The 61,512-nt window shown below is 34.7% G+C and overlaps 3 protein-coding genes and 1 long non-coding RNA gene across 4 annotated transcripts; all 4 read right to left on the reverse strand.

Annotated features, from left to right (window-relative positions):
- Positions 1-1,690: 1,690 nt before the first annotated feature.
- LOC104908240 (uncharacterized) lies at positions 1,691-2,936 on the reverse strand. Its single transcript, XM_057394768.1, has 3 exons — positions 2,600-2,936; positions 2,265-2,528; positions 1,691-1,953 (listed from the first exon to the last, which is right to left on the reverse strand). Exons 1-3 carry the CDS (start codon positions 2,934-2,936, stop codon positions 1,691-1,693), a joined length of 864 nt encoding a protein of 287 aa, XP_057250751.1.
- Positions 2,937-23,889: 20,953 nt separating this feature from the next.
- Positions 23,890-36,112, reverse strand: LOC104908225 (DNA mismatch repair protein MSH2). Its single transcript, XM_010697321.3, has 13 exons — positions 35,847-36,112; positions 35,652-35,701; positions 35,526-35,558; positions 33,401-34,474; positions 32,570-33,124; positions 32,380-32,490; positions 32,200-32,289; positions 32,038-32,109; positions 31,053-31,163; positions 29,771-29,897; positions 25,956-26,158; positions 25,557-25,709; positions 23,890-24,618 (listed from the first exon to the last, which is right to left on the reverse strand). The coding sequence occupies exons 1-13, from the start codon at positions 35,899-35,901 to the stop codon at positions 24,418-24,420; spliced, it is 2,835 nt and encodes a 944-aa protein (XP_010695623.2). The 5' UTR covers positions 35,902-36,112; the 3' UTR covers positions 23,890-24,417.
- Positions 36,113-41,829: 5,717 nt separating this feature from the next.
- Positions 41,830-42,715, reverse strand: LOC104908238 (uncharacterized). The gene is made up of 2 exons (XM_057394769.1): positions 42,155-42,715; positions 41,830-42,105 (listed from the first exon to the last, which is right to left on the reverse strand). The coding sequence occupies exons 1-2, from the start codon at positions 42,713-42,715 to the stop codon at positions 41,830-41,832; spliced, it is 837 nt and encodes a 278-aa protein (XP_057250752.1).
- Positions 42,716-58,872: 16,157 nt separating this feature from the next.
- LOC130591527 (uncharacterized) lies at positions 58,873-60,698 on the reverse strand. The gene is made up of 2 exons (XR_008969290.1): positions 60,408-60,698; positions 58,873-59,603 (listed from the first exon to the last, which is right to left on the reverse strand). It is a non-coding gene; the product is annotated as an uncharacterized LOC130591527 (long non-coding RNA).
- Positions 60,699-61,512: the final 814 nt, after the last annotated feature.

Raw genomic sequence — 61,512 nt, forward strand, 5'->3', positions numbered from 1 at the left:
CATCATTAACACACTAGTTATACCCATTAAGTACATTATCAATATTAGCATAATTTTAATACGATGGTATAATTAGGTACATTAAAAAATCCATTCATATATAACAACAATACCAGTAGATACTATATATTATACGCAGGGATAATAGTACTATAGTAATAATAATAATAATAATTTTGTCATAGAAAGTACTATACATTCCTGCACATAATATACATCTAATATAAACATAGAATCACATAACCACATGTATTACACATAGCACATACATTCCTAACGGGATTCTAGTTGTTGATGGACATTGTAAATTACCTCAAACGCTTCCCAATATAGCAATATCAACTAAAATTCGCCTCCTACGAAGTTTCCGTCTACAACAAATAATATTACCTAAAGTTAGTCATTAATATAATATCCCGAAAAATAATTAACCAAAGTTTACAAGATAATAATAACAAAATCGAAAACAAGAGAAACAACTAAAAAATTCTACTAGAAAAAACGTGACAATGTCACTCGTGGAAGGAGAAAAAAAAATTTTACAAGAGGTTTTGATGTGTGACAGCAAAGTCACAATGCCTCGTGACTTTTGCTGCACACACTGACACCAACTTTTTTTTTTTTTTTGGTTTAAAGACAATCAAAGCTTGGAGTAAATAAATCAAACAACTTACTGGGCACGCAGAACCAGAAAAAGGAAAGAAGAAAGAAAGAAGAAAAGAGAAGAAGAAAGAAGAAAAGAGAGAAGAAGAAAGAAGAAGACTGGCGCCAGACTCCGGCCAAGTCGTCGGAGTCGCGGTGTCGGGTCTTTTAAAATATTTTTTTTTTCCGGGTTGGAATCTTTGAAATACAACAATGGTGGATTTTAGATCTGAAATTTGAACTTACCAAAGAGATGAAGAAAGTGAATTACGTGAGAATTTTTTTGGTGTTTGGGATATATATATGTATGTAAATCTAGGGTTTCACTAAAAGATAAGAATTTTAAAAAAATTCAAAATTTTCTTTTCTCTCTATCTTTCTTTTTGAACGAAAAATCTGATTTAATTTCAAAAAATTTGATTTCGAAATTTCTTTTATAAAAATCTGATTAATACAAAAAATAGTTTCATATAAAAATCTGATTTATTATGATTTTACTTTATTTTTAGAATTTTATATTATAAAATCTTATTATAACAAAATAAATTTTATAAAATAGTTATAAAAATTTGGGATATTACATTTACTTCCCCTTAAAAGAAAGTTCGTCCTCGAACTTTAATTTATCATCGCTACTAATATGCAAACAAAAAGTTAGTATCACATTCTACCCCCTTAAAGAGTTTCGTCCCCGAAACTCAAGCGTACCTGCTGAAAAAGTTCGGGATATCGATTTTTCATATCATTTTCGGCTTCCCAAGTAGCCTCTTCAGAAGTTTGACTTGACCATAACACCTTGACTAGTTTTAACGCCTTGTTCCGGTACTTCTCTTTTTGGTGTCAAAGATCCTAACTGGGTTGTTCAAAAGATAAGGTCTCATTAGTTCAATGGTTTTAGGTTGAAGATATGGATAGGATCATGGACATATTTTCGAAGTTGAGACACATGAAAGACATTATGAACATGAGCTAACTCCATTGGTAAGGCTAATTTATAAGCTACTTCCCCAATTCGCTCCAAGATCTCATATGGTCTAATGTAACGAGACTAACTTCCTTTTCCTAACTTTTCAACGGATAAACTAGCTATGAAAGAACGAGACGCCCTAGAATCAAAAAGCATGTAAGCAGGGTTAGAGTTTACGAGGAAAGTACCCATCACAACATTGTCGTTGGTGTCTGCTTCATTCTGGTTCATAACATAGATTCTTCCATTGTTGCCTCGAGCACCATTTCCATTGCCGTTCTGATTGTTATTCCCTCCATTTGCTCGATTATTATTCTGACCATTATGCTGAGTATTGTTCCCCCCTTGAGCATTCGAAGTCTGACCCTGGGAGTTGTTATTGTTATAGGGCGGTTTTGTTGTTCTGGTTCTATTAGGCCATGACCATTCCTATTACCCCCATTGTTTCCATTTTGTCCATTATTCTGACGTTGGGACACTGATTAGCCTTATGTCCTTTCTCTCCACAAGCATAAACAAGTTATTGGGTCTCCTTGACAGGTAAATCCTGGGTGGCTTTTGTTACACTTCCTACAAGTAGGATTTTGGGTACGGGATTCTTGCTGGTTTGATCTCTCCTGACTTTGGTAATTGCTACGGTTCCCTAGATAATTACCATCACCATTATTATGATCATTGCCCTCATTATTATTGTTACCCCCATATCGAGGTTTCTTGTCATTCTCATGGTCATTTTGATTGTTAGGTGGATCTTTTCTCTTATTCCTCCCCATAACTTCCTCTTCACGCCTCAAAATCCTCTCAATATTAGAAGCCTTAGCATAAGCCTCCTGAAAAGTTTGAGAAGTGGCTCCCCCAAGTCTGGTCTGAATTCTAAATGCTAACCCATCCTCAAACTTTTGAGCCTTGGCTCTCTCATCTGGCACAACATTAGGGCAAAATCTAGCTAACTCATTGAATTCTTGGGCATACTCTTGACAGACATAGTACCTCCCTGGTTAAATCTAGTGAACTCATTGTATTTCTGCCTCCTAATATGTTCAGGGAAAAATCTATCCTTAATAGCAACCTTAAAAGCATTCCAATTAAAGTTTTCCTGAGCTCTAACAATAGGTCCTTGACTCTCCCACCAAGTGTCTGCATCCTCCCTCAAATAAAAGGTAGCTTGGTCTACTTTTTGAGCTTCAGGTGTCCCAGTAGCAGTGAATAACTTATCAAAGTCTCTTAGCCAGTTCTCTAAGAGTAAGGGGTCTTCCTTTCCTACAAAGATTGGAGGTTTAAGGGTTGCTAACTTCTTTGCCATAGCAGCTTTGGGTATCTCCACCATTATTCCCTATTTGGTTTTGTAACACTAAACCCATACGTTGCGAAAGTTGTTCAAGAGATCTCAATCTCTCAAGCAGTTGTTCAGGGGTTTCAGCCATTTGTTCAAAAGTCCTCCTACGAGATCTAGTGTATACTTGATAGGTTTGCATACAATTCCTGCACATTAGCATTGGTATTACTACACCTATTCACCCATACATGGTCTTGCACATAGTTTTATTTATCTAATACTAACTTTCATCACAAGAAAATTACATGCCTCAACAAAATATATTTCATCATAACATTTCAAGACAATCTTTGCATGCTTAGCTTCCATCAAATTTGACAAGTAAACAACAATTATAACAAGAACTTAAACTCTATTCAACTCAAATAGTCAAGTAATAAAATTCCTAATAAAAACACATATATAGGAACTTAGAGAATTTCCAATACTACTAAAGAACTTAGTTTATAGACCTTATTATAAATATAAATTTCTAAATCATATGGTTAAACGGTCAACATTTTCTTGTAGTTACAACATCTACACATACAAGAACGAAAAGAAACAATTAATAAGCACCTGAAATAAGTGATTTCACATTAAGGCACATAAACCCTTTTCGATCCCACTCTCACAATTTATTTTAATGTTTATTATTTAATTTATTAGTACCTATATTATTTAACCTTAGACTCCTAATTATTTAACAAATTTTATTAACTCCTAATTTATATTAATTTATTATAACCTAAGCTCTGATACCAATTTGTAACACCCCAAAACTTTGGTTCTAAAACTTTATAAAATATTCCTTTTCATTAAAATATCTGACCAAACCTTTAGGGTGTTACCGCCGCATCTATTGTTCAAAATAAATGCAAGGCTAATTATTAGAAATAAAAATTTACTCACAAACCAAAGTATCAAAATAAACCAAACTAAGTTGTCTACTTTATACCAAACAAAACTAAACAATCTCAAATACATACTGTAATGTTAATTAAACTAGGTGAACTTAAAAACTATAAATTCACTCATTCTTGCAACGTAGTCCCTTTCACCAACCTGCACAATATCAATATGAAAGAGCAAAGAAAAACAAAAACACAAAAATTAGCGAAAGCTAAGTAATTACAACTCCATCCCGTAAAATAATAATAATAATAATAGTTATATTTTAAAAATAATTTTTATAGCATACATACAAATATAATAAAATGTATCAAGTATAACATAAAACAGACATGTATAACTATACAAACAAGTATATAACACACTTAATCAATTTAATACTCCAAGTTTATATGATTCACACAACATCAAATTTAATTATTAGAGGGGAATTGAACGTCAGTAGGCCGGGACTAATCCCAGTAACCACCTACTTCAACATGGGTCGTCACCCAATAAATTAAGAGTAATGGCCAATATCGTTTTGCAGAACGTCCCTAGTGTGCACACCCCTCACTAATCTAATGGGTATCCGCAATGCGCACCAATAGTATTAGGAGGAAGACAATAAAGAGTTGTAACATAATAAAATCAAGTACTGTTCATCACCTATGGAGGATCCAAGTCCACAGGATTATCCCCTCAATATTATTTCCACTTTACGTGATTAATATATTTTAATAGTTATGGCACATCAAAAAATCACATTAACATTAACATGAACGTCTTTAGTTCAAATAATATTTTTCACAACTTAGCCACTTAATAAAATTATAATAATCAACGTCCATAATTCATAGTAACCAATATATCCATCATTAGAGCCTCATAGAGTCACAATATATATCAACTTACAATACCGTTCGCTACATCATTAACACACTAGTTATACCCATTAAGTACATTATCAATATTAGATAATTTTAATACGATGGTATAATTAGGTACATTAAAAAATCCATTCCATATATCAACAACAATACCAGTAGATACATATATATTATACGCAGGGATAATAGTACTATAGTAATAATATAATAATAATTTTAGTCATAGAAAGTACTATACTATTCCTGCACATAATATACATCTAATATAAACATAGAATCACATAACCACATGTATTACACATAGCACATACATTCCTAACGGGATTCTAGTTGTTGATGGACATTGTAAATTACCTCAAACGCTTCCCAAATATAGCAATACCAACTAAAATTCGCCTCCTACGAAGTTTCCGTCTACAACAAATAATATTACCTAAAGTTAGTCAATTAATATAATATCCCGAAAAATAATTAACCAAAGTTTACAAGACTAATAATAACAAAATCGGAAAACAAGAGAAACAACTAAAAAATTCTACTAGAAAAAACGTGACAATGTCACTCGTGGAAGGAGAAAAAAAAAATTTTACAAGAGGTTTTGATGTGTGACAGCAAAGTCACAATGCCTCGTGACTTTTGTTGCACACACTGACACCAACTTTTTTTTTTTTTTTTTTTTTGGTTTAAGGAAAATCAATGTTTGGAGTAAATAAATCAAACAACTTACTGGGCACGCAGAACCAGAGAAAAGAGAAAGAAGAAGAAAGAAGAAAAGAGAAGAAGAAAGAAGAAAAGAGAAGAAGAAGAAAGAAGAAGACCGGCGCCGGACTCCGGCCAAGTCGTCGGAGTCGCGATGTCGGGTCGTTTAAAATATTTTTTTTTTTCGGGTTGGAATCTTTGAAATACAACAATGGTGGATTTTTAGATCTGAAATTTGGAACTTACCAAAGAGATGAATAAAGTGAATTACGTGAGAATTTTTTTTTGGGTGTTTGGGGATATATATATGTATGTAAATCTAGGGTTTCACTAAAAGATAAGTATTTAAAAAAATTCAAAATTTTCTTTTCTCTCTATCTTTCTTTTTGAACGGAAAATCTGATTTAATTTCAAAAAATTTGATTTCGAAATTTCTTTATAAAAATCTGATTTAATACATAAAAATAGTTTCATAATAAAAAATCTGATTTATTATGATTTTACTTTATTTTTCAGAATTTTATACTTATAAAATCTTATTATAACAAAATAAATTTTATAAAATAGTTATAAAAATTTGGGATGTTACACCCTCCCCATCCCCTTCCCTATCGCCGAAAACCGCCTTCATTTGTTGCTTTTGATGTCGCTGAAGCATCGTCCCTCCCCCTCCCATTCGAATTCTGGAATACACTCAATTGAAAGAGGTAAGTTGTGCACAAATACAGCTGAAAACAATATGAAGAGCGTGGTGGAAGGAGTGGGGATGGGTGGCCTGCAGGGTGAGGGGTGCGTGGGATTGGTGTCGGTGCAGGCAGGGGAGTGTGTGGGGTTGTTGGCGATGCTGTCAAGACGTGTGTGGGGTTTTGTTGGCGGTACTAGCGGGGGGCGTGGGGGTGTTGGCGGTGCTAGCAAGGGGGGGTGCCTGGGTTGTGGCGATGTTGGCGATAGGCGTGGGATTGGTGAAGGTGTTGGCAGCGGGTTGGTGGGGGTGGTGGCGGTGATTTCGCTGTTGGGTGCGGGCAGCAGAGATGGGGTGGTGGGGGTTGGGTGGTGGTGGGTTTAGGGTTGGGACATTAGTGTTAGGGGTTATGGATTATGGGTTAGGGTTTAGGTAGGTTAATTAAGGCTTAATTATAGTTAATTAGATTTGACTAGAGTTAATTAGTATTAATTAGGTTAGTTAGGGGTTGATTTAGGCTTAATGACTAACAGAGTTAACGATCGTTAGTCATTACGGATATTATGATGATTTTCAAAACCATAGGGGCACTTGGTGAATTTTGAAAAACACGAGGATACCAGGTGAATATTGAGAAACCTTAGGAATACTTGGTGAAAAATCCGTTGTTACTGTCCTTTATGTCTTAAATATTACATATCATATATTTATAAATACTTACACCACGATTTCGAAGAACGTATAATAAAATGTTAAATTCACATAACAAAAAATTTCCCTTGCAATTTGCATGAATCTAAAAATTTTCTCCCTCACTCTCCGTATACTTTTTTTTATGTGTACAACAAAAAGTTATTCTAACAATTTGTAAACCATCTAGGTTGCATTGTAATCATACGTGGAAAGCGAGAATCAATCGAGTAATTTAGTACTCTTATAGCTTTATAATCTGAAACAAAATCTTTATTATATAAGGGAAGGGGGAGCAACGGTATCCTCTTTTGAAATGCCTATTATGCTCCCCTTCCCTTTTTAAATTACAAAAGGAATGTCAAAATCAAAATCGGCACTCAAAGAAAACTACCAAAAATTAATTTACAACACTCACTCACAAATCACTTAAAAGAAGAAACTTTACAATCACTCATACAATTGAGAAAATCACGTTATAAAAATCACGCAAATCACTCAAATAATCAGGAAACTTTATTAAAACTTAAAATTAACATACAAACTAAAATTAATAACCTAGAACGTCAATATATACAAAAACATTTACAAAAAATTACTTATAAATCACTATTCTCAAAAAACACTCACAATTAATGGTGGGTCATGATAAAAAAAAATAGAGGTGTATTTGTAGTGAAATCAGAATTTAGAAGTTAGACAAGGAAAAAAAATTATTTACTTTTTTTATTGTGTTTCCTATATATAATGAAACTTTTACATATATTTGGAACTATCTTTTTCTATTATAACAGCGATTAATTATCAAGGTAAAAAGTTTTATGAAAAATATCATTCAAGAATTAAAGTACAACATATCTCTATTATATAAGGGAAGGGGGAGCTATGATGTTCCCGAATGAAGAGACTATGTTACCCCTTTCCCATTCTAAATTACAAATTCACTTACAAATCAAAGGGGGTTTCAAACAAAAATACCAAAAATATAATTATAACAATCACTCACAAGTCAACTAAAATCATAAAATTGCATAATTTACGTTATGCAAATCACTAAAATGAGAAAACTTTACAAAAACTTAAAAATTCACTTACAAACTACAATGTATGTAGCACTGTACTTAATTCAAAAATCAACTAAAAAATTATAATATTAGAAATCATAAATAAATTCAATAAAAAATTTATTTTGTTCATAGAATTTAACTTTGAAAAGTAAAAAAAAAAAAGAATGGTGAGAGACTTAAGTGACACAAACTAAACCAATCAAATTCCAATGATCTTCCACCCTCATGCATTATAATATAAAGGAAGAAGAAGAAAAACCAAATGATTCTTACCCGAAAAAAGACTATTCACGTAAAATAAATTAGGATTCTTATCGGAAAGGTTTAGTCGAATCTACAACAATAACTTTTTAACTGTTTAGCTTGCTATCATAACCTTCAACCAATTAACCTAACCTTCCATCATTTCATAACTAGAATTTTTTGCACGCGATGCGTGCTTGAATTTTTTTTCAAAACAGAAACTTGATTTTCTTCGGCATAAGAGTCAAAATTTGAACATTAGACATACGAAGTATACTTGTTTTTAGTTGCAAAATTTGATTGGTTTAGTTTATGTCACATAAGTCTCTCACCATTCTTTTTGTTTTGTGTTTTCTTTTACTTTTCAAAGTTAAATTCTATGAACAAAATAGAAATTTTGTTGAATTTATTTATGATTTCTAATATTATAATTTTTTAGTTGATTTTTGAATTAAGTACAGTACTTCATAAAGTGTAAAGAAAGTAGACACTTTGATTTCAAGTCAATTTTTTCATAGGTTGTAGTTTGTAAGTAAATTTTTAAGTTTTTGCAAAGTTTCCTCATTTTAGTGATTTGCATAACGTAAATTATGCAATTTTATGATTTTAGTTGACTTGTGAGTGATTGTTATGATTATATTTTTGAAATTTTTGTTTGAAGCCCCCTTTGATTTGTAAGTGAATTTGTAATTTAGACTGGGAAGGAGGTAACATAGTCTCTTCATTCGGGGAAACCATAGCTCCCCCTTTCCCTTATATAATAGACATATGTTGTACTTTAATTCTTGAATGATATTTTACATAAACATTTTTACCTTGATAATTAATCGCTATTATATAATAGAAAAAAATAAGTACAAATTCTGATTTCACTAAAATATGTAAAAGTTTCATTATATATAGAAGACACTATAAAAAAGTAAATAATTTTTTTCTTTTTCTAACTTCTAAATTTTGATTTCACTACAAATACAGCTCTATTTTTTTTATCATGACCCACCATTAATTGTGAATGGTTCTTGAGAATAGTGATTTGTAAGTAAATTTTTGTAAATGTTTTGTATGTATTGACGTTCTAGGTTATTAGCTAGTTTTAGTTTGTATGTTAATTTAAGTTTTAATAAAATTTCCTGATTATTTGAGTGATTTGTGTGATTTTTATAACGTGATTTTCTCAATTGTATGGATGAATGGTAAAGTTTCTTCTTTTAAGTGATTTGTGAGCGAGTGTTGTAAATTTATTTTCGGTAGTTTTATTTGAGTGCCGATTTTGATTTTGACATTCTAATTGTAATTTAGAAAGGGAAAGGGGGGCAAAATAGGCCTTTCAAAAGAGGACACCATTGCTCCCCTCTTCCCTTATATAATAGAGATTACGAAATTCGTTAATACTTCCACAACATTCATCTAACCCAAAGCCAATTTCGTAAGTACAAAAATGTCGAAAAATACAAGGAACAAAGTACCAAAAACTAAATAGATGAAGATTCTGGATCCCTTATTTTTTCCAACTAATATTTTGATGGATTTTTTAATAGGAATAATCCCACCTTTGAGTGATCCTCCCAAAACAGTCTTACCTTTCATAAATTTGAGAATATCCCATCTTTGTGGGACATTAGTTTAAAAACGGGTCTTTTTACTGGTCACTGGTGACCCACACTTTATTTTTTTTCTTAAAAAAAACCCCTCCCACCCCACCCTCCGCAAGTAGGCAGCCACCGCCCACCAGTCTTCGTCTCTGATTACCCCCTTCTCCCATGTCCCCGTCCCCCCCCCCCCGAACGAATTGAATTTGTTTTTTTGAATTTGCAGAGTAGGGAGAAAAAGGAAAAAAAAGAGGTAGGGGTCTGTCGTGGAAGCGCGCGAGCGAGAGGAGGGTTCGCTGAGAAAGCGCGAGGGTTGAGGGATTCGCGGGGGAAGAGGGTTTGTGGGGGTAGGGGGTTTGCCGGGGGGGTTGCAGAGGTGGTTTGCGAAAGAGGGGGTTTTGCAGCTGGAGGGGGTTTGCGGCGGAGGGGGTGGGGACCTGGTGGGGGTGGGGCAGGGCTACAAGGTGGTGGCTGCAGGGTGGGGGGATTGAGGTTTGCTGTGGGGTGGGGACTGTAGGGATAGGGTGGCTAGGTGGCGTTAGTTATGGAGGAGAAGAAGTAGAGGAGGGAGAAAAGAGAAAACCTACATTTGCAAGTTACTAACAGGTAAGGGTCCATTTTGAATAGACACGTCCTAAAGGTGATATTTCCAAATTTATGAAAGATGAGATTATTTCCAAATTTATGAAAGGTGAGACTGTTTTGGGAGGATAGCTCAAGGGTGGAATTATTCTCATCAAAAAATCCTATTTTGATGGACGAAAACTGTTTAGTTGTAGTGTTCTAAAGTTTTTTAGGTGATATAAGGTGGTTATCTAAACAAAAGTTGATATAAGGTGGTTATTTAGAAAAAATTGAATTTATAAAGTGGTTATTATTAGAAAATCCAAAAAAAAATTTATTACTTGTAAATTTTCTATCAACTTTCTTTTTCCCTATTTTGAACGATTCAAGATGTTTTTTTTTTTAATGGGAAGAGGGAATTCAAGATGCTTTCGATGTTATTAATTGCTTATCACAATACTTTTTCAATACCATAAAGATATACTACTTATAAGACACCGGTTGGAAACCTCGTCTATTAGGAATCTTGCTAGATGATAAATCTCTTGCAGATTTACAAAGAATCTCAAAGGGTATACTCCCCTACTTGGCTAATATATTAATACATGGAAGTTGACTTCATATATTTTTTTGTGTTGACTAGTTTTGAGTTGTTGTAGGAGAAATTACATAATTTTGTTTTGTTCTTCGCCGCCGTTTATACTTTTATTCAAACCTTTTCCAAGGAATCAAATCTAATCAAATCATGTTATTCATAATTTTTTATTTCATAGACCTAACAAGTAAACTAGTAACAAACTATACAAGATATCATTAGTACTTATGAATAGAAACTATGCAAGTTCTTAAGAATTGATAGAAATTCCTACCAAATTTCTATACTCCAAACAACATACTGATATAAGGCTAAGAAGTTTTCTGCAGTGAAAGACAGGGGATGAAATTATTCTTCCTGTATCTAGAAGTATATATATATATCTATATGAATGAGTTCCTCTCAAAATAATCTATATAAATATATTAAAAGCTATTCCTAAACAAGGAACGGTGTCATATGACACTCTCCTTAAGGGAGTTTTAGTTCATATAATCCATGTATAATTAAAAAAAAAAAAATTAGAAATTGCATAATATAGGTTTTCATCCCGTGACATCAAGTTCATATACTAAAGTTTTAACCACTAGACCAAGTTGTATTTAGTGTTATCATTTTATAGTACAATATTAATAAATGTAATTTTTCTTACCCGGGGCATAGTCCGAATCTAATAACTAGTTAATATATGAAAACGTGAGAATACTATAGAATAAATCTTATTAACCAATATTTGCTCCATTTGAGCTAAAAATAAAATAAATCTAACAAGGTCTTAATAATATATTATTAGTTACTATCAAGATTTTTTTAGCAAGGACTATATGATTAGTGAATTGGAAAAAGCTTCATGAAACAAAGAAGTATTTCATGTTATTATTTAGAATAAATTTGATATGACCTTTTTTGGTAAAGAGAGATTAGGGAAAAAAATTAGAAGTTTTTGAACTCATATTAAAGGATTTAACTAGTCAATCTTCTGATTTAAATGTTTGGTAAAGAGAGATTTAAATTAGCTTATTGAGACTAAAAAGCTCTTTTTGAAAAAGTTGGGATGAGTAGCTTCTTGACATTAGAGGGTTGAGAGTTAGTGCATCAATTACATTTATGTTCTAAAGTTGTTGAAAATTACATTAATAAATAATAAAAAGTATAACAACATATTGCACATGTCTTTATTGGTCATTATTTTACACAACTATGTTGCAAAATCAGCTATTAGCTACTTACCAATCAAGGACTCTCGGGTCCAATGGTATGGCTTCCTATCTCCCACATGGGAGACCAAGGTTCAAATCTTGGTGGAAGCAAAAAATTTCAATATTGTTGGGGGGGGGGGGAGGTTTAATACAATCAGCTATCAACTAATATGATAAGCTAATAGCTAACAACTATTCGTTAATTACCAAACAAGGCGTTAGTCTTTTTCAAGCTCAAAAATTACTTTGTAGAGAAATCTTTTGTGGGCCAGATACATGCAAGCCAGTTATATAATTCAATTGTGTTTAAACAAACTATGGCCCTATTTTGCCAATAAGCGGATAGTTGCTAACTAATTATATTAGCTGATTTGACTAACTGACTGTATTAGTTGTTTGTATAAAGGTGTTTAATAAGTAGCTGATAACTGATTGGTACTTGACTGTATAAAGTGATCAATAAGAATATGGGCATAATTTTCACTATTGTATTTTTTGTTGTTTATAAAACAAATATGTTTGGTTAATATACATTGGAAATAAGACATCTATATAATTCAATATACATCATTATTTAGAACTTTTAAATATTCAAATTTAAGAGTTGATATCCATTATCGTACCTTTTATTGTATCTATGTATGGTGAATATATATTGGAAATAAGACATACAAGAAAAAAAATATCACATACTGAAAGACAAGAGTAATGCAAGATTAACAAAAAAAAGGTATAAGAATAAGAAAAATTAGATAGAAAAAACATAGGTCCTGTTTGGCAAATAAAGTTTAGAGTTTAGCTGTTAGAATTTAGAGTTTGTTGTTAGAGTTTTAACTCATGATAGGTTTAGGAATACATTCTTAATGGTAGTAGTATTAAAGAACTTTAGGACATAAATGTAACTTGTCCAATCATTCTCAAACCTCTAATAAAAAAATCCTCCCCCTACTTTTTCTAAAAGGGCTTTTTGACCTTAAAATGCTATTTCAAACCTCTCTTTACCAAATACTCAAATCCTCTAATATAAGCTCAAACCTCTAATTTTGCCACTAAACCTCTCTTTACCAAATAGGGACTAAAGTTCAATTATATTCGAATCCTAATAGCCTCAATTATCAATAATAAGAATAGATCTATAGATCCTGAGTTATGCATTTCTCGGAGACCTTGATGAGTAATATGACTATACAGTTAGAAGTTCAAATTATTGTCTAATTGAAAATTGACCACATTGCTCAGCTTAGGCCCTGTTCTTTTGGATTGAAATAAATTGAAATTGGATTTCACAAATTTATTAATATTTGTAATAAACAGTAGAATAATATTTTATTATCATTATTAATGATAATAATTTTTGATTTTAATTTAAATTATAATATTAATTATTTCATTACGTTAATATAAATAATTATAATAATAATAATATTTTCTTTGTTCTTTACTGATGTTCCTAAGTTAACTTGCACATTTGCCAATGCACATGTTTGACTATAAATATTTGTAATTACATACTAATTAAAATTATATAATATATTATCAATGTACCATTCAGACGAATCAAATAATATCCCACATGGCTATGCACGCTTTTTCTTATATATACTGAAAAAACTTTAGTACTACCTCCGTTTCAAAATAAGTGCAACATAGAGAAGTGGTACACAGACCAATGTTCCTAGAGAGAGAAAGTTGGGGACCACAATAACAAAGAGTTTAGGCCACTTAATTGAATAAAATATCTACCCTAATTATCCAGTAATTTTATATACCAACCCCTTTCATTTGCCATACACCACAACAACACCACCACTGACCATCGCCACCGCCACCGCCGCTTCTGTCGCCGCCACCACCACCAGCAGATGATTTCTTTCCCTCTCTGCAACCTCTGTCCACCGGAAAACACCCATTTTTCCTCCCCCACTCCCGAAACCAACAACTCCCCTTCGAAACCACCCCCCAAATCACCACCATCTCCTTCGAAACCACCCCCCAAAACCACCAACATCCTTTTTGAAACCACCCTCGGAATCACCATCATCCCCTTCGAAACCACCAAAACCACCAACATCCCCTTCGAAACCACCCCCAAAATCGCCATTTCAACCTCAACAACCACCACCATCGTCATTTTCTCTCTACCCACCACCACCATCGTACAACATATCACAACAACAAAAAACCACCAGATCTAACACTACCGTCGAAGTGTTGAAATCAAACGTCGAATTTGGGGAAAGGTGAGGAAGGAGAGGAGTTGGAGGAAAAGAAGGAGAGGAAAGAGAAAGAGAAGAGGATAGTTGAAAATTCTAGAAAATAGAAGGCAATACCGGTAGGGTGGTGGTGTCGGTTAGGTGGTGTTGGTTTGGTGGTGGCGTCGGTGGGGTTGTGTCATCGGCCAGGTGTGCTTGTTGTGTTGAGTTGACAAGAGGGAGTGGGTTGAGGAGAGGAGAGGTGATGGGTTAAGTTGAGAGAGAGAGAGGTGGTGGGGTGGCTGAGATGAGTGAGGGGTTGGGTCATTTGGGTGGGTTGATTAATTAGTTGATTAATTAGTTCTATTTAAGTTGGTAAATGATAAGTTGATTATTTATGGAAAAAAGTAATCCTGTAAATAAAAAGAAAAAATCTTTCCAATTTAAGCTATGTTGCACTTATTATGACATTTCTTAAAATGGGAAATGTTGCACTTATTTTGAAACGGAGGAAGTAGATTCTATGTTATTCCAAATAGTTCTAAAATTCTAACTAGAAACATCAATAAGGAACAAGAACAACAACAAAAAGATCAAAAAATAGATGATAATAAAACATCAATGATAATATTAAAGAACTTAAAAATATCACAAAAATAAAAAAATTAATAATTAAACTTAAAATATCAAAAGGTAATAATTATAAAGATAACAATATCAAATTAAATTCAAATTTGATTTACAATTTCTAATGCCAAAAATGTCAAATCACAATCAATGACTTCTTTTATAAATTTAATTTGGAAAATTTTCAAATAGCTACTTTTTACAATAAACTTTTTAAAAAACTAATCCATCAGTTTTTTCTATCATTCTCACTTATCTATATTTTTTTATTAGGTGAAGAAAATTAGGAGGTGTCAGCGCAAGAGACACCACCTAAAGCATGCAAGAGGATAGTTATAACAAGCTTCAAGTACAAAAAGATAGAAGAAAAAGAGTACGAATAAACTCAAATAGATGCTCCGCCATGGCAACACACTATTTCCCCATGCCAAACTGAAGACAAATTCTTAAAACCCGTCACGTTGAGCAAGGAAACAAACTTGAAAATGAATAAGCTCCCACATCTTCTCAAACGATCCATAATTACGTTAAACCACAATAACTTAAGATCGACCACTAAATCTAACAAATTAAATTAAAAACAAGAACTAAATAAGACAAAAATTTAAACATGAGAAAGAAAATAAACCCAAAAAAAAGAACGACTAACAAATAGCTTTCATTCGTAGGAGAAGAGGAGTAAAACCCGTGCACCTAGTTGATGCAGAGAGGAAAAATAGTCCCCAACACGAGCCCAGTCGAAGCAAAAGAAGAAGAACCACATGAATCCAACAACACCCCACTAAGGAAGAGAAACCTTGGCCTGAAACCACCGTTGGCTGAACCGATCAGGGCATACAGATGGACTAATAGACTAAATAACAAGCTAAACTATAAAAAAGGCTAGATCTAGAAGAAGGAGAAGATGGACACGGCTAGGGATGACAATGGATCTTGGACCAAATTCGTTTTTTCGAATCTGGATCCTAAAATTTATGACTTGTTGGATCTAGGTCATGTTGTCACACTCTAGATTCGGGTCCAGATCTAAATTGAGACTTGGACCCGAATTCGCCGATCCTTCTTTTTAAAAGAAAATTAGCTGGGATGGGCAAGCCTCTAAAGGTCCAAAGTTTTTATGCCCAACTCCCTAAACCCTAACTCTCATGCCCTTACTTTCGCAATTTCGCTCCATCCCCCTTTCTCCCTATCTCTCTCCTAACTCCACCTAACATCAACCATCGACTCACCACCAGTCCTCACACAATTGTTGCATCACGAAGGCCACCACTTGACAGCCAGCCTTATACGACAGCTACACGACTTCTTCCTCTTGCACTCGTCGATCCCTTCTTTAACTCTACGACCACCATCCACACCACACCCGTTCCACCAGCCGCAGCCGCACCAACAACCACTAGCCACCATGTCGCATGACCATGATTCCTGTCAGCTCTAAATTATTGCGAAATTTATAGATTTCTTAATTTAATTGTACATATTGTAAGGTTTTAAGTTTACTTCATTTTTTTAATTTGCAAATTTGTACAGTTCTTGAACTTAGTTGAAAATTTATGGTAAAATTGCTGCTTTTTTTTTGTATGAATAAGTAGGCGAAAATCATGAACGGACCCGTTTAGGACCAGATCCATGGGATCCACAGTATCCGGACTTGGTCCTATTTTTTAAACCCGTTGGGTCTTGGCGGATCTAGATCGTCCAACCTCTGGAAACGGATCCAAATTTGGCTTCATAAGGATCTGGTCCAATTCTGCCCCATTGCCATCCTTAGACGCGACTATGGTTTCAATTCCAACAAAAATAGAATAGGGGCTAGAGTTTCTAGAGAGAAGGTGGAGCCCCTCTATCTAGAAAAGTTCCCAAAATTTTCTAATTATCACTTTCCTATGCGCGTATCTCAATGCATCTCTTCGAACTTAAACCTTTTTCATTATATATTTGTAAACATTATAACGTTGAATATTAATAAAGTAGTAATTGAGATGAATCAAACAATACCCACATGACTATATTTTTTCTTATAAATTGAAAAGTTTCCTTCTAAGTATAAATATTGTCAAGATTCCTATTGAGAGATATAAAAAAAAAACAGAGGGAGTACCTTTTAATTTTTTTTCCTCCGAAGAACTCACTTTTATGACAAATTCCTTTCAAAATACTATCAGATGACGATTACCGTTAAGTTTGACCGTTTATTTCTATTAACTTGTACTTGGTAGTCACATACAACGACGGATCCAGAAAGGTCAGCATGTGCATGTGGGTTCAAACTAGAGCTGTTCATGGATGGGACAACTCGCTAAGTCCTCCCAGCCCGTCCTATTGAAGTTGCAGGCTTGGACAACAAACTTTGAAAAAAAATTCTGAATGGGCGCGCCAAGCTCGGTCCGCTAATATTAATGGACGGATATGAACAACCTCAAATATAACGTGGGCAAGCCCGCCTGTACCATTTATCATTATATTTATTTCTATGAAATTAATTTTTTAATCTTATGAATTTAGTATTGTATATCTATTGGAATATATATTTGCACTAGTATAGCTTTGGGTAACATATAATTAACTTTATTCTTAACTTTACAACTTAATTTGTTAATAATTTGTCGTTCTCTAACATTTTTTTACAAAATTTTTTAACTTCCTCTTTATCTTACGTTGTGATTATCAACTTTTTTTAGATTTTAACCATAATTATGTTCTAATCTATAAATATTAAAGAAAATTAACTAGAGTTATTTGAAAAAAATAAAAGTATTAATAGGCCCGTTAGGCCCGCAGGCAAGCCCGCTCACTAATTAGGACGGGTCATGGACAAGAAGTTAATCCCACATAAAAGGAATTGGACTAGACATGTTAGGCTCGTTGGATAAAGATTTAAGGTTAGGCTCGGCTCGCAAGTTGTCCAAGCTCGCAAATGATCAACTCTAGTTCAAGCATGTGAGACGACTAGAATAATTTCATAAAATCAAAATATATACCTTAGTTCAATTTTTTTATACTATGACAAAAAACACAAGGTGGGAATGCGTTAAGATTTTTTTTAGGAAGACAAGAAATTTCATTGAAAACAATCAACATTTCTTAATAATTTCTCTAAAAAATTAACTAGTTTTAAGTATTTGTTGCATATATATTTAAATTGAAAACAAGAAATTAGACAAGGGAAGGAATTATATAAGAAAGCAAGAGAAATTAAATGAAAGAAAAGTTGGAAGAAGAAGGTAATGTATTGCTATTGCATGTAAAAAACAGTAGAATATGGAAAGAAAAGGGAAAAGAAGGAGCAAAAATTGTAGAGGCTTGGAGTAGAACTATCGACAAACATATCAGGCACATGTAGGGATGGTAATCCAGTCCGAATTCGACCATAGTCCATTCCGATCCGAAGGAAAAAATTCGAGTTGACTCCGATAAAAAAGTAATCCGACTCCGTTTAAAAAGTCCGACTCCGAGTTAGAGGAGGGTCAGAGTCGGATCTCATAAAATACTCCGACATCCGAATCAGACTCCGACTTTGAGTCAATCAATCTTTTTTTCTTATTTATGTTAATGTATAATTTATGTATAACCTAACTTCGACTTTCAGCCAACTGTATTATATAGGATTTTTCCATTGAAGAAATGATTGTTTTAAATAATGGTAATATTTGAACTATTTGTACTACTCCCTCTGTCTTTTTTTATTTGCTACAAGCACTTTTTCACAAAGACCAAGGAGGGAGTAGGGACCATTGACATAAATGGAATTAACAAAAAAGCAAATAGGTAAATTGTGGGACCTATGTATTATATATGGAAACATTTACAAAATCAAGAAGGGAGTGATGACAAATTTGTAAATAAAGTGTGGGACCTATGTACTATATATGGAAATATTTGCAAATGTAGCAAATAAATTGAAACACCCCTAAATGGCAAAATGTAGCAAATAAAAAAAGACGGAGGGAGTATATAAGATTTCCATATGATTATAAGAATAAATTATAATAATTAGATTATTTTATTATAAAAAAATGGGCAAAAAAATAAGTCTGATCGGATTCGGAGTCGATTTTAAGTCGGATGTTCAGATTTTAAGTCGGATCGGAGTCGGAGTCGGATGTTCGGATTTTAAGTCGGGTCGGACTCGGATGTCAGAGTTGGAGTCGGACTCAGATTTAAAATCCGACTTCTTGTAGGGTCGGAGTCGGATTATGCATAATCCGGTCCAAGTCTGACCCGTTGCCATTCTTAGGCACATGTATTTACAATGTACTCCCTCAACTTTTTTTATCTTTCTCACTTGGGATCTTGACACTATTCATGTATAGAGAGAATCTTCTCAAATGTTCTCAATTTATAAGAAAAAACATAGCCATGTGGGGTCTTGTTTGATTCGTCTCAATTAGTACTTTATTAATATTCAATCGTTATAATTTTCACTAATATATAATGAAAGATATTTAAGTTTTAAAACGTGCATTGGAAGACGCGCACAAGAAAGTGAGAATGATAAAAAAAAACAGAGGGAGTACACGGACTACCCACTTTGCTACAGCAAGCTTTTCAAATACAGTATTGCAAGATATTATATTTAACAGTCTTTTTCCTCTAATATTTGACGGTATTTTTCATATCCACTAGGGCTTCAACTAAACCCAACGAACCCATAGTGGATACGTCCCTGGTCCATAACCTTCTTCAACCTTCTCCCCACCCTTTGTGACATCACTATCTGGACTTTTCAATAGTTGGTTCCTCGATTCATTGTACAATCTCTCCAATTCAAGTTTCAAATGGTTTTGAATAAAGTCATGTGATTACCATGCCGAGTCAATAATGGAATTACATGGTCAATTTTAACGGAAAATCGTTAACTGGAGGTATTCTGAAAGGGATTGGTTATAAAAGGTAGCTTTTGAAAAAGAAAAATTTTAAAGGTAATTTTTTTTAAAAAAAGTTTCTTATAAAAGGTAATTCGTTAAATATTTCCTATTATCAATTTCAAGTCTCCCCTATTATTTAGAGGGCTAGATGCACATCATGCTATATAGTCGCAGCCTGCAAGTAAAGGTTTATGCGTTGTAATTTGTTTTTTTTTTTAAATAATTAAACTATTGATTTTCATAGTTGAATAAATTTATATTAAATATTAAACTCATACCATAGAAGACATCATAATATTATTGAGCTTTTCAAGTAAATTGTTTTGAGTTTGATGGTGAACGTGTGACATAAATTTATAATATTACGATCACATCATGCGTTTTCTTGTAGATCTCAAGATAGAAGACTGTAAATTAATTATTACTGTTGAGTTAAAACTTGTATATCTTTCGTGTTTTTTACTATATTTTTATAATGACATTCTATGTTTGACATTGTTTGGCTCCAAAACCATTTAAGATATGTGACCGGTACATAGGAAAGTGGATAATAAGGAGAATATATGGTGGAATAAAATAAAAAAGGAGTCATCTTAGGCATGACGTGTTACACCCTAACTTATTGTATAACATAATGACATAAACTCAATAAGAATGACATGGACTATACAAATAATAACATGACTATTATGTGTTAAGTTTTATGCCTTGAAATTATATTCGTCAAAATTGGGTTTTGCAGGCCTGCACGATCAGGTGTTTATCGCAAATTATGACCGGACGAACATTGCCCGATTAGGCCCGAGACGTCAGCAGGTTTGAAGAATTGACCGCCCGATCGGGCGGATGTCGTTCGCCTGATCGAGCGGCTGGATTTTACAAGGTTTTGACTTATTCTGTTTTGGTTTATCTTTTAGGGTTTTGTACAGGGTTCCTTATGTTATAAAGGGCTTCCTAGTGTTCATTATTTAAGACACAACTTTAGAAACACTTTTAGCCGCTAATATTTTAGGACTCCTTGTATTATTCTCTCTGGTTTTTCTCCATTATAGTGAAGAAGCTCTAATCCCCCACCTGTGGATGTAGGTCTATTTTGACTGGACCACCTAAATCCTCATGTTCTTTGTTTGTTCTTATTTATTGTTTTTCTCATCTTTATATATTTCATTGATTTCGTTCCGCACTAATCAAACTACAACACCCTAGTTTCCTAACAAACTGATATCAGAGCTTGGTTGTTTAAGATCTTAGGTGTTTATGGAACAAGTTTGATTTTTAATTATGTCAGTGAAATTCGATATTGAGAAATTTGATAGACAAGTGAATTTTGGCCTATGGAAATGAAAGATGAAAGCCATCCTGGTTCAAAGTGGTTGTCACAAGACTCTTGAAGGTGCATCCAAAAAGCATTGGTGTATGACGGATGACATGTGGAAGGAGATAGATTTGAAGGCACTATCATCGATTCATTTGAGTCTGTCTAATGAAGTTTTGAGAAAGGTTTGCTAAAGAGACGACTGTTGCGGGTTTGTGGTTGAAGTTGGAGTCACTTTATATGATAAACTATGTGACCAACCGTCTACTACTCAAATCTAGACTTCATGATCTCAGTCTAAAAGAAGGTAAATTGCTTGAGTCTCGCTTAGATGAATTCTTCTCTATAATTATGGATTTACAAAACATCGATGTTGAGATCGATGATGAGGATATGGCTATTAGATTCTTGTGTTCTTTACCACCTTCGTATAAGCACTTTCGAGAGACCTTATTATATGGTAAAGATGATTTGAGTTTGCAGGATGTTAAGGATGACTTAACCCAGAGAGATTTAATTAACAATAAATTGGTTAATAAATCTAAGAGTTACACTCACATAAATGCTTTAGTTGCTCATGGTGGAAAGAAGAACAAGAATAAAATCTGTAACTATTGTCACGTGAAGGGTCATATTAAATCTGAGTGTTGGAAATTAAAGAAGAAAAATGGGGAAAGGTCCAATGAGGACCAATCTGCAAATATCGCCAATACCGTTCTTGATGGTGATCTTGCACTTTAGGATTACAAGATTTGGGACTGCGATTTCTATGATCTCTTCATCTTTGGTGCCCTTTTGAGATCTCTTGGTAAAACGAGAAAGCGTGTGGATTTTCTTTAATTTTGAAGTCTATGATAGATTGTTTTTGAGTTTTTTTTTATAAATTAGCATCTTGGTTATGCATTAGATTTTTTTTCTAGTTATGCTATTTCTTATCTCAAATTTGGTAATTTTGTGTTTTAATTAAGTACAATTGCAATTTAGAAATTATTGTTGTCATTTAATTTTCTAGAATTACCTTTGAGTTTGTTGTTGAGATGAAGAAGTGTTTTGAAGAGAGTTTGGTCAGTTTGAATAAGCATGCTTGGCATTGGTGATTTTATACGCTCGATCTAGAACTTGTGATGGTTTTGTATACGAGTTTTATGTTCGAAGACGCATCAATACACAATTATAGAAGATGTTCGTTCTATGAATTGCCTACAATGGGTAGGTTTTATGGAATTTTGTTTAAGGTGGAGTATCTATGGTTTTTGGTTGAGACATCACTTCTTGGTTCAAGGTGGAGTTATCTGGTTTGGTCATTTTTCAAGTCAAGGTGGAGATTTGTTAAGTTTTATGCCTTGAAATTCGTCAAAATTGGTTTTCGCAGGCCTGCCCGATCGAGCTTTCGTCGCAATTATGATCGATCGAACATCGTCTGATCGGGCCTGAGACGTCAGCAGATTTGAAGAATTGACCGCCCGATCGGGCGAATGTCTCCCGCCCGATCGAACAGCTGGGTTTTACACGGTTTTGACTTATTCCGTTTTGGTTTATCTTTCGGGGTTTTGTACGAGGTTCCTTATGTTATAAAAGGCTTCCTGGTGTCTATTATTTAACACACAACTTTTAGCCTCTAGTCTTTTAGGACTCCTTGTATTATTCTCTCTGATTTTTCTCCATTATAGTGAAGAATAAGCTCTAATCCCCTACCCATGGACGGACTGAACCACGTAAATCCTTGTGTTCTTTGTTTGTTCTTTTTATTGTTTTTCTCATCTTTATTATTTCATTTGTTTTGTTACGCACTACTAAAAGTACAACACCCTGTTTCCTAACATGATGTTATTTTGTTATTTATTTCATCTCATTTGAGTTTTTTTTTTTTTTTTTTACAAAAGAAGTGATAATATGTGGGTTGTTACACTAAAATCATGGTGTAACAATTTCACTCAAGAATTTGTGAATAAAAAAAGTAAGAGCAAGAATTATGATTGTTTCTTTCTTGGGACATATGAGGAGGAAAAATTGGAAGAAAAGACTATAATAACGACGTTTAGGGGAGAAAAAGATAATTTTTTTAAAAATTAATTGCCAGATTTCAATAATGCTTTTAAGTTGGTGTGCGGAACATTCTTTAAAATCTTAAGGATTCATAAGAACACAAAAAGCATATTAAAGATGTAAATTGTTTTAGAAACCCTACTTAACTGATAGGACAACGAGCAACCTCATAGTTTAGAAAGAGCACAAATTATTGGAATAAGCGGTAAAATTAGACAACATAAACCTACATTCTCCTAACAAGCCCTGTCCATCTCACTCTAACCTAACACTATCCTTGGACATTTGACACCAACTTAGTTGTCCCTTTTTTTTCTCCTTTTTTTTTTGTTTCCCTTTGAATCTCGAACTACATCAGATAGTTTTAATAAAGAACCCGACAATCTTACCGAATGAATTAAATTAGTCACAAATTGATTAAACTAATCACTAAATGGATTCAAGCCTGTTATTACGAAATGATTAAGTTGGTTACTAAAAGATTAAACTGGGTACTAAATAAATTAAACTAGTTACTATATTCGGAAAGGCGGTTCATTGTCTTCTTAACATTGGACTCGAACAGTTGCCTAATTTTAAATTGAAAATAAGCGGTCTCTTACAAGAACAACTAAAGAAAGAGTCTTACAGTCAAAACGTCTCCTTCCTTTTTTATTTCAAGAGTTGGAAAAGCACGAATCTACAAATCATGGATTTATGCTAGAAAAAGGAACTCGTATGTTTTCAAGTTTTTGTATCAAACTGACACCCTACTTTCTTCATGACTCGTGCACAAAAAAAAGGAGCAAAAATTAGAGACACAAGTAGATCGATGTACTCCATTTTTTTTTAAAAAAAAACTAGTATTTACATCTTACAATTACCATTTTCATTATGCCATCTCTTCATCTACTAAGGCAAAAGATCATGAAACATATAACTACATGGCTACACTACATCTATATCCTCGGTACAACTCATATTCCCACCTGTATATTTTCCAAAAATGAACGAGGATCTAGAAACTTGGAATATTTTTTGGCTTGTCAAGCCTGAATCTGATGCTTCAAAGGTGGAAAGAGTGTCAAAACATCATCTTGTGCCATATATCTCCAGATAAGTTCGAATATATCCTCTCAAGAAAATAGGTCCGGATATTTGGAGAATTGTTATGCACCAAACATGTGAAGCTAACATTTGGGTAAATCCATTTGATATGGGCCCAAACTAATTCCTCCTCTCTGATTGGTTGAGAGCAAGTTCTCCATTTAGCCTTTTTCTTTTCATGAGCACTTAACTCTTATACGCACCTACCAAATATGAACAAAATTCTGGAGATGCTAAGATGAGCGCAAAACTAAAGAAACTGCTTCAACCAATGGCAGTTTTCTGCATCCTCTTCTAAGTCACTTTTCATTTTATTCACATGCTGCAATGCTTGCTTCAAGTCCATCTGTTCTAGCGGTAGCTCAGCAAACTCTTTCAGGAACCGGTGAGCCCTTGCTGCACCCTCAGAGACAGCATCAGGATCAAACTCTCTCTTCCGTTTTCCTCGCATCTAAATGTGCAAGAAGCAAGTTATATCACACAGACCTTTTACTAAAACTTGTAAATTGTAAACACTGTCACAAAAACAGACTTAAAATGCAAGTTTCTGGTCAAGCAATCTCAGATCACAACTCAATCTACCAATTTGCACACTTTCCTCATTCCACTCGACTTCAAAAAACTCTACTCTACTTACTTCATAGATAAATACTAACATATCTCCCTCTAACCATTAAATTATTTCACTCCAAATCATAAACAGTTAACATATCTGCATCTAGAACCTTAGACTTCCACATTAACAGTATATCTCCAGAATTTTAAATCTGCGAAATGAATTCAATGATCTACATCATGTCTCTATTATCAAGAGTAATTCTCATCTTGTCTTAATATGATCAGGTCTCTTAATGTTGAAGTAGGCAAGTATTGACCTGCTTTTACTTTTCATGTGCACTATAAACATTCTTCATCAGTGATCCTCTTCCTCATTAAATGTTAAAACCACAACAATTGTTGGATCATCAAATCGTCATTTTAGCTCCAGAAGTCTAGGGATAAACTACACCTTATTTTTCTGACAACAAATTTTCTTGTGTAAACTTCATGCTAACCATCTGATAAATCCTCAAGTTCTACTGTCCTAACACGTTGTAGGGGGGAAACCCCCATAATTAATAAGGCATGCCATAACTAACATACACAAAGTAAAGAGAACATGTTCAATGTGGCTCAGCCCTCCACTTGTTCTATATCATTATCCACACTACAAAAGTTTATCTTTCGATTTTGATAGAGATAAGTTACTATACTATGCATGTCTTCTTTGGAAAAATATAACAGATTGTATTCCATCTCCACAAACTCACTATGTCCCTCTCACAAAGTATATGGATTATTTGTAGATTAATAGTTTAAGATTATTTCTATTGAGAAGGAGATAGTTACCTCTTTTGAAATATCATCAGCATTAATTGTGACAGGGGAAAAATCTTCCAACTCAGCAGCCTTTTCTCTTGCAAGAGATACAACCGTTCCAGGAAAATTGGCAAACTCTGCAACGTGAATGCCAAAACTTTGATCACAAGCCCCCGGTTCGACCTGAAGAAAAGCAAAAGTTGTGATAATAGCTCTAAGCTTCATATGATTTCCAGATATATTTTGAAATTTAAATTGACGATAAACTACCACATTTAGGCGTATGAAATGACTTTTACTTTCTTCCAGTAGACCAAATAGATGATGAGCTCATAAATATACACAAAATTAGAGAAAATGAGAACAAGTCTATGAAAAAACAGAATAAAAATATAAAACAAACAGATAGAGGTAAAACCAGAATACTACCTTGTACAGCATTGTTAGCTTGCGGCTTGACGAATCTATGTGCGCACTGACATGGTAATTTGTTACACCAACAATCTTTCTATTTGAAGGCTCTCCCCCTCTGTTATCATGAGCTAATGCCGTGAGTTCATGAAAGTGGGTAGCAAACAAAGTTGGTGCCTTGATGACATCAACAATGTGCTCACAAATTGCCCAAGCTAGGCCTGCACACAAAGAGTATTGTATAAGTGACACAACATGTACCTACTCAATATGACTTGGTTTACGAATAATATCGTACAACTGAGAATAATATGACTCCGTAAAGATGCAATACATAAGATAATATCTATAAGTATCTATAAGTAACTTAAGCCTCTGCTTAGAAGCTCAAATGACTGATTGCTGTTTAACATTTTAGATCGTAGCCACATCAAAAACTTCCTAAAAATGGGATTAGAAAAAAAATGAAATGATTACACGAAAGTAGGAGTGAATTATTATGATAATATTTAGGTCTAACATGCTCACCAACTAAAAATATAAATCAAGAGTTGAACTTCTTTGATATTATCCTTTACTCATGCCAGGGAAAAGGAAAACTTTCTGTAGTATGATTAAGCACCAAACACGACAAAAGCCCAGTCTAGACATACAACTTAGGGAAGAAGACAGAACCCTCATGAGCAAACCCATCCCCTTGAAAAGAAGCCCCATAAACAGCATAGGAAAACTTGGAAATAAGAAGGGAAACAATTCCAGAGGCATTTTGTTATTGAGGCATCCATACAAGAGACTTTACAAATAAAGCCTGAAGATTGGCATTCCATTGCTGTTATTTTATATGTATATGGTTACAATTATTTACGTTCTCTGTGCTTATGATGTAGCACCAGGCGGGCTATTAGCTAGTGTATATCATCTTACGAGAATAGAGTGCGGTGTGGATCAACCGGAAGAGTGTATATGTATTTGTTCTAAGGGGGAATCCTAGAGTTCCGTCCGTTTTCTGGGTTTGAGAAAGCGCCGATTTTCAAGAACGGGAATCTTACGATATGTTGGGAATCTCGTATGATAATCATCCACGCCTGAAACGTATTTTAATGCCCGAAAGTTGGATAGGATGGCCCTTACGTAAAGATTATATTGTCCCCAATTTTTATGAAATACAAGATGTTTACTGAATGATAAGAAACTTATTTTCACTTCTACGACATCAAATATCTAAAGACTATAGACTATTTATATGTTCTTTTCTAGATCAAAGAGAATAATTGATGTCACACCGGTATTCTATTATGGATAGAGAAAAAAAACAAATTCAGAATTCATTGAGATTCTAACAAGTTTTCTTTTGAATGAGCTAAGAACCGATAGAATGAACTCAAAAATTCTGTCAATCCACAAATCCAGTCCAAAACTAGAGCACCAACATTGCGTATATATTTCAGCATGATTGACGTAAACTAAGCCCCCTAACCCCATCACTTCCAAACATGGGTAAAATGTTTCATGCGTGCTTATTGGCTTATTGCATGGTAGATGAGACGTATAAAAAGTACTTTCACAATATTCTTTTAGTTCATCTAACGCTTTAATAAATTTTCCTCATCTATAGACTATAATTCTCCAGTGATTCCATCTTATGGGTTCCCTCCCTCCAATATGTTCAAGATGTCCTTTTGTAAACTCATTGATTGATATGGCAATTTGTAAACTTAGAAATACTTCATTAAAATGGGAACTCATTGATTGATGTCTTTGGCAAAAGTTAGACTCTCCATAAGGGACAAATATTATCAAATGGAGTATTAACATTTTACAATAAATAAAAAAATATTTTGCCTCATCCAAGAAAGTGTATATCTTTATTATCATTATCAAGGTAATTTCTTATATAAATTTATAATATGAAAATTCTTGTTGCACTAGATATAATTGATCGGTTTTTGAGACAATAACTGAATGATACAAGCGATGGCATGAGTAATTAAAAATTAATATATTATCCAGAGAAAAAGATAGTGAAGAAAGGAAGGTTGCACATTGGATTTTGAATATTATTCTACCAAACATTAAATGTAGCAATAGGTATAACTAGGAAAATGAGAAAGCATAAGATAATACTAGTGTTCCCTCCATCCCAAATTAGTTCAATCACTTATCATGACACATAGTTTTAAGAGATAAGTTGTTGAATGCTCATTGATTGTCATTTTATTAAAATTTTTAGATATGATTGTACATGTAGGGGTATTTTTTTGATTGAAGGAATGAGAAAGTAGGATATTTTATATTATAAAAGAGAAATAGTGTTTGGTGTGGTGAGCTAAAGGTGGGTAAGAGAGATGTACATGATACTAATTAGACCATTCCCAAACTAGAAGTGTTGAAACTATTCTAGAATAAATGAGAAAGGAAATGAATCTTCTGGTATCAACATGACATCAACAGAAGCAACAACTGCGGTTTGGGTTGTTGAATCATGAGTCTTGAGCAGCAAAAGCAAAATCTATTATATTACCAGAATAGTTTCTGGCCAACAAATTATAAATTTACACTAGTTGAAATTTAGGCTACAAATTTTGAATGGTTTATCATCCTTTTCTGTAAACTTCTGTAGTACATGTTTTGAGTAGGTGATTTCTAGAAAACGGTCCATGATCAAATTTTTGGTTTTCCAATGGGCATATAGGCATACTCAGATGGTGCATGTTAGTGAAATGTTTTCTTCTTACTCTTTATCAATGAATTGCAAAACCTTAAGCCCTAACATTTCCACTCTCATTCGGTATACCAAGTTCTGGGCTATTGAAAGCTGCAAAGGATAAGTCAAAACCTATAAACAGCAGCTGGAGGTGCACAGGCTCGCCAAGACTTTGTCAACTACTGTTATTTATGTGCTTGGCTAGTGGGAAACTGGTTGTACACTATAAATTGGGCTTCCTCTTTGTAGCTTCTTAATATGATAGGGGTACACTAGAATGTCTTGATTTAATTGTGGCTCACTTGCTAATTTCTTTGATGGATTTCAAGAGCAGCTAGGTGAAGGAGCTGTGGCGGTCAGCTTTATAAGCCATCCAATAAGTAAAAATGGTTTGAAGAAGTATAATAGGATCACTTATAATCAGGTGCCTGATTTTATTTGCGCGCGAGACTTGTAAATTCGTAACCCTTTAAACACTCGCTTGTGAAGCTCTCCCCAGAATGTTTCTGATGTGCTATTCCAGTGCTATCCTAATGTCTTCATAGTCTCTGACGAACTCTAATATTCCCTATTTGTATTCTCTTTTTTTTTTTTTTAAAGTATATGGCAAAGAGTGATATAAAAGCAGACTAGTTAACAGGATAAATCATCAAATATCTAATATCTTTTTCTAGCAGAAGTGCAGAACGAGTCATCCCTCAACTTAATTATATCATAGGATGCAGTTCTCGCCAACTTCACTAATACTTCCTCCGTTTTTTAATAAGCGACACACTTCGCCCAAAAAGGGAGAAATGTGTCACTTATCAAAAAACGGAGGTTAGTATAATGCTAAAATAATACAGACTTAAAAGCACAACAGTTCATGGCATGATTTTCTGCAATGAAAACCATGAAACAATTCATACACGAATTGTTTTCTTGACAATAACTAGTCTAAAGGTGTAAGCAAGCTGTGAAAGAAGCAAGTTGCAGGCAAAATTTTATCAAGTTACGAAAGTAAAAAGGTTTACTTATTGATAATTGATATAGATCAATATGCAATAATCTACATGCAAGAATAAGACCAACCAGATCGATTAGTAATGTGCAATAACTCAAATGCAGAGAATAAGACTACAAGACCAACCAAATCCATCATAAGTTGACGTCCCGCGTCCCAGTTCATCAATTATTATCATCGACTTGTCAGTTGCTCCTTTTAAAATTGATGCAGTCTCAAGCATTTCTTGCATAAAAGTGGACACTCCTCGCAGCTGTAAGAAGGAAGAGAATATGATTACAGCATAGAATTCAATATTACAACACTTTTTCTTCTGTTTTATTCTGTTATTCATCCTGCATTATTTATATAACTTTTCAACATGGTGTTTAAATGCAAATTACTCCTCTTTCCTGCAGCAAACATGCTCTTGTTCCACTTTCACTTATTCTTACAAGATAGATTTACATTGAGATCCATTCCTTCCATGAAATTGAATATCTTCTCTTTTTATCTTATCTCCTCAAATCGTTTTCTTTTCCTTTTTTTATTTCTTGGTGGTGAGCTTAATTTTTGCAAATGACAAACCCGTACTTTCTCACTCCTCAGCCATAAACATATGGGTTCCTTGTCCACTCTTTCTACTCTACCTCACCACCATGGCACCATATTCCATTTCATTCTCTAAGTCACTGGAGTTCGCCGGCGATTATATCAGTTTAAAAGATTCCAATTTTTATTTGTATTTCAATTTATCAAATGGGTCAAAAATTCCTGTAAGTAAACAATCAAAGACGAGTTTTAATTTTCTTTCAATTCCAAATCCCAATTATCTTCATATTGGATTCAATTTTGTATAGTTTGATGAATGATATATCAACCATCTGATTAATATGAAGTTGAATTTTCATATGATTGAGCAGCCATGGTTTGTACTTCATCTTCCTCATTCCTAATTTTTCCTTTATTTTTTTATAATGATAAACTTATAGCCTCATTATAGTTGTTTTTCATTTTAATTATCGTAGCTAATTTTTCATAATTCGTTATTGGTGAAAAACTCGCTTATAGTGATGAAGTATAGAATTAGAATTCTAAATTCTATCCAAACAATGCATTGGATTTGAAATAATGGATTTAGAATTTCTGAATATTCCAAACAATTGATTTGGAATTCAATATTTGGAATTTATAATTCCTAAACTGAAATCCAGGAATTCAAACGAAATCAACATTCCAAAACACTACCAAAAGGTGTTTTAACCTATATTCTTGTATTGTCAAGTGATCAAGTACATTTCAAGTGCCTACCTTTATTTTTATCATTGTTTTTTCACCTATTTTCCAAACAAATGAACTGAACAGTAGGAGCCCACATTCTAGATAATAAATATAACAAATTTTCTACTTCATAGAACATAAAACTCACTTGGCAGTCGCCAGCACCAACACGAGCAAATATACAGTCACGTACAGAAATGCTGGCTTTGTCACAAGGAACAAAAGATCCCACTTGTGCCATCAAAATATTAACACCAACCTAGAGCAGTAAACAGCTAGGTCAAAGAAATCCAAAACCATAACCCAGGTATAAAAAAAAAAATTCAATTAAGGAACCACACAGAAAATTTTTATAACTATGACAACTAACATGGACATATTTTTTTATGGCACAATTAACATGGAGATTACTTTCTAATGAAATTTAATCATTCCATTATTTCTTTTCCATGGTTTTGTATCTTTGTTGCAGCTATGATCACGATAATGCTCGCTAGAACTTCTTTCAGGGGCAATAGTGATTGGTTTGTGGTTTAAGTGGCTTTACATCTCCGTGAGCTCAAAAACTTCATAATGCGCTTACAATACAATGATGCAGCCAAGATTTAATACCTGTTCTTTCCTCTTTTATTTTTTTGTTTAACGAGGGAAGGGGGCATATCGGCAAAGTTCCAGCCGAAACCCATTACAAACATTAAAAAGATATGTTCTCAATCTTGAAATTGATGAGGACTTGGGATCTCAACCCAAGTCCCGATATATCATTTTACTAGTCAAAAGATCAGTGGGTTCACAACTTATAATGATCATGTTTGTTTCTTAAATATTTGGGGATGACATGGAGTAGAATCCATTGAATGAGAGAGAGCGCCACATGGCAGATAATGGCTTGATAACGCCTTCCAATATTTGTGTATAGATTAGATAAGATGCTAATCGAACCATCTAACCTTTCAAGCAAGAGTAATCAATATACATTCATAATACCACTTTAACAATTATAGTTGTTAAGCACAATTGAGATGATTTTCCAAATCGATAAATTAAGCGGAATGACGTTGAGCTGCGAGAAATGAAGATGAAGCCATAGGAATACGATATCAGTATGGGTCTACTATAGAAAGTGTACTGACCTGTCTAATGAAAGTGGATTTTCCACCCAGGTTAGGTCCAGTGATAATCTGGAACCAGCTTTGACCTCTGACCTGTTACAGAAGGAAATCTACTTTTAACTTAACATGCTTTTCAACTTAAACCAGCAGAGGAATACTTTCATTGGCTAGAACTACACTCACAAGTTTACAGTCATTTGGTATGAAATTCACCCAGTCCTGCGCCTCCACACAGGGGTGTCTACTGCCTTCCAATATGATATCTCCAACATCCTGAGGTAGCCAGTACATTGAAAGCATCAATAATTGCTCTCACACCTCATGTACATCACAGGAAGAAAAGCAAAATGGCCAGAGGCTTACAGATGGAGTTATATCTGGTCTTGTATAGGGAGTAGGACAACTTGTTGCCAAGTCAGAAAAGGCAAGCAACACATCCAGTTCAGCTAGCAATGCAGCTAGAGACTCAAATACCTGCAAATCCAAAACCTCCGTAATGCGTAAACCTATTCTAAGAAAGAGGAAAATGGAAAAAAATTAAATCATGACATACCTCAGAAAAGGTAGCAGCAGTGTGAACCACTCGCTGTACTAATTCCTTTTGGCAGTTCTTGTACTCATCAAGTATCCTTTGATACTGATCCCCTAATTTTTTGAGTTTCGAATTTGTAAATTTGACACCATCCTTTCGTGTTTCAAGTACAATAAACTGTGTGGTAAGCTTTTTCCTAATTCTTGGTTCCTCCTTCTTCGTGATTCTAAAAACATGTCCAAATTGTGTACCCTTCTCTAACTTTAGCACCTTATCAGCAGACAGATCAAGATCATCGGCAGTTTGTTTATGAAGACTGTCTATTTGTCCCTCAAGTGACTCTTGCTCATCTTTCAGTTCAAGGAGCCTTGAATCATAACCAGATGAAATCATGTATTCACCATTCTCAAGTTGATCAAGGTCAACTGAAGTCTCAACAAGGGACACAAACTTGTTTAAGTGATCATCATCACTCCAGATTCCAAGGGGTTCTGAGAACCTTTCCTTGAGTATTGCTGAAAATTGCCCATCGTACCTTCCGAGTGCACTTTTAATGTATGGAAGTCTGATGCTTGACTGGAATGCACAGACACAAGAGTATATGTATGAAACATCCACTGGCAAGATAGCATTTATGTGAAAAATGACACAAACTAGAAATACAGAAAGCATATGGTTCTTATGAAATACAGATAGCAGTACTTTGATCTGAAGAAAAATAGGAATTTCACTATACTCTGATGTTTAATTCAATGACTTGTAAGCACCAAAAAGCCAAGAACTAAATGGTCAATGGAATATGTGCCAGCAAACACAGAAAGTTCATAAGCACAAGAATAAGACTTTCCGTACCTGATAAAGCTTCACAACCTGCTGTAAACCAGCTCTTTTCTTCTGAAGATTGCGCGATAATCGTTCAATATCAGATATTCTTTTTAGATGCTGCCTAAGTTCTTGACGAAGTTGTATATCCTCCACAAAAGCTTGTACAAGATCCAGCCGAGCATTTATTTCACTCACATCTAATAAAGGCTGCTTCAACCACATGTGAAGCAAACGTTTTCCCATTCCAGCAGTACAGGTTCTATTCATCAGACCAAACAAACTAAAATTTTTGTTTGCATCATTTTTGCTCTCCATAACATTTAATGCTCTCATAGCAGCAGAGTCTAGCTTCATGTAACTGCCAAGATTATAAGGCTTGATAGTAAAATTTCCATAATTGCTTTCATCTGAAAGTAATTCTGCATAAGATAATAAAGCCCCCAAAGCAGCAGGAGCAATTTCAAGTCCTGAAACTAGATCACGAACTGGCTCAATTGTACCTTTGACAAGTCTTCCAAGATCTGGCACTAAATCCCGTGCCTTAAACTCAGATTTTTTTCTTTCGGTTACCATCACACCACATCTTGATAATGCATCAAGCAATCCCCTTCCTTCAGTAGACTTAGCAGCATCCACAGGGAGTAGGCATTCCCTGCAACCAAGCCCAACCAAAGCTGATTCGACATTTGTGAAGTGGCTATCATCAAGAAATTCAGCCAAACCAACAACTCTCTTAGTAAGGTCAACGTAACCCAGTCCAACTGTGCAACCATTTTCCCTGAAGTTTGGTAACAATGCAACAGTTGCAGGAGAGTCCTGCATTTCATTATTGGCAAACAGAATATCTTCAAAACTGCCTAGGTTTCCTGGACTTCCACTCTTCACAAGTCTCCAATTAGAGCCACTACCCTCATATAGCTCAACCGTGTGGTCTGTCCTTTCTAAAAGTAAATCACGGGCAATTGTTTCAAACATGCTTTTACTTACAGTTACACTGGATAGGGCATCAGAACCACTACCTAATTGCCGCAAGGCTGTAGTAGTGTGGTAATAAACCTTAGCGACAAAAGCTGCATTTTCTCCATGGGCAGTAAAGTAGTCCTGTTTTAGGCACATAACTTCTTTGTCAGAGGTTAGTAGCAGACCGGTCTCAACAGTTGATTGCAATTTAGCAGTAAAGAATGACTTGAGTATACGAAGCAACTTTATGGAAAGAACATATCAATCAAAGTTGGCAGGGAGTCACAATAAGTAAAATAGACACAGATTAAATCTAATGTGGATATCATTTTAACATCATTGCCTTTACTAACTAGATCAGGTAAGAAAAATGCGTTTAATCATGTAAAAACTCCAACTTCCAGCTTACTTACAGTATATTTGACAGGTAAGGCCCAAGGGAGGACAAATTCTCTGCAAATATCTTTATCCACCTGCTTCTTTTCATCCAGATACTCACTAAGCCTCCACACTAAACTTTGCAAGTGCGGTCGGAAAGAAAAGAGCAAAAACACTTACATTCTAACAAATGTTCTCTATGACTTGTGCATTTTTTTTCCTTTTTTACTTCACATCAAAGCTAAAAGGCAGCTTGCTTTAGGAAAGATTAGCACTTTAAAATTAAAGATTATCTCAAGTTTAGTTAATTGCCCACATTACTTTATAATAACTTTTGAATTCGCATCCCTCCCTCCTTCGGTTTTTCACATTTGACTGTTGACTTTACCTCTTCACGACTTCCCAAAAGTAGATCCAATGATGATACAAAATCTACCTATTACTAACTAAATGGTCTACATTAAGTGCAGCAAATCTTATAAAGAAGTTGGCGGTTGACTGGTTGTGCATTACACTATAAAATGTAGTGAGAAAACCAAGTCACCAGCAATCTATCCATTCTGTTACCTTAAGGATTTCCATGCCAACGTTTTTTTTTGCAATCAGATTACTTTCTTACAAGGAGATATATTTATTAGCAAATAAACTTCTGCTGTCACAACTCACAAGGGTATTAACTTCCTAAAAGTAAAGCACAACATCTAAAATAAATAATTCTAAAAGAAAAATATACTCCAACAATGTTTCTATAACAGTACAAATTTAACATTCTTGTAAAAGCCTATATGATTTAGAGAAACACATTAAAACTAACCCGACGATCGAAAAACCGCACAGCCCGCAAATCCTGGACATAGAACAATAAACCCACATAAGAAATTCTCAAAATTTTACATTTTGGCAAGAATTAATCGAAACGATTAGACGAAATAAGGCTCACCTGAGGTAGGGTTTTAAAGAATGACAGAAACCCTTGAGCCTGTTTTGCATCTAAACACAAAATAAAACATAATTATTCAAACAGAATTGAAAGATTAGATTATATGAACGACGACCCACTAAGTTAAATTGAAAAGGGAAACAACTAAAATCAGAAGAAGAGGAGGAGAGAGAAAATTTAAAATTAGGGTTTTACCGAGTTTGAGTTCTGGGAGCTTATTCTGGTCCTGGAAATGCAAATCGTCGTCCATTTTTGCAAATTCCTAGAAAAATTAGCAGTGAAAAAAGGGTATTTGAATGTTGAATTGGAAATGATTTTAGTGGAAGTGAGTTTATATTGTATGGATTATGGAGAAATGGTTGTGTTTGGTATTGGCGGGAAAAAGAAACGGCAGATTTTCGCGGGGGCGGGACTCGGGAGCGCACCCACGAATGGAGGTTTTATTGTTGTTTGGGCCTTTTGGTCGTGTTTGATATGGGAACTTGTTTGTAACTATAGTTTTGAAACCCAAAAAGTTCATGGAGGACGAAACTTTTTGTCTGTAGACTACGAGTAAGCCCATTGGATAATCTAAAAGTTAGATTATGATGAGAGAGGGAGAAAAATATAATAAAGAATTAGGAGAGAGAAAAAAAGAGGAGACGGAGAAGGACGATCATATCATTACAATGATCTGATCATTGTTGGATCATAGTTAAAGCTCATGAAAGAGAATAAATAGTAAGCTCCATGCATGGTCAGGCCCGGCCCTGAGCATTGTTTGGAGGGGCAAGGGACAAGGGCCCAAGGCCAAGGGGGCCCAATCCTAAATTTTTTTTAAAAAACTAATTAATGACCAAAATCAGTGAATCACGCGTACGTTTCTTCAAGCCTTCAACATTCTGAAACAAACTCTTCGAATTCCTTCCGTTCTACTGCTTCTTCACTCCTCTCTCTCTTTCCAAGATCCATTAAATTCTTTTTTTAATTTCCAAAATTTTCTTTAATCTCCATTAAACTCATTGAAATTTTTCATTTTTCCCAAAAAATTAGCTGTTAAATTTCCCTTAAATATGGCAACGGGAATTTTTTTTCTACAATTTAAATAGGAAAGAATTGGATTTTTATAATGCAATAATCATACGATATAGTCTCAATCAAGTGAAATTATTAAGATTATATGAAATTAAGATTATGAGTAAGGTTTTGGGGAATTTTTTCGATTCTGATTTGGCTGAGTTTAAGTTCTGATTTTCTGATTCGATACTAACGCCTCGTCGTCGGTGGTTGATGCGTTGTCGGATTGGCCCCTGCTGGAGCCTGGATCCCATCGCAGTCTTCGGTTGTTGTTGCCGCTTGCGAGTTGCGGCATACTGTCTGGCACCTGCTTGCTGTCCTGCGGCTGCTTTGGCCTCTGTTCGTGCTGCTGCCCCGCTGCCGGCTTGCCGTGCCGCGGCTGCCGCCTTCCGGTGGTTTCAAGGTGTTGTTGCTCCTTTCTCTTGTCTATAGTATTCTCAATTCGCTTGAACAACGGATTTATTTCATAGAATTACTATCAAATTTTTTATTTTGTTTTATTATAATTTTGCCTAGGGCCCCAAAAAGATTAGGACCGGGCCTATGCATGGTGAGTTGGCATCAATCTAATAGCATTAAGAAAAGCAATCCAATGGTTAAAAAGTTCAAAATTGTAGATCATCCATTGTGGGTAAGAAAAACATAAAAATTAATGATAGATCATAAGTGAGGTGGAAGAGAGAGAAAAATTAATGATCCAAATTTTTAGATCAAGCATTGTCTATGATCTAAGAACCATAAGTTTTACAAAAAAAAAGGCTTAGAATTTCATCAGAACTAGGAAATGGATGATGGATCATCTGCCTAACCCGATTTTATTAAGTGGGTGAAAATTCGAAATAAATGGTCAAATGGGTGATAAGTGGGTGACGGGTGAAGCGGATGATGGATGCGAGTAAGATTTTTTTTTCATACGTCACCCGACACATCACACGCTTAACACACATCCATCATCCATATTACCAATTACACATGTTTATTTACTTACTTTATTAAACTTTTTAGTTAAAATTTTAATAAGTATGTATCTTATGGTATATTTTTTTGTAAAAGTTGTAATATATCTCCTCATCGGCTAATCACTCGACCCATGGTGGATGATAGATGGATGGATGCAGGTGAAGTGGATGGATGCGGGTGAAGCTCTATCGGTCCACAACCCGATCCATTTCCATCCTTAGTGACAGGAACCAACTTACTCCAATATAAGTTTCAGAATCCCAACCTCCCAAACATTGTTGTTTTTGCCAATTTTTTGAGGAATTTATGAACCATATCATTAGATGTTGTCCCGGAGCTACTGAAATCTAAACCTCCTTTATGTCCCCTAAGGACCATCAATCCTCCCCTTTCAAAACTGACTCCTCTGCAATTTATCTAATGAGTTAAGTTCCATCCATCATCTACAATGGAATGTAACATTTGCCTTCACAATTTGGCACCTTTAGAAAAGAAGAATTAGTAGGTTGTTTGAAAAACAAAATCGATCTATTAACTGATGACAAAATAGTCATGAATGTTCTTCCTAGAATGCAGTCATTTTCTCTCAAGTTTGTGAGATATTTTCTCACATTCTTGTTGTATGTAATGTGTCTCTTGACACCTTTAAATAGGAGAGAAAAACCGTCTGTTGCTAAAGGACAATGACTCATCCTTTTACACCAATAGCTGAATAGTTTAGGATCACAAAAAGACAGAAACATTAATGCCTTAGCAGACTAGTACAACAGAGTATCAGCCTAGAACGTGGTGCACTACCACACTCACTCTACATACTAAGCTTACATTAATTGTAATTAGTAGCTAATCTGAGCTTCTTGCTTAATACTCCCCCTCAAGCTGAGAGTGAAGAAGGAGACTGAACTCCCAGCTTGTGAATAAGAGAGTTGTGTTGCTTAGTGGGAAGCACTTTTGTAAAGACATCTGCTAGTTGGTGATTGGTAGGAATATAGACAGGAGAAATGATGCCTGCAGTAGTTGTATCTCTGATGAAGTGACAATCAAAATCCACGTGCTTGGTCTTCTCATGATGCACAGGATTTGAGGCTACAGCAAAAGCAGCCTGGTTGTCACAATAGAGAGGAGTGTGAGCAAGTTGCCTGAGCCCAAGGTCTTTTAGCAGTTCCTTGAGCCACATTACTTCACACACTATCATGGCCATAAACCTATATTCTGCCTCATCTGTGCTCCTGGCTACAATAGATTGCCTTTTTAACTTCAAGGATATGGGAGAGGCACCAAGGAGGATACAAAACCCTGTAGTTGATCTTCTGGTAGAGAGACAACCTGCCCAGTCACTATCACAGTAGGCAGATAGTTGAGCTTGAGAGTGATTAGCCAATAGTATACCTTGACTAGGAGCACCAGCTAGGTATCTAAGAACCCTCTTCCCTACCTGTAGATGGACAGTAGTAGGCTTGTGCATGAACTTGCTTAATACATGAACTGTATAAGCTATGTCAGGTATGGTGAGATTCAAATAGATGAGCTTGCCAACAAGCTTTTGATATTCTTCAGGGTCATGAAGTACATCTCCTGCTTCACTAGTGAGTTTTAAGTGAGTGTCCATAGGGAGTTTCAAGGGCCTACAATTCTTCATGCCATATTCATGCAGCAGGCCAGGTCTAGAACATATTTCCTTTGTGAGAGAAAAATCCCTCCTTGCCTTCTGTCTACTTCAATGCCCAAGAAGTACCTTAGTTCTCCCATGTCCTTCATATGAAACTGAGAGGAGAGAAAGGCCTTGGCATTATCAATGCCAGCCATGTTGTTGCCTGCAATCACAAGATCATCAACATACACAAGAATGGTGGTAAAGTTATCCCCTTCTTGTTTTGTGAAGAGAGAGTAATCAGATTTTGATTGAGTGAATTGGTATTGCTCAGCTTAACAAACCATTGCCTAGGGGCTTGCTTGAGCCCATAGAGAGACTTGAGTAGTCTACACACTTTAGGTGGACCTGCTTGAGTACTCACAAGCTCCCCCTGGGATCTAACTTGCAATCTACTGCCATACTCAGTGTAGCCTGGTGGGAGTTTCATGAAGACTCTTTCCTGCAATTCAGCATGTAAAAATGCATTTTTAACATCCATTTGATGGACAAACCAGCCTTTAAGAGATGTTACAGCAAGTAAGAATCTCACAGTAGCCATTTTAGCTAATGGAGCAAAAGTTTGCTCATAATCCACCCCATATCTCTGTCTATTTCCCAGAACAACAAGCCTTTACTGGTACCTGTTCATACTACCATCTGCATTGTACTTGACTTTATATAGCCATTTACAGACTATGGCTGTTTTACCAGCAGGAAGGGTGGTGATTTCCCAGGTATTATTGGCCTCAAGAGCATCAAGCTCTTCTATCATGGCATGTACCCATTTAGCTTCTTGGATGGCATGTTTACAGGTTCTAGGCTCACAATGAGTGTCTACTTGACTCATAAAGCAAGAGAAATGGGAAGTTACAGGTGTGTTGGTCACCTTGTGTATGGTGTGAACAGGTGTGGTAAAGGAGAGATTAGTTGTGTGATAGTCAGTGAACCATTAGGGAGTTTGGTGAGGTCTACTAGATTTTCTAAGGGTAGGAGTAGGTGTTTGTGTGGGTTCAATAGGTTGAGGTGAATAAGTAGTATTAGGAATAGTGGCTTCAGGGGTATTTGGAAGAGAAAAGGAGGTTTCAGGTTCACATTCAGTGCTTGGTGTTATAGTAATAGGGGTGTTGTTGGTAGGTTCAGTTTGTGACATATGTGTGATGTTCAGGACTTTATATGGGAAAATAGTTTCAAAGAATCTCACATCTCTGCTCACAAACACAGAGTTAGTTGTCAGGTTGGTGAAGCTTATATCCCTTTTGGGTCTGAGAGTACCCAAGGAACACATAAGGTACTCCTCTTTCAAGAAATTTATCATGGACTCTGCTAGGGTTGCTAGCCATTGCAAGACACCCAAATATATTAAGGTGCTCATATTTAGGTTTAGTTTGAAACATTACCTCATAAGGACTCTTGTGTTGTAAGACAGGAGTTGGGAGCCTGTTGACAAGATGAATATATAGCTGTTAATACACAGTCACCCCAGTACTGAAGTGGCAGACCTGAGTGAAACCTGAGATCCCTTGCCATTTCAAGAATATTTCTATGTTTTCTTTCAGCTCTCCCATTTTGTTGTGGCCTATCCACACAAGATGTTTGATGTATGATGCCCAGTTTATCAAAGAAAGCCCTACACTTCTTATCATCGAATTCCAGAGCATTATCTGACCTAATCATCTTCACCTCTCTTGTGAATTGAGTCTTTGCCATGTTTACAAATTTTTCAATTGCACCATATGAGTCAGATTTGTGTTTCAGAAGGTGAACCCATGACACTCTACTATGGTCATCTACCATGGTGAGAAAATACTTGTGATTGCTTCTAGTGCTTACTCTATAGGCCCCCATATGTCTATGTGAATAAGATCAAAGATGCCTGTTGCTCTTGATTCACTTAGAGCATATGGTAACTTTGTAAACTTGGCCAGAGGGCAAGTGATGCACACATCCTTGTTCTTGTCAAAACCTTTCAGTCCTTCAATACAACTGAGTTTGGCTAGAGGTGAATGGCCCAATCTTTGGTGCCACAATGTGGTGTTTGAGCTGTGTGGAACACCAGAGATGGTATTGGGTACGCTTATCTCATAGGTTGCATTCATTGTTTTCTTATCAACACCTGCACACACCCTTGTTCCATTTCTCCCTGCTACACCACTCAGATTCTTGGCAAGGTCTTCATTAACAAGGTAATACAAACCATTTACTACCTTCCTTACTGCCTTGACCCTTGTACCTTCAGAGTTCACAATCATGCAATATGAGTCACAAGAATTTACCTTGCATCCTGTGTCTTTTATCAGCTTCTGCACAGAGTTTAAATTGTGTTTGAAGCTGGGAACATAAAAGACATCTCTCACTAAGAGATTGTTCTGAAGTTTTAAATGACCACTGTGAGATATCATTGAGGTGTCTCGAGTAGGTAGGTTGAGCTATGGTTCATTTTTGCTTTTTACAGGGTCAATTAGAAAGTTTAGGCATCATGTGATGTGGTCAGTTGCTCCTGAATCAACTATCCACTCACTGGTTTTGCTTTCAGCATAACAACAGCCAACAGGTGATCATTCCTGCATATGAACACTCCATCTCATCATCAATTTCAGAGGTACCACCTCTTGAGGGTGTTGGGAGGAGCTTCATGAGTTGCTCTAACTGTTGTGGGGTGATGACAGCAGCAGTGCTACCACAAGATGATCCCTCACCTTTTCCTTGAATATTTGCAGCAAGCTTCACATTAGACCTTGTGTTTTTTCCTCCTTTCTTCCATTTCTGAGGTCTAATGTTGTTGTTGTACTCCTTCCTCTTGCCTTTCTACTTTTTATCATGCTTAGGATGCCAGTGTGGATATCCCACAGCAAACCAGCACACATCCTTGCTTGTTATGCCCAAGCTTTCCACATACACTGCATCCCCCTTCTTTCCCTTTGGTAGTAAACATGGCTGTGACTTCATTTTCTTCTTTCACAGGCTTCAACATCTCCCTTTGACATTCTTCTTGTTGAAGGCTGCTGCAAGCAGTTTCAACCCTTGTTAAACTACTCATCATGACCAGATTGCTCCTTTGAGGCCCATAAATTTCATCAAGTCCATTGAGAAACTGAAACAACTTCAGCTCTTCTTGATGTGTGTTAAGGGCAAGGATAAAGGCATTAATTTCAGGATCTACAACACTGAAAGGTGGGAGATGGTTTAGGGCATCCAACTCTTCCCACAAACCCCTCATTTCTGTGTAATAGTCAATTATGCTTTTACCTTGCTGCTTAGCTTCATGGATTTCTTTGTTTAATCTGTACTTTCTAGAACCATTAGATACTAGATACCTTTGTTCAAGAAATTTCAAGATTTGAGAAGCATTCTCGACAAACATTATAGATTTTTTAATGGGTTCAGATACATTGAACAATATCCAGGAGATCACCATGTTGTTACATGTGTCCCAGGCCTCTTGTTTCATTCTAATGTTTGCATCTCTTTTCACTACTCCTGTTACAAACCCTATCTTTCTTTTTGAAGCTAGGCTTCCATCAGAAGGATGCAAATATAGGGGGTAGTTATCTCTATTGTATTACCAGAGTTCTTGTCACTAGCCATTTAGAAAGGAAGGGAAGAAGAACACTGACTTTAAATATCTAGGAACAAACATACAAACCACGTTCTTACTAACATTAACAAAACAAGTTCACATATATCTTCAATCAGATTAATTGTGATGAGAGAAAAATGAAGAACCTGAAGCACATCTTGATACCATGATGGCAGAATAGTCATGAATGTTCTTCCTAGAATGTAGCCATTTTCTCTCAAGTTTGTGAGATATTTTCTCTCGTTCTTGTTGTATGTAATGTGTCTCTTGACACCTTTAAATAGGAGAGAAAAATTGTTCGTTGCTAAAGGACAGTGACTCAGCCTTTTACACCAATAGCAGAATAGTTTAGGATCACAAAAAGACAAAAACATTAATGCCTTAGCAGACTAGTACAACAGAGTATAAGCCTAGAACGTGGTGCACTGTACAGACTAAGCTTACATTAATTGTAATTAGTAGCTAATATGAGCTTCTTGCTCAATATTAACCAAATCATGATGTAGGTAAAGTGGGCTAGTTGTGAATGGTTTTACGCTTGCAATATTGATTGTTGGCTTGGCACCCCCATCCTTGAAACATCAGCCATAAATACTTGGACTAATAAATAGAATTTCGGGGCGCACACGTAAGTTTTAATGGACTTTAATAATATAACAAATTTGCATTTTCATTGATTACATAGATAAGAATTGTACAATTAATATTTGTGAGAGCACATATCGCTCACTTATCTTTTCCATAGAACTTTGTTTCTAAATTCTACCCTTCATAATATATTGTGGGAGCTTTCTTGATTAGCTCCCATTTCAACTCATGCACATACAACATATTTATAGTTGTTGTATCCTAGTTTCTAGATTTTGATTTTCTACACTTGTCTACTATTACATGTCTTCGATTCTTAAAAGATATTTGTAAATACATCATCACTTGATTTCTCCACTTAATGCAAGATTTTCTAGACTACATACACTATATTTTTCAGTACACATCTAAATTTTTCTAGATTAAACTTTAATACTCCCCCTCGATCTTGAAAAATCTTGTATTTAAAAAATATTAAACTTTTTCATGCACTTGTGATTAATGACCCGACCATGTACTGATTTTTTTTTTTGTTAGTGCCCATGTCACCAATTATCCTCATCTTTGCTTCTTCTTCACATCTTGTAGATTTTTAACTCTTTATGTTCATATGTTGGTACCCTTGTTACCAACTTTTTCCCCTAATCTTAACTTATTCATAATTGTCTCCATAAAAGTTTCCTCATATTGCTTTTCATCTCCATTTTCTATTTTTGTTTGAAATTCTGTTGGTACTCATATTACCAACCTACATCTTCTCAATTGTTCTCATCTTCTCGTTGGTATTTGTTTCTAAAGTCACCAAATGTCAATTGTCACTGCTAATTGCTAAAGCTCATGTCTTTAGCAAACTCCAAAATTCTCTTTGTGAATTTTTTTTTTCTTTTTCTTTCCGTTTTTTCATTTTCCTGATTGTCGATACTCTTGTCACCAACATACTTTGCTAATATGTAACTGTCCGATCTTCCGAGCTGTTAGCTAATCACGCTTAAGATAAACAAATATGGATTAACAGTTAATAGACCTCAAATTTATTTTGAACTCATAGTTGAGACGTTACCTTATTACAAACTTGGACACTGTGGATTACGACCCCACAACATAAGGTCCCAAAATAAATACATATCCAAAAGAACTTTTATAATGATATCTCCAAAATAGTACAATAATGACCAATCGATTGTCCATGCTTATACTTAAATTCCATGATACATTCGATCGAATTCTCCTTAAACACCTAATAACCTTTATCCAATCTTTAGCTTCCATATGCCTTGCAAATTCACTAATAGCGAACTCTGCTCCCACCCAGGACAAGTTCCAATGAACAAGATTAGCGAAACTGAGTACACATTGTCCATCTAAAATTCTTTGTGGTTGCTTAAAACATTAAGTTGTCTTTGAAATAGTATAACAAGATTGAACCATATTTAAAGCTATTTAAACAAATAAATGTCAAATCATACAAATCAGAGTACTTAAACAAATCAAGAAGGTAATTCCACCCTAGCCAATATATTACTAACTTCCAATGCGTTTAACTCTAATATTTATCTGCGAATATATGCGCCAACCATTTACTTAAGTATTCAATTACATTTCTAGTACAATTACCTATAATGTCCAGTATTTAAATATATATAAGCTCATGGCTTAAAACCATAATCCAAAATAAATTACAAGCATACTTTGCAGAAATAATTCTATTCGCCTTCCACAAAAATCTTTTCTTAAAACAAACACACTAGGGAAGACAAGACGAATAGAGAGGGGCCTAAACCATGTCTCTAGACATCTGAGGGACGTCGCCCCACTTTCCACATTCTGCTTGCAATACTTTTAGGTCATTATCCTACACAAAGAAGCAATTCCCGCTCCATAATATATAATACATAATGATTAGCAACTTGCTCAACAAATGTTGTTCACTTTCCCTACAAAACAAAAACTAATTCATAGTACTTATTTTCTTTAAAAAAAAAAAGCAACTTATATTTTTCGAAACATATACTCTTGTTCTAATTTTGTATTACATATTCAATTTCCAAAGGGTACTAACAATTTAAAACTTCCTTCTGCAATTTAATATAGAACAAAGAGTTGAAAAATTAATTAACGTATTCGATATACCTAAATTTAAATGATTTTATTATAACTCAACTTAATTCAACTCTGAAATAGTTTTACTTATCTCAAAATGCTTTAAAGTAAATACTTTACATAAAACATATCCTTAAAGAAATGCCTTTTGCAGTAAAACCCATAGTATATCCAATATATAACATAAATCTCTCAAGATCTTATAAATTAGTTACCTTTTGCCAAGAACAATGACAAGTGCGGATAACCTGTACTATACTCACTGTATAGACTATAATTAAAACATCTATCTAACATAATTGACAATATTCCTTCATCGCAATAGTTCCAATCTCTTATACTTGGAATTCCGTCTTTAACCTCTAGCAACTCAACTACTTCCTCTATTTCTAATTACTTGCTACACTTTGAAAATTCTACTATTCATCTATGAGTTTAATCATGCATTATTTACTATTATTAGATAAAATCAAATATTATAATTTAATATGTTGTTGGATTCAAATCAATGAATATTTTCATAAAATCAAATTTTTATACTTTACTCTAATACACAATTAAAGATATCAATAGTCAAAGTAGTGCATCGACAAGTGTGGAAGTCAAAGTGTAGCGAGTAAAAAGAAATGGAGGAAATATAACATTACAAAATTCTCATGATATGAATTTCCCCTTAAAGGTTTTCTCATCCCCCATACAAAAAGTCAATATCACCAGAATATGACCCTATTACATTATCATAAATCACCTATGATTACTATGCCAAGTCAAATATCTCACTGCATATTTTCATGTCATAAATAAATATTCCATTAATGCAATTTTCCATCTGAACTTTAGTATTTCCCAAACTCAAACTCTATCCCTAATATTTCGTAAATTCATATTTCACAACCATACTTCCCAAGTATTTGTACTCAAAATACGTATTAGTCTTAACACCAACTGCATATCATTGTCATTTCGTAACACTAATTCCTAAGCTTTTCATTAGCTAGAGTTACCTTTTCCCCAACTTCCATTTATATATCTTACTCATCTAATAAAAGAAATTATGCCCCGAACTCTTTAACTTGACCCCTTTGCGGATACGATCTATTAATTTCCACAAATTAAATCAAGTCAAAACATAAATTAACACGATAAAAGAGATGATCCTTGTGTACCTTAACCCGATGTTCAGAAACTAAATCTCCTTTAACCACTTTTAGCTCTTGTCTAGAAACCTTATAATACCTTAAATAAAACATCCATGACTTAAATTTCAATAATTAAACCAAAGTAATCAAGTTTTATAATCCAATAAACCTCATAATATCTAGAATTCAACCATATTATCTTACATTCCTTTATTTTCTTCGATGAACTGATGTGATACATCAAAACTAACGCTTGGAAAGTATGCAGAATAACTTGGGGAGCCTAGGATAAGAACTGCATGCAAGTTTCAGAGCAATAATCAAAGATAAATAAGCTGCCAAACAACATTAGGAGTTCACGTAGAACTGGCGTGAAAAAGAGGAGAGAATGGTGAACGAATTTTTGTGAGTTGTGATGCGATGAAATTAGATCAAATAATTTGGGTCCTTGGTTGCTTATGTATAAAGTATAGGTAATGGAAAACTTGTGATTTTGGGTTAGTATTGGGTGAAAATCGTCTTTTTAGTTGCCTAGGAAAAATCCAGATTTTTAGAACTCTTAATACTTCAATTATCTCCTCAATCACTTCACAATCCTTATATAAATCTCTCAAAATCTATTTTATACCTTAATGAAAGTATTTTAACTTAATTAGTCTTTAATCTCAATCTCCAACATAACTTAAAAACGATATCAATAATAACTGCAATTTTCATAACTCCGGAAGTTATTCAACATTCTCGACGTAACTCATAAATATTTGAACTTATCACGTAGCTCATGTTGTTAGTTAGCTAATAACACATAACATTCACATTTGCATCAAAGTTCATATAAGGGTTATCTTAGTTCATCAATTTTTTTCTAAAGCGTAAAAAATCTACAAATAGGTAGTACTTATTAGCCTAATAATCTTTGATTATCGATTTTAATCCTAGCTTAAAAAGTCAAGCTATTACACTCTACCACCCTTTAAAAAGTTTCATCTCGAAACTCACTACTTAAGTTGAAATAATTGAGTGTATCGTCCTCGCATATCCACCCCTTTTTCCCAAGCCGCTTCTTATGTTCCATGGTTGGTTAAGAGTATCTTAACCAAAGGTTTTGTCTAGTTTCATAATACTTGTTCCATTTTCTCCAAAATTCAAATAGGCTTATCCTCATAACTTAATGATTCGTCTATCTGCAAAGGTTCGTACGACAATACATGAGAAGGATCGTATAAGTATTTTTGTAGTTGCGATATGTGGAAGACGTTGTGAACTTTTGATTATTGTATTGGCAAGGCCCAATAACCCTTCATAAAACCTTAAACATGTCCCATAAATTTTGGACTCAATTTCCCACACAACCCAAATCTTTTCACCCCTCTAGTAGGTGAAACTCAAAGAAACACCTTATCTCATTCCTCGAATTCCAGCTTTGTCCTTCGTAAGTCAGCATACCTCTTTTATCGATCTTGCGCTATTCTCATTTTCTCCCGAATCACCCGAACTTTATTCATTTTATCCTTTATCAAATAAGGCCCTACTGATATACTAGGGCTTACGTCATCCCAACAAATGAGTGTTCTATATATGCGCCTATACAAAGCCTCATATGAAGCCATACCAATACTAGATTGATGACTGTTGTTATAAGAATATTCTATTAACACCAATTTGTCCTCCCAAGAGCCCTTAAACTCCAGTACACAAGCTCGTAACATCAACTAAATTTTTGTCCATCCATTGGTAGGTGGAACACTGTACTAAATTTTTGTGTAGACCCTAAGTTCTCCTGTGACTTTCCCCAAAAATGTGATAGATTTCGAGTATCTCTATTAGAAATAATAATGGTCGAATAATCTCCCTGATGTATGCATCAACTAACTGTTTCTTGCTCCACGTTACTCCCATAGAAATAAATTAGGCCGTCTTGGTCGGTCTTTCAACCACAATTTGAATAAAATCATGTTACCTTCTTGACTTAGATAACCCTATTATAAAATCCATAGATACCGAATCCCAAATCTATTATGGTATTGGCAACGGCTGTCACACTCCCGACATCTTTATCTACACAAATTTTACCTTATGACAAGTCAAACATCTTGCCACAAATTACGATATGTCTCACTTTAATCCTTTCCACTAAAAGTATTTCTTCACATCTTGAATCATCTTATTCCTACCACGATGAACCGAATAAGCACTGCTATGCGCCATCTTCAGAATCTTATGCCTCAATTTTTTTTGTCACTAGGAAAGCACCATCTTTCATTTATCTGGACTGTTATTTCCCTAGGAACACTACAAGAGGGGGGGTGAATTGTAGGTGTAGAAATAAACGTAACTTTTTGTGGAAATTAAAACTTAAACGAATAAACAAGCTAAAGGAACACAAGGGATTTTTACGAGGAAAAACTTCTTGGCCCAACAAGAAGAAACAACCTCGACCACTAGGGATTTTAAACTCAACACTTTCACTAATTAGGCCAAACAACTCTGTTACAACCTAATTCTAACTCGAGCCCTACCTTGAGTTCCTAAACTCAAGTTCCTGAACCACTGTTCCCTTAACAGCAGTTCCTCTCAACTTCACTCGAAGTTTTCTCACACATACAAGCTTCACTCAAAGCCTTTCTCTTACAGAACTTCACTCAAAGTTCCCTTAGCCCAAAAACCAAAATACAATTGATCGAAATAAGCTTAGTGGAATTAGAATAAGAAGGCAAAGAACAAATGGCTATTATGAGAGAATGAAGGCACTGACACTTAATAAGTTAAACTCACTTAATTACTTAGTCAGACACAATTTGGAACTTATCTAGACTTCTATATTTATAGTGTTAATCATGAAGCACGTGGGATTAATGTTAGAGTACACGTTTTAATCCATTTACCCATGATGTTCCTTCCCCTAAGGAACACGTTTTACATCATGTCCCATGATCCCATGAACTATAAATGAACGTGGATAAAATGCAGCCATTACTCCTAAATAATAGGAGTTCCTTGAGCATTATCCGAAAATCAGTTTTTATAAACTCTTTTTATCTTTAAATCTGAATTTCTAATCTTTAAGAAAATAATATCTTTTGAAATAAAATCTTTCTAACAACCGGATATTTATTTTCTTATTTTCCGAAAAATAAAATCTTTTCCGAAACAGATTTTCTTTTTAAACTGATTTTATCATTTGAAATTAGAAATAACTAATTTCCTATAATCTAGGCATGACTTACTCCATTATCTTTTAATCGTTATACTAAGTACACGCCTAAGTCTAGTTCCTTATATTAGTTCAGTTTCTTTAACATATTTGCTAAGTGCCACTGAGTTTGTTCCTTACAGAGGAACAAACGCTTCATTCTCAAATATTCTGCCACAGTTCCTTACCATTCTTTCTTTGTTCCTTTACATTGGAACTAGAAAACAAAACGCCTAGCTTCTATTATTCTTGATCCAATGCTTGCTCCAGTATCAACATAGAAACTTCTTTACTTAGCCTTTGAAATCCTCTCTTGACTTCTTCATTGACTTCGTATTCTCCTAGTTCCTTGCATTGATACCTTAGACACCATACACTTAAATAATTCATTAGTTCACTACTTAGTTTGTTCCTTTGTTTCTTTGTCATTATCAAAACTAGGGTTCAACAATTTCCCCCTTTTTGATGATGACAACAAAGGTACAAACTAAGGAAAATAACAAATAATATAAGTGAATGAAAATAAAAACATAAAGAAGAAAATGAAAAATAAAACACAATTATGTGAGTAACTGAAGTTTGATTTTTCATTTACCTTAACCTATTTTTGATTTTTCATTTACCTTATCCAATTTTTAATTTTTTTAAGTTTATGTGAAGTTTATGTACAGTTTGTTCCTTAAATCCTTTTCCCCCTTTGTCATCCTCAAAAAGAATAGACTCTGCATGAATTGATGAATGGATTTAACACCTTAAGACCAATATGCAAGCACCATTAGTGGTTAAGTTAGAAAATCAAAGAGAAAACTTGCTCAAACATCAATCACATAATACTAGCCATTCCAAGGAAGAAATTATGCAAAGTATTTAGAAACATAGACAATATAGCAAAAGTCATTGATTATATAGCACTTGTTCCATAACAAAGAAAGAAAAGAAAAAGAAGAAACAAAAGTTGTGTTCCTTGATGAAAGAGACAGGAACAACAAAACAACAATTAAAGAAATTAAGAAAGGGAAGGGGAATGGTGTTCCTCGACAACTTCTTCTTCAACCACATCCTCCAACTTTTTCATCACCACCCCATGATGTAGTTCAACCTGTTCCTTCAGCTCCTCCAAGGTACGAGCCATAGTTTCCATCTTCTGTTGCTGCGCAACCACGGTATCACTCAATTTCTTCATAAGACTTAGCATAGTATCAGTTTTGGCATCCAAAGTCCAATGAAGATGATTGTAGAATTTTATCATATGTTGTGCAGGAAGGCAGACTTCATTAACCCAGTTAGTGTCATCCGGATTTTCCTGTTCCTTACCCTTGGAACTAGAGGCAGGGGGATGTTGTGAAGGAACTGGGGAGGTTTGAGTGGAAGGTTCATCTGTTCCAGGAATGGAAACAGAAGGTGAAGAGTGATAAATGGGAGGAAGAAATGGTGGTGTGGGTGGAAGAGTTGTGGAGGTGGAAGCAAAAGGATTAGGACCTTTTATTTCATCCTTCAACTGCTCAAAACTGGAAGGAACAGAGAAGGACGAAGGTGAAATGGAGGGTATTTTTGTGAAAGGAACAGAGAGTTTGGGAGATGGTGGAGGTATTGGTTCCTTGAGAGTAGAGGGTACCTGTTCCTCATTATCCGAAAGAACTAAAGGAGAGTCCTCGTTGGAAGGAACAGGAACAGGAGCAATTTTTCGACGAGTGCTCTTTCTCACTCTCAAAGGAACAGCGGGTTTAGGCTTAGTGGCAATGTGTTTGCGCCTCTTAGGTTTCGGTTCCTCCGGCTTAGGAACAGGGTTATCCAAGATTACATCATCATCTTCTTCTAAGTCCAGTTTGGGCATTTTTCTTTTTCCTGAGGAACTGGAAGCCATTCTTCCTTGAATGAGAACACCTTCTTGGACGGACAATCCAAGTCCATTTAGGGTCTTCTCATTCAATATGTTCCCTTGCTTGACCCCTATGGTGGTCCAACCAGTAAGTCTTTGTAACACCCCCAAATTACTCACTTTTAAATAAATAATTTAATAAATAATATTTGAGTAATTTAGGAGTATTACCGCCACGTGACTAACACGCTTTCGGCAACCAACTACTAACTAACCAAAATAACTTGCAGCGGAAGACTTTAACCAAAAATAATAATACTTCTTTATTAATAAAAGTAAATATTGTCTCAATACTCAAAATAATGAAACACTCTAATCTAGGTGAAGATCCCCTTCCTAGTATGCTCCCATGCACATCCAAAATTCACCTGCAAATCTGCTTACCAAAAAGGTAAACAGGGCAAAGCCAAATAGGAAAAAAAATACGCGTCAGTATAAAACTGAGTACGAAATGTACTAGATAAGTAACACATTTGTTAGTTCGTAACAATTTTTCATTTCGAAAACTCCATCACCAATAATTCAAGAATAACTCTTTAAGAATAAACTGTTTTTCAAACACTTAATAATAATTCAAGAATAACATTTTAAGAACAAACTCTTGCCAAACACTTGAATAATAATTCAAGAACAACCTTTTAAGAACAAACTCTTTCCAAACACTTGAATAGTAATTCAAGAATAACCTTTTTAAGAATAAACTCTTTCCAAACAACTTGGATTAAAAATAATCCTGAAAACAATTCCTCTTCTTATCTCCCCTTCTATTTTGCTAAGTGTGCACACCCCCCAAGCTAGTCATCCATCACGGAGCTATATCAAGGGGTAACTATAATTGCCAACAAGTGGACTTTGAATCTCTTGATATTAATCAAGCGGAAATAATAAAAATATGACTTGTAAGTCATGAATAAACCTCCTTTCCTCATAAACAACTTTTTGAACATTCAAAGTTCATAAAAACCAATCAACCTTTCCTTGTAAAAATAATTTAATTTTCCAAAAAGGATAACAAAACTTCTATATAAAATGATTGATAAAATCATTCCTTCTTTTCACTTTCAAGAGTAATAATAAAATATTGTAACCATTTAAACCAAATTTCTAAACCAATCCAACCAATATATATAATAAACATCTTTATCACATAAAACCATATTTCAAAAGATCTAGCTACATAACGTACCTTGATCTTGCACAAACTAATACTAGTATCTTCACTTAATCTTATACTTGAGATTTCTCATAGCCAACCAACAAGCAATCTACCACATGAACTTAATCATGAATTTAAACATGAATGATCTATCATGAGCATAATATTTTTGAGTAAGAAATATGAAAATATTTTTCTTAAACAAAAGAAAATTGAAACTTGAATAAGAAATATAAAACTAGAATACATAGGAAGAGAAAGAAGAACTTTGAAGTAAGAAATTATAGATTCTTCAAAGTTTTTGTGTGGAAAAGATGGCTAAAGGTGTGGGGTATTTATAGGAGTAGAATAGATAGTACTTAATTTTCAAAATTAAAGAGTTTGTAACCTTCACCATAAATTAGGAGATTAAACCAAGATTTGTAACCTTCATCATAAATTTGGAAAACAAAACTCCCCCATTTACTTCACAATCCCGTCAAAAATAATGGCCTAAAAAAACAATTATTATTTTTTTTTTTTTGGTTTTTTGAATAATTTTGACTAGGATTTAAACCAAAAGTTTAACAAATCCAATTTTGGCGCCATATTCCCGCCAAAATAATTTAAAACCAATGATAATACTAAAATATCCTTTGCTTAAAATATTTATTTTAGAAAATAAATATAAAATATATTTATTTATTTAAATAAATACTAAAAATACGGGGTATTACAGTCTACCCCCTTAAAAGAAGTTTCGACCTCGAAACTTAAGGCAAAAAGTCATAATCACTTTCCAAAACTGGGTTAAAATTCAAAATCGTAGTTTCTGACTCAAATGCTCAGACAAAAAGTCATAATCACTTTCCAAAAACGAATCAAAATTCAAATCGTAGTTTCTGACTCAAATGCTCATGTGTAAAATGCATATAATGACTCAAAAATATGCTAAAATGCATAACTATAGTAAAAGCGCGAAACTCTATCGCATTCTACCCCCCTTAAAAGGAGTTACGACCCCGTAACTCGACAACTAACCTCGGAAAACAACGTCGGATATTCTTGCGTATATCCGCTTTAACTTCCCATGTTGCTTCCTCAATCTGATGGTTTGACCATAATACTTTGACTAATCTTACATCCTTAGTCTGAGTACTTCTAACTTTACTATCAAGGATTCTTACATGTCTTTCCTCGTAAGTCAAACTATCATTTAATTCAATGGCCTCAGGTTGCAGCACATGAGACACATCCGAAATATACTTCCTTAACTAAGATATATGAAAAACATCATCGACTCGACTTAAAACATTTGGCAAATGCAACTTATATGCCACTTTTTTCGAACTTCTTTAACACCTCATATGGCCGATATACTTTGGACTTAACTTTCGCTTCTTCCCAAATCGCATCACCCCTTTCATTGGAGATATTTTCAACAATACCTTCTCCCCAACCTGAAACTCTTCATCCCTTCGCTTCAAATCAGCATAACTCTTAAAACCTTGATCTTTTCTTGAATCACTTTCACCTCTTTCGCCGTCTCTTGAGGAATTCGGCTCCAAGCACCACAGTTTCACTAATATCATTCCAGCAGACTGACGTCTACACTTCCGACCATATAAAGCCTCAAACAGACCATACCATAATACTTGCATGATGATGCTGTTGTAGGAAAATTCTATCAAATCCAAGAAATCCTCCCACGAACCCTGATACTCCATAACAAAGATCGCAACATATCTTCTAAAGTCTGAATTGTTCGTTCTTTTGCCATCTGTAGCCGAATGAAAAGTTTACTCATAACAAATTATACCCAAAGCCTTCTCAAACTCTACCAAAGATTGAGAAGAACCGTGAATCACGATCAAACAATGTCCTTAGGCACACATGATATTTCACCACCCACTTCACATATGCTTTAGCCAATTGATCCATGACCAAGTATTCTTCATAGGTATGAAAGTTGCGATTTAGTTAAACGATCTACCACTACCCAAATTGTATCATTTTCAGCCTTAATTCTTGGTAATGCAGACACAAAATCCATTGATATAGAATTCCCATTTCCGTCTCGGAATATCCAGGGCTGAACCTTCCTTTGCGATCTCTTGTGCTCAAACTTGACCTTTTAGCATGTGAGACACTTAGCCACGAACTCTGCTACCTCTCGCTTCATGTTTGGCCACCAAAACATTTGCTTCATGTCCTTATACAACTTATCACCACCTGGGTGTACTGAATAAGGTGAGCTATGAGCTTCTTCCATTAATTTCCGCTTCAACTCATCTCTATTATTTGGTATACACCACCTTCCTTTGAACCGAATACTTCCATCATCGGCTATTGGAAATCGATACCTGACTATCCTGGATCTTCTCTCGAATCTTTTCTAACTTTTCATCCTTTGATTGCCCTCCCTAATCTCATCATAGATTGAGGGTTGAATCGACAAAGAACCCAATAATTCTTCAACACCTCCTTCTTCTATTACTTCCAATGACATTTTCTAGAAACTCGACACATAACTGACTTGGCAACACTATTGCATTAACTGAATGACTCGACTTTCGACTTAATGCGTCAGCAACAACATTAGCTTTCCCTTCATGATACTGGATCTCTAGATCATTATACTTGATCAACTCCAACCACCTCCTCTGCCTCATGTTCAACTCCTTCTGAGTGAGAATATACTTTAAGCTCTTATGATCCGTGTACAACTTACACGTTGCCCCATACAAGTAGTTCGCTATAACTTCAAAGCAAACACTATTACAACTAATTCAAGATCATAGGTTGGATAATTCACCAATATGGTTTTAACTGCCTAAAGCATAAGAATGACCTTCCGGTTCTGCATCAATACACACCCTAACAAAATTTCGAAGCATCACTATAAACATCATACTGCTGACTTTCATCAGGTAGAGCCAAAACAGGTGTTGTAGTCAACCTTTCCTTCAACACCAAAAAAAAAACTTCCTCACACTCTGGATTCCTAACAAACTTACATTCTTCCTTCATCAGGCTAGTCATTGGTCTCGAGATATTCGAGAAATCCTTTACAAATCTTCGATAGTAACCAGCTAACCCAAGGAAACTCCTTATATCACACACTATCTTTGGTATTGGCCACTCGCGCACCGCTTGAATCTTAGCAGGATCCACTGAAACTCCATCCTTTAAGATAACATGTCCTAAAAATGCAACCTTATCCAACCAAAAACTCACACTTAGAGAACTTGGCGTACAACTTATGCTCTCTTAGGGTGGACAAAACTTCCCTCAAATGCAGTTCATGACTGCTCCTAACCTTCGAATATATCAAAATATCATCTATAAACACAACCACATATTTATTCAAGCATGGCCTGAAAATCCTATGCATCAAATCCATGAACTTGCAGGTGCGTTATTCAGACCAAATGGCATCACTGTGAACTCATAGTGACCATGACGCGTCCTAAATGCAGTCTTAGAAATATCACCCTCAGCAATCCTCAATTGGTGAACCTAACCTCAAATCTATCTTCGAGAAAATCCCCACTCCTTTCAACTGATCAAATAAATCATCTATTCTCGGAAGTGGATACTTATTCTTGATCGTCACATTGTTCAACTCCCGATAATCAATGCACAACCTCAAACTACCATCCTTCTTTTTCACAAACAATACAGGTGCATCCCAAGGAGACGAACTAGGTCTTATATACCCTTTTTCCAATAACTCCTCCAACTGAACTTTTAACTCTTTCATCTCAGCTGGAGCCATTCTATAGGAGCCTTTGAAATAGGTCCGGTTCCTGGCATCAAGTCTACGATGAACTCAAGATCCCTAACCGGTGGCACACTCGGTATCTCTTCAGGAAACACATCAGGAAACTCAGATACGACCGGGATCTCCCTATTCTCATCTTCCTTTTCAATCCTCTGAACTCCACATAAGAATAATGGACACCCCTTCTTCACATAAGATTGAATTCTCATCGCAGACACTATCTTCATTCCCTTCTCCTTCCCAAGCTTCCTATAAGTCACCCTTTCTTTCTTGGGACCGACTAAGGACACCTTCTGGGCCTCACAATCATATTGAGCCTTGAATCTTCCCAACCAATCCATCCCCAAAACACATCGAGGTCTGACAATCAAACTCAACTAAGTCGGATGGAAAGTTCACCCCAACTATCACTAAAGGTACTTGACTATGCAACCTAGTACAATTAAACATTTCCCTGATGGCAAGCAATTTCCAAAGAAATAGACACTGGACTGCTTAACTGGAGCTTGTCTACTAAAGTGCTAGAAATAAATGAATGAGATGCTCCTGAATCAAATAACACTTTGACAGACAAGGAATTAATGAAAAAGGTTCCAACTACTACCTCAGAAACATTCTGAGCCTCACGGCGGTTCATGATGAAAACTTTGCCGTTAGACTGATTCCTCATCCCTGGTTTAACACCAGCATTGGAAGAAGCTAACTTCTGTTGATCATTCTGAGGTGCCTTACTACTCGGGTCAGGTTTGACTGCAGGTTCTCCACCAGCTTTTCTAAAGCACTCATACTCACGGTGTCCCAATTTCTGACAATAATGGCATGTCACCAAGTTGCCTTGACAATCTTTTCCAGGGTATTTCTTATCACACCATTTGCAGAAAAAGGTTCTCACTTTCTTCCCATTCCCTTGGCTCCCATTAGGCTTCCGACTAGGATACCTATTGTCTTTTTCAGTTTTGTGAAATCCACCATTAGGCTTAGGCTTCTTATCTTCAATTTGTTGGTTCCCATTGTTGTTATACTTCCTCTTTTCCCCAGAGGAAGTTCGTGCAATCTTCCTTCCTTTAATCCCATATAAGTGAGCAGCTCTACCATAAATTTCATCAAGAGTCTCAAAAGTTACTCCTCCAACTTACTTTGGAGATTAAGGTTAACCCTTGCTCAAACCTTTGGGCCTTCAAAGTCTCAGATGGTACTATCTCAGTTGCGAACCTCATTAACTCCAAAATTTGCTATAATACTCATTAACAGACATAGCCCATCCTCAAATTGGTGAACTCCATAGCCTTTTGCTTCCTTAAGTACGCAGGATAAAACTTAGTCCTCAGGGCTTCTTTAAACTCGTTCCACCTGAAGTCCGGATCCTCTAAAAGATCATCTTTCCTTTGTTTCCACAATAGGTCTGCCTCATCTCTCAAATAATAAACAACATTATTAACTCTAAGGTTTTCAGGGCACACTATGACATCAAAAAGCTTATCAAATTCTCAGATCCAGTTTTCTAAACTAGATGGGTCCTCTTTCCCATGGTAAGTGGAGGTTTGACAGCTCTACCCTCTTAAAGACCTCACCAAAACTATGGTCTCACTCTGCTTGTTGCTTGATTATAGCTATCACTTGAGTGATGTTTTCAGCTATCTTTGTTAGCCTACTAACCATAGAACTTATACTTCTTCTCCTTCTTTCTGCCATTCTACTAGATATAAGGGTGTTTGAGGATACATCTCAACTAACATTCATAGAAATTGTGTAACTACCAAAAAAATTAATAACCATGGTATAACTAGTTCAAAACATAGCAATCACATATTTCATATATCAGGCCAAATATAAGCCTTATTATAACAACTACTAGAATATTTGAGCATATCAAAATATTCTTAAGACAACTAGAACGTTTCATGACCAAAACAAAACTATATATGTCTACGATCTGAAAACTTTAAACTCTGGTACGTAGTCTGTCTAAATAACATTCTCCAACTCATCAATGGCCATATAATCAGACTGGCCTGAGTATTTTCGAAAGGTAAAAAAAATACACATAGTACTACTATTTGCTCGCCAATGCAGCATGACTTCTTGCTTATCCCATACATAGGGAATAACATAAATTTTTCCTTAACTTCCAACAACGATCATATAAAAGCAAAAAGAATTGAAATATTACAAGTACATCATCATAAAAGTAATACTAATATATGATAACTAAATATATATAGTTTAAGATTTGTACTAGATGCACCACTATGGCTTAAAATATTTATTTCAAAAATTTTAAAGTGTACTTGATTTCAAGATATAGAATAGCCAAGGTGATTATAGCTCCCAGGTAAGGAAGTTACCCACAGCGTCGGGGAGAGCCTTCCTAATCCTAGACAGAGCTTGTCACCCCAACATATCTACACCCTTCATCTTTCAAAATAAAAATAATAATATAAATATATATATACCTTTTTGTGGTACTAGCAAGATGCATCTATACAAATCGTCAAAAGAAAACAATTAAGCTTAACAAAAACAATTTAGAATGCAAATGCGAAACTCTTATCTACCCATCCTATGTCTACCCATCAATTTTAATATTCAACTTTTATTTTTTCAAGACCTGAAAAACTGATACCACTTTGTAACACCCCCAAATTACTCACTTTTAAATAAATAATTTAATAAATAATATTTGAGTAATTTAGGAGTATTACCGCCACGTGACTAACACGCTTTCGGCAACCAACTACTAACTAACCAAAATAACTTGCAGCGGAAGACTTTAACCAAAAATAATAATACTTCTTTATTAATAAAAGTAAATATTGTCTCAATACTCAAAATAAATGAAACACTCTAATCTAGGTGAAGATCCCCTTCCTAGTATGCTCCCATGCACATCCAAAATTCACCTGCAAATCTGCTTACCAAAAAGGTAAACAGGGCAAAGCCAAATAGGAAAAAGGAAATACGCGTCAGTATAAAACTGAGTACGAAATGTACTAGATAAGTAACACATTTGTTAGTTCGTAACAATTTTTCATTTCGAAAACTCCACACCAATAATTCAAGAATAACTCTTTAAGAATAAACTTTTTCAAACACTTAATAATAATTCAAGAATAACATTTTAAGAACAAACTCTTCCAAACACTTGAATAATAATTCAAGAACAACCTTTTAAGAACAAACTCTTTCCAAACACTTGAATAGTAATTCAAGAATAACCTTTTAAGAATAAACTCTTTCCAAACAACTTGGATTAAAAATAATCCTGAAAACAATTCCTCTTCTTATCTCCCCTTCTATTTTGCTAAGTGTGCACACCCCCAAGCTAGTCATCCCATCACGGAGCTATATCAAGGGGTAACTATAATTGCCAACAAGTGGACTTTGAATCTCTTGATATTAATCAAGCGGAAATAATAATAATATGACTTGTAAGTCATGAATAAACCTCCTTTCCTCATAAACAACTTTTTGAACATTCAAAGTTCATAAAAACCAATCAACCTTTCCTTGTAAAAATAATTTAATTTTCCAAAAAGGATAACAAAACTTCTATATAAAAATGATTGATAAAATCATTCCTTCTTTTCACTTTCAAGAGTGAATAAAAAACATTGTAACCATTTTAAACCAAATTTCTAAACCAATCCAACCAATAAAATAATAAACAACTTTATCATAAAACCATTTTAAAAGATCTAGCTACATAACGTACCTTGATCTTGCACAAACTAATACTAGTATCTTCACTTATTCTTATACTTGAGCTTTCTCATAGCCAACCAACAAGCAATCTACCACATGAACTTAATCATGAATTTAAACATGAATGATCTATCATGAGCATAATATTTTTGAGTAAGAAATATGAAAATATTTTTCTTAAACAAAAGAAAATTGAAACTTGAATAAGAAATATAAAACTAGAATACATAGGAAGAGAAAGAAGAACTTTGAAGTAAGAAATTATAGATTCTTCAAAGTTTTTGTGTGGAAAAGATGGCTAAAGGTGGGGTATTTATAGGAGTAGAATAGATAGTACTTAATTTTCAAAATTAAAGAGTTTGTAACATTCACCATAAATTAGGAGATTAAACCAAGATTTGTAACCTTCATCATAAATTTGGAAAAACAAAACTCCCCCATTTACTTCACATCCCGTCAAAATAATGGCCTAAAAAAAAATTTTTTTTTTTTTTTTTTGGTTTTTTGAATAATTTTGACTAGGATTTAAACCAAAAGTTTAACAAATCCAATTTTGGCGCCATATTCCCGCCAAAATAATTTAAAACCAATAAATATACTAAAATATCCTTTGCTTAAAATATTTATTTTAGAAAATAAATATAAAATACGTATTTATTTATTTAAATAAATACTAAAAATACGGGGTATTACAGTCTTACTTCAAAATGATGAAGTAAGGAAGTTATCAAGGCCCCGTTGCCAATAACACAATGATTTTCAATGCAATGGGTTAAGTGTTGAATGAAGAGGGAAGGGAAATTAATTTGTATGTGTTGGTCCAAGCAAAACATGTAACACATATCCAAGAGACCCACTTCATTCCTCTTTTCAGTTCGAGGAATGAGTGCTCTCCAAACCAGTTAAACAGTACTTTGTGAAGGGGAGAGAGTAGATTATGGTTAAGTTTGTTTTGGCCAGCTGTTCCTCCAAAATATTCTAAGATTTTATCTTGAGGAAAATTCGGAAAGGAAACAGTTCCTTTCCTTTTAAAATACAAATCAGTTCCTTTGCAAGGAACCCCATATTTGCTTAAAGTTGCTTGATTAAACCTTATTTTCTTTCCTCTAACCTCA

This window comes from Beta vulgaris, chromosome 5, assembly GCF_026745355.1.
Source record: "Beta vulgaris subsp. vulgaris cultivar EL10 chromosome 5, EL10.2, whole genome shotgun sequence".
NCBI lineage: Eukaryota > Viridiplantae > Streptophyta > Magnoliopsida > Caryophyllales > Amaranthaceae > Beta > Beta vulgaris.

What these genes read in the sequence shown, in the direction of transcription:
- LOC104908225 (XM_010697321.3), bottom strand. Translation starts at nt 35,901, where the DNA reads ATGGACGACGATTTGCATTTCCAGGACCAGAATAAGCTCCCAGAACTC. An exon ending in CTGCTGCTACCTTTTCTGAG is followed by an intron (nt 32,491 to 32,569) that starts GTATGTCATGAT and finishes TTGGATTTGCAG; the next exon opens with GTATTTGAGTCTCTAGCTGC. An exon ending in GACCAGATATAACTCCATCT is followed by an intron (nt 32,290 to 32,379) that starts GTAAGCCTCTGG and finishes TGGCTACCTCAG; the next exon opens with GATGTTGGAGATATCATATT.
- LOC104908238 (XM_057394769.1), bottom strand. Translation starts at nt 42,715, where the DNA reads ATGGTGATCTCCTGGATATTGTTCAATGTATCTGAACCCATTAAAAAA. An exon ending in ACAAGCAAGGATGTGTGCTG is followed by an intron (nt 42,106 to 42,154) that starts GTTTGCTGTGGG and finishes GATAAAAAGTAG; the next exon opens with AAAGGCAAGAGGAAGGAGTA.
- LOC104908240 (XM_057394768.1), bottom strand. Translation starts at nt 2,936, where the DNA reads ATGGTGGAGATACCCAAAGCTGCTATGGCAAAGAAGTTAGCAACCCTT. An exon ending in CACTAGATTTAACCAGGGAG is followed by an intron (nt 2,529 to 2,599) that starts GTACTATGTCTG and finishes ATGTTGTGCCAG; the next exon opens with ATGAGAGAGCCAAGGCTCAA. An exon ending in TGATCATAATAATGGTGATG is followed by an intron (nt 1,954 to 2,264) that starts GTAATTATCTAG and finishes CGAATGCTCAAG; the next exon opens with GGGGGAACAATACTCAGCAT.